At 42.4% G+C, this 71112-nt stretch overlaps 2 protein-coding genes across 3 annotated transcripts; both read left to right on the plus strand.

Annotated features, from left to right (window-relative positions):
* The first annotated feature begins 6718 nt into the window (after positions 1–6718).
* On the plus strand, positions 6719–38757 carry FSD1L (fibronectin type III and SPRY domain containing 1 like). The gene is made up of 14 exons (XM_065663085.1): positions 6719–6816; positions 10965–11060; positions 12019–12150; positions 15479–15580; positions 19540–19562; positions 21760–21881; positions 24690–24899; positions 25192–25290; positions 27012–27138; positions 29019–29051; positions 32546–32637; positions 35891–36142; positions 36465–36553; positions 38380–38757. Exons 1-14 carry the CDS (start codon positions 6802–6804, stop codon positions 38500–38502), a joined length of 1515 nt encoding a protein of 504 aa, XP_065519157.1. The 5' UTR covers positions 6719–6801; the 3' UTR covers positions 38503–38757.
* Positions 38758–39698: 941 nt separating this feature from the next.
* On the plus strand, positions 39699–57815 carry FKTN (fukutin). Of its 2 annotated transcripts, XM_065662165.1 has the most exons (10): positions 43933–44022; positions 45282–45341; positions 46763–46838; positions 48080–48283; positions 49427–49704; positions 51136–51268; positions 52475–52604; positions 53708–53841; positions 54714–54841; positions 57088–57815. In XM_065662165.1, exons 2-10 carry the CDS (start codon positions 45283–45285, stop codon positions 57299–57301), a joined length of 1356 nt encoding a protein of 451 aa, XP_065518237.1. In that variant the 5' UTR covers positions 43933–44022; position 45282; the 3' UTR covers positions 57302–57815. The 2 variants fall into 2 exon arrangements, with proteins under 2 accessions (XP_065518236.1, XP_065518237.1); XM_065662164.1 differs by lacking the exon at positions 46763–46838 and having other exon boundaries at positions 39699–44022.
* The last annotated feature ends 13297 nt before the right edge of the window (positions 57816–71112 follow it).

Genomic DNA, 71112 nt, shown 5'->3' on the forward strand with positions numbered 1-71112 from the left:
TTTCAGACCACCCGCAGCCCCCAAGAGCAGGGCCAGGGGTTGGTGTCCATGCCACAAGCCTCCAGCTCCACTGCGAACAAGGTTCGGGCTCTGTGTGCGCAGGAGCTTCCTCCTCTGCGTACCCTTCAGAGCCCATCAGCCGGCTCAGCAAACCAGCGGGCACCAGCGGACTGAAGCCACGCACCACGGCTGGCGCTGCCCAGGCGCGGATCAGGCACGGACCCCACCGCCGTCCCTCGGCCCGGCAGACGGGCGAACACACAGTGCCATCAGCTGGGCGACTGCAGCCACCGGCCTGCCACCGCTGCCGGGCCGCTGCGCTGCCGCGGGAGTGGGCTGCAGACAGCCCCATCACCTCCCTCCCGCAGCGGGCAGCCCTGCACCAGAGCCTGTGCGTGCCCTGGTGAGGACGGCAAACCGGTGTGCAGCACAGGGACGTGAGTACGAGTCTTGAGACCATTAAGAGGCCAGCGGCTACTCCTCGCCGTGAGGCAGCTCTAGGGAGCCTTGTGTCCTCCATGGCGCGACCTCCCCTCCGCCAGCACTGACTCGCTGCCTGAAGGCAGGCTCGGCAGCAGCGCGGCTCCTGGCACTAGCAACAGTCTGCCACGGGGACAGAAACCTCTGCCTGCGATTTGCTTTGGGAACCTCTTATAAGGAAAGCGGAGGATCAGGTGGCAAGTAGGAGAAGTGGTATCCTTTAACTGTTAGCGGCCAGGGGAGTGCAGCCGACTGTGCAGCCCAGCGAAGGGCAGCCAGCCTTGAAAACCTTGTGAATTATGCTCCCTCTCTCCCGAGCTGCAAGCGGTCCCTCCACTGGCTATGCCAGCACATCTCTCCCTGGATATCAGGGCTCATATTTCCTCCTCTCCTCTTACCTCCAGCTCTCTTACACTCTACGGAAGAATAAGCAGCATCAGACCCTTTTTCCCAGGTGTGCGTGCTTTAACGCCATGTGAAAATCCTCCCTTTTTCTCTGTGCTTTCTCCTGCTGCTGTCTCTGCTCGTCCCTGGATTCTCTCCTCACTCTGCTTATCTTCTTTCTGCTTCTGGCTGGCTGCAGGGCCTCTCAAAATCCGGTTTTAAAACATGAAGTGACTGCTGGTCTGTGTGGCTCTGGGCCAAGCCTTCATAGGCAGTGGCTAAGAAAATGTACTGACTCACTGCTTTTCAACATGGGTCAAAGCTTATTCCAGTAGGCGTTTCGCCGTGAGAGGAGCAACTTCAGAAACTGACAAAATGATGTGATTTCAAGAACTCAGCCTTCATCTTCATGGATGGGTGACCCCTGAGCAATGTACTTTACTTCGCTTTCACATAATGGGCCTTTAATTTCTTTCCGGCTGCTCTCCCTTAGCTCTGCTTTATGTAAGTGGAATATATGGGTCTATATTACCTATACATATATATATATCTATATATCCTGCTCACAGCGGGGCAGGGTCCCAGGGATGGCACAGGCTTTGTGCTGCTCTGAGGCACTGATGTGCTACCAGACAGCTGGTACGAGAACAAGACAATGGCCTGACATTAATGGAACTGATTTTACTAGGCTTGGGTGCTCCCTTTTGTTACTCCCCCAGGTCATGTTTTTAATGGAAGGCTGGTTTCCTGTGATGGAGGATGGCTATTTTCTTTCAATCCTAGTTATCATGAGGTCTGCGACAATCTGTGGCAGTGAAAGTGTATTTTCTGTAGGCTTTAGTGTACTACATGTGCACAACCCACCGCTGTTCAGTTTCCTCTGCAGCCACGTGCAGCGTTTATTATCACCCTACAGGTTTGACCAAGACTGTGACCCAGGGTACAGCTGCAGGTGTCATTGTGGTACTTCTGGCACCACAGCATGGGCTGGGAGCCAGGGGGTTTAGGAGCCTGTCCCAAGGGAAATACACTCGTACAGTGATGGGCAGAGGAGCTGACTTAAAATATGGGTATGCAGTGGTTTGCGGCATACATGGGAGGGTCACACATGGTGGCAATATCAAGAGTATGGAACTTACAGATATGGGGGTAAGAAGTGGGAGAGAAAATGAATGTGGAATTTAACAGTAAAAGGCACTCTAGAGAAGAACACAAGGTGTCTGATTAGCTTAGGTATCATCTTCTCTTGTGTCTTCAGAGATTTTTTCAAGCAAGTTTTGGGACATGTGGAGTTAATAAATTTTGTGAGAACATGCGGAGTACCAGGAGCATGTGTGAGCCCTAAGTTAAACTATGTCATTGTTTAACCCCAGCTGGCAACTGAGTACCATGTAGCTACTTGCTAACCATCTCCCCCCAGTGGGATGGGGAGGAGAATCAGAAAAACGTAAAATCCATGGGTTCAGATAAGGACATTTTAATAACTAAAATAAGGTATAATATAATACTACTAATAATAATGGGAAGGGAAATAAGAAAGAGAAAGAGATCAAACAAAAAAAAACCAAAAAACAATAAACACAAGTGATGCACAATGCCATTGCTCCAATGCCATTGCTCAGCGCCTGCCTACCAATACCCAGACTGACCTGAGCAGCAATCTGTGCCTTTCGTGTAACTGCCCCCAGTTTATACACTGGACATGACGTGCTGTGGTATGGAATACCCCTTTGGCTAGCCTGGGTCAGGTGTCCTGTCTCTGCTTCCTCCTGGCTTCCTGTGCCCCTCCTCATTGGCAGAGAATAAGAGACTGAAAAGTCTTTGATCAGGGCAACGCTGTTCAGCAACAACTAAAAACATTGGTGTGTTACCAGCACTGCTCTCACACTAAATTCAAACCATAGCACTGCACCCGCTACTGGGAAGAAAATTAACCCTACCCCAGCTGAAACCAGAATACGCCAACACCACAGAATGAATGTGCCCGGGGCAGGATGTATAGGTGTTCTGGAAGAGGTTGTGGTTCAGTGGCAGGCCAGCAATTCTCCCATTCCGAGCTACCCAGCACCCCCCCCCCTACTGGGGACCCTGTTGTCCATCTATCACTTTCCAAGCTAACTGTGCTCACAGAAGCCAGGTTCCTACAGGGGAAAACAGCAAATTCTCTGAATCCATGTCCTGTGGCTGAACAAGGAGATGCTCTGTGCTGCATATCTTCTTCTTTTTGTTATTTTCTCTCCCCCACAGAAACATCCAAGACCGCATGGAGAACAGGAGAGGGAGGCAGCACAGGCACCAGGCACTCTGGTACCTGGTGCAGGATGTGTCATTCATGCTTCAAGCTTTTCTATAACACTGATGATGTCAAGCTTGATATGGGATGAGAAGGACTTCATCCTGCCTGTCCTGATTCATGGCATACGAGTGGTGATGGTGTTTTTTTTTTTTATCAATCACACCAAACCCCCTCCTTGCAATTCAGTGCCATGAAAGACAGATTCACCACTGACTTACAGAGCTTTAAATGAAGAAAACAATATTTTAAATCTTAAAAACCTCATTTGGCACCTTATTTACGCTGGCATGAAATTATTATTAAGTTAGGAGCAATTAATTTTGTTTGTTTTTATTCTAGTATCTGGGGGAATTTTGTGGTGTTTAGCGGTTTTGTTTGGTTTTTTTGTTTGTTTGTTTGTTTTGGTTTTGTTGGGTTTTTATTTAATGCCTTAGTGTGCATAAAACCAGCAATGCAGCAGATTTTAATGTTCATTCCAGGTGAGGAAAACTCAGTTATTCAAGTCTCATTTTACTCTCCCCCCTTTCTAATTGGGAAACTGCTAATGAAATTCATCAAAAATCAAAGCTCTACTGTCTTTACAGTATTGCATCTGAAACACACAGGTCTTACCTCTAAGCAATGTTTGTGTGTTCATTTTAACCCTATGGATGCAGTGCCTGTTGAAACAAAGCAGACTTGATAGTCACAGCTTTCTCTGCGTGCATATAAATAAAGCCTCACTGTGTTTTCTCCAGTGAAGTGATTCAAAGAACAGTGGGAAAGCCTGTTTTCCTCTGCCGACTGTCCTCTGTTCTTGCTGTGAAGCAGAACACTCTGAGAGAGGCACACCCCTGCCCATTTGGAATACCAGGGGGCGTTTTAATCCAAATTTCTCAGTTCAGTGCTTTAACTGAAAGTTCAGAAGTTGTTAGTGGGGAGAAGAAAATTGCACAAATCTTGTTTCCTTGAGTCATGATGGAAATCCTGCAGGAATTACATTTAATATAAGGAGCCATCACTGGACTGACTTCTGGGGCTTTGGTGTTCTTAAAGGTAATGAAGCGATAATCAAGCACTGAATGAGCAGCACTGTCGCGATCTCTCAGCCCATCCACAGTGACTCCCAGGAAGCTCTGAGCATGGCCCATGAAAACCCTGCTATCCAGCCCTGGTATTTACAGGTAACTTCCTGAAAAGAAACCCAGGAAATCTTTATTGTCCTTAGATTGTTTGGGCAGACTATGTCTCATGCACTGATGTATCCAGGCTTCTCTGCTGCTGCACCAATCTTCCTCTTACTGGTTGCGCTGGTGGTTTCTGACTCTGATGTTTGTAGCAGTCATCACAGGCTCAGGCCCTTCTCAAAGCCAGCACAAAGCTGTGTTTATAAAGGCCATTGATGGCCATCTTCCTACTTTGTTATTTTGCTAGCTTGGTTTCTCAGGCAGAGTTTTAGTATCAGTTTTAACTCCTTCCAAGCCTTCTTCCATACAGAAATGCAATGACCTGCTGCCTCCTCCTCACACAATACACACATGCATCTGGCACTGCAGACGAATGTAAGTACTGCCACCCAACTATTGTTTGAAGAAAATACAAAAAAGGCATAATCTTATACTTGGAGCTGGAAGAAAACAATATTTATATTGTAATTCTCATGAGGTTCAAGATAGCAAGTCCTCCTAGGAGGTGGCCAGGTAAGGCTAAATCTTGCTTTATTGCTCCAGGTGTTAAACTGTAAGGAAGCAGTGTGCTTGGTGCCAGAAGAAAGTTGCTCTGGGGCAAACTCATTCCTTAAATTTCTAACCTCTGTTTTAAAGACAAATTTGGTAAATTCATGTGCCTAATGTGCAGAGACAGATTAAATCCAACCTCCACTTGTATTATTCTGTGATTACCCAAGCTGGTCCATTCTTGTTTTAGGGAGCTCAAGTATTTCTTCCTCCTCCAACTTCTTACCATTTTTTCCCTTTGAATCTTGTTACTGTGATATCTCTTTTTATCCTAACATAGGCTAACAGTCTTAACTTGGAAGATATTCTCTGTCCACTCCAGCATCTTGCCAGCAGCGCTTCTGCTCGTATGTTAGCTTAGTGACCATCTGCTTGCCAGGCTCCCCTCCTAATAGGGTTTTTGTCCAGGACCCAGGTTCCCAGGGGCTGCCAAGCATCCGCACATGTTCGTGATTTCCTGGTGTATAAAGCAGTAATATGTCATTACAGCCTCCGTTAGGACCAATTCTAGTAATCGGAAGTATTCCTCCTCATGAGGCCTTCCTCTTTTAAAACTCTCACATGATGCAAAATAAAGAACATTTTCTCTAGAACAACTCTACAGAAAATCTTTTAGGTAGATACTTTGTTGCTCAATGTATGTTCACCAGAGCCTGAAAGAACCCATAAAACCATGGAATAATTTCCTGATGGTGACCCTTCCCTTGCATTTGCAGTTTGGAAATGAGAAAGCATACAGGAAGATGTATGCTTGAATCCTTCCACATAATCCATACCCAGAATTAAGTGGGCCCAGAAATCAACACAGGCACCCACCCAAACACACTGTAAAGGGTTTCAGAGACAAAGGTGCACCTCCCTGAGGCTGGTGTTATTGGCTCCCTGGTGTCTGACCACAGGCACTACTTCTGTCCAGCTGTCAAATTCTCTCCCTGGCCAAGACATTAAAAATCCTTTTGAGTTTAGTAGGTTGTTGCTGAACTGTTTGTGGAAAATGGCATCAACGCCTCTTATATTTAATTCATGGAATTACAGTCATGGTAAGTCTGCAGTCTCCCGAAGAAGTTGTGTTTAGAAATATAGGCACTAAGTTCATTTTAAGAGCTACAGCTGTCATCTTGAAAAGCTATAGCACATTTTTTCTCACCCTCTGGAAGATACGATAAATAAATTCTGCTCTGAAAGGATGCCTTCGCTAAGAAGATGAAACCATTCCCCAGCTTTGACACGTGTTGCTGCCAGTCTGGTGTGAAACAGAAAGGATGTATATGAAGGCAGGAAGGATGGCTAGATGGGTTGCTATGGAGCAGTCCCCGTTATCATTTGGTCCTACAGCTTTCCTGTTCACCACCACCAGCCATGTCTCCCAGCAGCTGCAGGCTGCGAATTCTATAGCAGTAGCCATGCCCTGTGCTGCTGTCCTGGTTTCAGCTGGGGCAGTGTTAATTTTCTTCCCGGTAGCTGGCGCAGCGCTGTTCAGCTTCGGTGCGAGAGCAACGCCAATAACGCACCGGTACTTCGTATGTTGCCCAGTAGCACTCTAAATAAAGGACAGACTCGGCGCGTCCCGTCCCACGGACGAAGGGACTGCCGTAGCCGCCCGCAAGCCCGGCCCGGACCCGCCGCCCCCACTCCGCGCCCCTCTGACCGCTCCGGGGACTCGAACCCGCAGTCCCCCCGCACCCCCGGCTTGCGGAGTGAGGCCGCGTTGCGCGTGCCCGGAGGCCCCTCCCCGCGGCGGGAGGCGAGGCGCACGTGCCTGCGGCGTGCGCGGAGGCAGGGGCGGGGCGGAGCGGAGGGCGCGGGGCGGAGTGCGCGTGCGCAGGGGGCGGGGTCGCGCACGTATGCCGCTGAGGGGCGCGACGTGTGCGCGGTTTAGTTCCGTGCGGGTGGCCGTGGCGGCAGGCAGCTCCTCCCTGCGGCACCATGGACGAGCAGAGGGTGAGTGCGGGCGGCTGCCGGGACCGGGAGGGAAAGCGGGTCTGCGCTCCCTTAGCCAGCTGTGCCGCGGCGGCCCGCAGGAAGGGCCTTCCCCCGCGGCGTCGGCGTTGCCCCGGCGCTCGGCCTGGCCGCCGGAGGGGAGGGGAGGGGAGGGAAGGGGCGGTGGCCGTGCTGCGGGAGGGCGGCAGAGCCGGGAAGGCGCTTCCCCAGTCCCGGGCTGATGCCGTCTGCGGGCAGCCGGGGAGGAGCTGCTCCGCGGACGCTGGCTGCGGGCGCTGCGGCTGTTGTTCCGTAATGAGGCGCGGCTCTGCTGTAGAGCTCTTTCACGCTGTGCATTCCTGTCATAAGTAATTATGAGTGTACTTAGGCCGCTCTGTTTCCCGTTGATGGCATTCTGTGTTGAAGGGAACTAATAAAAGCGTTTTGTAGTTGGTTTCTTGGTGGTTTTTTTTTCCCCTGTGGCTGCTGCCCTGTAATGCTCTCTTTCCCTAACTTGCCATCTGCCCCTTCAGGGAAATCACTGAGGAGCAGGGATGTGCCTGGCAGAGGACTGGACTTTCTAAAAATGATACTGTCAGAAAGAGTTCTGACTCAGCCTTTTGGCTTTCGGTGCGGAAGGGCTTCTGTGCTTGTCTCGGTGTTTTCCTTATCTCGGCAACTGGTTTGTGTGTAGGGTCTGAGTAACTAGTGGCTTGAAATTTACGGATCACAGATCTTTGCTACTTTGGTTAAGTGTTTGTGTGCTGCTACTTGAAACTTAGCTGCACTTAGAAAAGTGACGTGTGAAATGCCAGAAAAAGTGTGCTCCTGGTAGGTACTATGTGGATTTGAGTCTGCCTGCCTCTGCCTGTTTTATGCGAGATTAGTCTCTGCTGAGACGGAGTAAATGAGGGCTGCGTCTGTTGCAGGCGCTCCAGGTTGATGTTCCTGGGTGGCGTCATTGTTATGTGAATTTCAGTGCTGCTCGGAGGTTCTTAATACAGTCGTAAATTTGCAGTTGATCTTTTATTTTACAGTTCTTTGTTAATTTGCTATTGTCAGCTGTATTGTCTTAGGTATGTCTTCAAACTCTGGCAACTTCAATGTGTGGACAAGTGCAGAAGATTAAATTAATAGCGGCTAAGTAAGTTTGAAATTCAGTCTGCATGTGAAGGTTAGTAGAACACAGGATTTTGTCCTGAGCCTGCAGAAATGCTTAACTCTGTCCTGCATCCAGTTGTGTCATAAGACTTCAGTATGATCTTGAACAAGTTGGTAACTTGCTTATTAAACAGAACTGATGGAAACTGTTTAGTTTATCAAAGTTTACTCTAATTTTCATGAGGTGCCCATCTGCTTCAGCATATGCTATGTGATGTTAGTTACTAGCCATTCGAAGGAGGGTATATTGTCTAGTTTTTTACTCTTGGCAAGATGCAAGCCACCACATGTTAGCTTGTAATAAAGGGCTTCCTGTCTTTTTTCACGTTGTTTCATGTTCTTCATCCCTTGCGCATCAACTCCGTTGCTTTACAAATGCCACGCATGGTTTTTTTTTTCTGCCAAGAATGTATTAGATTCAGAGTGAGAATAGGATGTAAAAGTGAAAAGCAGCATGAAGCTCATTGATAGCACCAAAAATCACTTCTGTGATAAACATGCCATAATGTTTTAAAAGTTAATTTGAAACTGACCTCATCTGACACATGCTAGCTAGAGTGAACTAGGAGAAAATTAGTTTTAATAGGATTCTGTGAAATACTACATCCCTCAGTGGGCAATAGATGTAAATTTTATTCAGTGTAGAAATACCAAGAAGCTTTACAGAGCATGGTGCTGTTGTAATCCTTTTGTGAAGTAACTTAGAATACATGCATCAGCTGCTGCTTATGCTTGTAATTTTTCTAGCACGCTTTTCAGTACATGTAATCGTAGTGACTTTTCAGAAATTCCTGTTACAGGAGGAAATAGCAACAGTGCAGTGTGCTGAATTTGGCATGTGTGTCTATTATATATTGATGATTAGAAAATTCCATTAGAAGATACTGTATATTAGTGATTCCTAACAGCTGACTTTATGTGCATTGCTGTTGAAGAAAAAGGTCTGTCTACTGCTGGTGGATATTTTTAGGCTTTTTATGTCTTCATTTGTAGATGGTGTGCAAACTTGTTCAAGTTTGACCCAACCCTGTAAAATTCTCGTTTGGAGAAATTGGTAGCTTACTTCGAAAGAGCCGTACTGATCTGCTTGGTCAGTTGACTTTAACTTTAGATGTAGTGGAGAACGTTGTTTGGTGGCCATCTTTCAGTTGCCACTGTGCAAAGGCTTTCTAAGCATTCCTCCCATGTAGATCTTTTCCTTTTATCATATGAAGCTATAAAGCCTCCAGACATAGTTCAGTAGTACTATGTACAAGAAGACCAACTCTTTTTTCCATGTGGTGTAACTGAGTAAGCCCTAAAATCCTGTCTGAAAGAGGATTGGGAGTTTTCTTGTTCATCCAAATTGACAGTTATGTTTATAGGATCTAAGGCTTAACTGCAGGCTGACACGGCAAAACAATTGCCCCTGGTCAGTAATGAATGCAGAAGCAGCTTGGTTGGACAATGTTGTTTCATCTGCCATTCTGATGTGTGCAGAATTGTCTTTAAATATGTTCTGTTTAACCAGACAGTAGACGGATTCTTTAATGAAGTGATTAAGACCTGCTATACTCCTTATTTCTGAAAGAAGCCGATCTGGTTTTGTTTCTTTTCCTCAAAGTCCTAATTTCAGTCATTGCAGTCATAGCCCGGCCATTGTATTTTTACATAATATTATCACAATATATGTGGTAAAAGCAGTAAATTTTCACTTCTGCTGGTGCTCTAACTTTGTGAGCCTGGAGCTATGCAAACAGACAGTGGGCTGGAGTACCAATAAACACATCACTGCTGATCTGAAAACTGCAGAGGAGGGGGTAAGGACAGGTATGGGCATGGCTTGGGACATAATGTCTGGGTTTGCTGTGGATGTTGTGTAAGGACAAAATATTTTTCTTGCTTTTCAGAAAGCAAATATGATCTAAGTGGTAAATGTCTATTAAAAAGATGCTTATGGGAGGGACTTCTGCAGCATCTTGGTAGTCTGGCTGTTTTTAAGGTGTGCTTACTTGCTCCCTATGCCTTAATTTCTTAGATGTTCTCAAATAACAATGTTAAGCTGAGGAACTTGAAATCAGTTTTGTTTATAGAACTTACTGTCAACCAGCCAGAATTGAATAACAAAATTCTTAGTTACTCCCTCTCATTGTCCTTTATTTTTACTTGCATATGCTGATATGTTCAGAACTTACTATACAATAACACAACTTGATGTAGTTTTAAGTACCAAGCATCGATGTAAAATTCATAGAAAGTGATTGAGTACTCAATGTAATTGAACTTAGTAGTCTTACTTAATTTAAAATTGCACTTTCATGTGCTTAATATTGTTTTTCTGCTTAGTGTGTGTTCTGTAAGCTGAATCTACTGTTTTTTAATAGCTGGAGTAGTACACCACAGAAATAACCTTGATTCTCTTTCTCAGCAATCAGTAGGCTTTTCTCTTTGAGGTCACTTTTGGGTGGAATATAGAAATTATTCACCAAAATATTTTGCCGCTTGTGAAATAACAAATTTTCAAATCAACATTACAGATTTATTCTGTCTATAGAACAAACTGTCATCTTAGTTATTAAACACTAGCTTCTTTTGACTGTAGGAAATAACTAGTTTTTCTTCTGGGTTAATTTTTACCAGCTTTTTTCTCTATTGGTTCTGTATTTGGTTGCACAAGCATTAGCCTTCTCATCTGGAGAAGCTGTATATGGCAGAGTGTGGTGCCACTAGGTGGTCTTATTTAGATTTCTTGGGAGTTGCAGTAAAACATGTGAAATATATCATAAAATAGATTTGTGATTTCTCATAAACTAACAACTGGAGATCTTTAGTTTGGTGGAATGCTGTTTAGATCTTTGTTATTCTTTGTTTTCTTGAAAAAACTCTTATTCTTAATCACATCAGAATAAGAGTTGAATTAGCCACAGTTAGAATATGTATAATGAATTTCTATCTATGGTGAAATGGTGATGGGTAACAAAATTAGAAGGTTCTTTTACAACTTCTCTCACTTGTTTTTGTAATTCTAGGAAACTCTGCAAAGGATTGTCTCTACCCTAGCAAACAAGAATGATGAAATTCACAACTTTATTGACATCCTGAACTACACAATAAAGAATGTTCAGGTATGTGTGTATGTATATATAAAAATATATATTAAGGCTCATAAGCTGTAGTTGAGAGGGGAGTAGCTTTCCAGTTTTATCAATTTCAAACTGTTTAGGTAGTGTGTAAGGCTGTAACAACCAAGTTAAAAGTATATATATTCATGTTGGAACCAAATAAAAAACCATTTTACTTTTTAAGTCTGTCTCTAGTAGAAAGGCATGATAGCTTCACTTTTCTTGTGAAAAGCAGTTATAAGATTTGGTTTGTGTGGAAGAGAATATGGATTTAGATGCAAAAATTTTCAAATCTTGTTCTTTGGAAATAGTCTGTATCATTTCTGGTCTGCTGTGCAGACTGAAAAATGAGACCATGTACACGATACCTGTGAGAAAAAACTATGTTCTGTCTCTTCTCAGTAGCTGCAAATTTTGGGCTCAAGTTAGGTCTAACTTTTAGAGCATTTACACTAGGATGAGACTTTGCTTCCTTTAGCCTATCAGTAAACTGTAATTTTTGTGTTTAAAGCTGGGCCAAGTTAACAGCAGAAATAAAATCATCCAGCAGATCTTCAGGATGGCTTCTTAAGTGCAGTTTTTAGAATCAAATGAAACCATTTTATGTGGAACTATATAACTGCCTCCTTAAAAACGTCTGCCAATCTCTGTATATGTATATGAGAGAGGGAAGTCAAGGTCTTTTGGCATAGAACAAAGTTGCCAAGTAGGTGGGTTCTGTGCAAGTTTGAGTGTCAAGTTTGAGTGTCATGGAATTTGCATGGATTTCAGTCTGTCCATCTGTTCAGTCTGTTCAGGTGTCCATCATTCCTAATGTTTTTTACTTCTTGATAAGGTAGGGAGCTAAGTATCCAGTAGCTGTGGCAAAGCATGTTTAGGCAAACAATGTGACTTGCAGTCTTAAAAGCCTAGCCTGCACTGTTGCCGATACAAATTGAATCGGTTTCAATTCTCTTCTCAGGTGAACTCTTCCAGTGCAATCAGTGAGTTGGATGAAGAATTTGATCGTCTGTATTCTGTACTGTATGAGATGAGTGGGACTATGGCCAACACTATTCGGCAAGAGGCTGCTCATAAAATTCAGGCTCTACAGGTAACTGTGTAACTATATCTGCAGATCTTTGCAGCTGAATAGAAGCAGTTTTAAAGTGCTGTTTTAAACTTCAGCTGAAAGTGATGTTTTGGTAGAGTTGCAAGAAATGCAGAAAGTGCAGTGTAAATATTTTCTTTGATGCAGGTGTTTCTCTGGCCCCTTCTAGGGTACTTAAGGGTGTTTAGTGTCTTTATGTTCTCCAGATTATTATGTAGAAAGGAAGTGATATTACTTGTAGAGCTTACAGGTGGAAAGTGGCTTCATAGGGGCAGGATTTCGATCTATGTTTACTAATTTCAAATTAATGAACACTTTCTGGGCCGAAGTTGGTGTCTTTCTCCAGTTTTGGATGCTAGCATCTGAACCTGTATACACACCGGAGTGATTTGCTCGAACTTGGAGAATCGTATCAGATATCTTAAGCACAAAGTCTCTTCTCCTGTTGACAGAACTGGCCACTCCACTAGTTAGCATGAAGGAAATTGTTTGTGTACAGTGAAAGAAATATGGGAATTGCTTGGGAACAGGTTATACTGGTGCCTGCTACTAAACCTACTATGTGAGTTTTGGCAGCTTGTAGTTTTATAATTTCATGAAGAAGGATCTTTGTGATGGGTTTCAGAAAGGAAAAATGTTAACTTTCTGAAACATGCATAAAGTCTGTTTATTGGTGTTTTTTTTCCCAGTAGCATGTAGCAAGCTGGCTGTAGCTTTCACAAGTCTGGTTGCCTGGGGCCAAAGCACAGTTAAAACTTCTAAGCAGAAGTTTTTTCTCCAGCTTTTTTCTTGAAATGATTCTAGTTGCGGTATTCTGCTGTCTAGTGCTTTCTTTATGTAGATGAATTAGGAAGATGCTTGTTCCTGAAAAACTTCACCTTCTCATGTCTAGTCAGTTTAAAGAAGTTCTAGGAGCAGTTTCCTGAAACAAATTCCACAGGCTTCTTTATATAAGGTCTGTTTATGTCCATACTTAAAGACTGGGTATAAAACATTCCAGAACTTCTCAGTGCACAATTGAAGTTAGGTACCTAAGTGCACTTTTTAACCTCCAATTTCATCTCCCAATATGTCTAAGTCCTTCTGAAGTGTCTCAACAGACAGAGGTCTGCCCATGTCCAGGCATGCTTAGGACTTAAATGCTTAAAGAATGAGCAATGAACAGCTTGCAGGTGAAATTCAGCTGTGGCATGTATCAGTTTTTCCGCCTTCTAGTGAAGAAAACCTAACAGTAATCTTGCAAGCAATTATTCTGGAACTGCAAACTGTTTTGATAGTTACTCATCTGACACCTTAACTTGACCACTGAAATTTTCTGTTAATATCTGTTAGTTTTCTGTTAATATCTGAAATTTAGTCTAATTTGATCAAGCTCAGGTGTGTTTGAACCAAATTACTCTGAAAGCTTGCTGGTGTGGTACAGTTGTATCGAGAACTGCTGCCCAGTATCTATGTTGAACAGCTGAGCTGCTACTTAGTCAGGAGAGGATGAAGAGAAGTGGAATGTTACAAATCACTGACACAGTTAAGTGCCTTACTTGTTCTTCAGCTGAGGCTGTTCTCTAGTCTGGGGACCAGAGGACATTTGCTTTGCGCTATAACTAGACCAAGCTTCCTCTAAGGGACTGCAAGAGTGCTTTTCGCAACAATCTACCAAACCAAACTAACACATGAAAACTATTGCATTGAATGTATTAATTCAAGCCATTATCTTTGTCTGGAACTGAAAATTAACTTTGTATGAAGAAACCAAGGAACTTCAGTGAGATAAAACATCCTGCTTAAAGGAATGGACTTGCTTAGTTTACTGTACTTGTGTCCTTAGTTAACTAATTGTGCTTGTGCTGTAGTTAGTCTTCTGTAGTTGACAAGATGCTCTTGTGAAGAGTAAGCTGTAACTTAAAATACTGGGGCTACATATGGTGGAAAAGGGTGAGGGTTTAATATTTAGACTGATCCCTCAAAAATAATTCCCTTGCATTGGCTGAAAATCGGAAGTTTTCCTTAAACCCTTGCTTTGAAAATATTGTTATATTTTGGGGCAGTGTATTTTAATAACAAAGTATTTATTTTTAACAGAAATGCAAGTGCATCTCAGTAAGATGCTGATGGAAGCATCTAGTTACCATGTCAGTCCTGCAAATCTGAAAATGCCTTTGGCATTTGCTTCTCTGCCTTGAGGTGTTTGCCTGGGACATTTTGGGAATATCATGGTGTATCTGAGTTTGTCAGCATGGGGTATCTTTCAAAGAGGAGAGCAGCTGTAGTAGATGAATTACAACTTGCATTAATGGCATGCTTCAGAAGTTATCTGGAAACTGTGTACAAACTTCTAGCTGTTGGACTGTTTCCCTGCTGCTATTTTATCTCTGAACAGTAAATCTGAGGGGCAGCTGGCCCAGGTCAACTCAGCCCAATTGCCAAAACTAGTTGTGCTTCTGAAGTGCACAGACAGGTCTGTTCTTGAAGTTGATGCAACTGTTGGTTGCTTTTGAGGCAGTGATGACCTTAGAACAAGCTGTCTTTCCTTAAGTGTTTTAAAGAAAAAGTTACTTGCTATTGACATGTTCGAAGATACTATAGCAAGTATAACATGAGTATAAAACCAGCTGTAGGGTGAATGTTGATGCAAAAGCTGCTGCCAGGCTTAAAGTGTTCATCATTAAACCTATGGTATGTTTAGGATCCTGCAGTGTATTCAAAACTAATCTGTACATGGTATGTAATACTTGAAGTTCTCTATGGACTGTTTTATGTACTGGGATTGGTAGTTTACTAAGAATAGAGTTTCAGCTAATCCTGAAAAATTTCTCCGCTGTCGTTTTTTGCCTGTTCCTTCTCATCTACTATCTCCATTTGTTACACAGAAGTATTGATTTTTCAGGATTGTTTTTGTGATAGTTGTAGAGCTTGTTGGGGATATAATCACTGTCTTTTTCAAGACTACTGTTACATTAAACACTATAAGTTTATTGATGAAGCACAGTTTTGGAAATAAAAATTGTGCACATAAATGTAAAGATTTCTTTGCTTCTGGAACCCTGATGATGTGTGAAAAAAGCCTTAAAAAGAAATCTGATTTTTAAATCAGACTTCAGCACCCATCCAACTTTTTGCCCTTTGGATTTATAAGATGTGCCATATATCACTGTGCACTTGTCAAGCACAGTGAAGTTCTAGTTAACATGATGTGTCAGAGGTAATAGCCTTGATCGGGTAAGGTATTGTTACAAACAAATAGCAAGCCATGTTGTTCTAGTACTGGTAGTTTATAAACCATTTTTTTAACGTGAATACATTTAATTACTCTTACTTTCTGTTTTTGCTTCAGGATCAACTTAGCCAATGTCGTAATGCCCTAGAGAGTTCTGAAGAGCTGCTGGAACTTGCTACTCAGTCACTGGACATAAAGGACCCTGTGGAGTTCTTAAAGGTAGAAAACATTGAACAAATGTGTGTAAGGCAGATGTTGGTATTTGTTTGAAATATCCTTGCATTACTGTACTGTGAACTTACCAGGAATGTGGAGAATACGGATAGAGAAGCATATGAAAGTGCAGTTAATGCTCTGTTGAGGAGGCAGTCAGGCATTATAATCTTGAAGTTTTATGCAATCTCTTGTAAAATAAAGTTTTTCTCTTAGAGTGATGGGGGAGGGGAAAGTAATGACTTCTCATGGGCAACACTATTAAGCAGACTTGCATTGATGCTAGGTAAGTGAACCCAGAAAGCGAGGGTAAAATAAGTCTCTAAGGCTGAACCGAGACATACAAAGTGTATGATGGCCAGAACTCAAAGCTGTGGCCAGTGACCCATCAGTTGTCCAGTCCTGTTACATGACGCTTGCAGGGAGTTACCTGCTTTGCAGCTCTGCAGGGGGCTAACAACAAGACAGCTCTCCACAACAGAAGAAAAGCCGGTTGCCCTGCCACTAAAGAAGGCAGTTACTGGTGCTTCCAAGGAAAGGTGGCAGGTTAGCAGATTGTTAGAGGAGTGGCACATAGTCACGCGTTTGGTTACTTAGACCCTGGGACTTGCTTTGGGAAGCCAGGTCTACTGGGGTCTATGGGGTCTACATGACAAGGAGAAGAGCATCTTTGGTAGGAGACTTGCCAGGCTGATGAAGGCAGCTTTAAATCAGATTTGCTGGGGGAGGGGGGACCAATCCATTCCAAAACTCCAAGTCATATGCCAGCACCTGCAGTGAATGCTTGGAGCAATGCAGAGCTAATTCAGCCATTCCAGCCAATGAGTCTGCTTTATTTAGACCTCGGCTATGATGACTCTATACATATACCCATAGTATGGGGAATAAATGAGGAATTAGAGGTGTGTGCACATCTATAAGGATGTATCATTTGCATGAGGGATACATGGTGGCATGGCTCCTATGACTGGAGTGTTGCAATGGAAAGTTACAGACTTCTTAGGCAAGACAGGTCTGGGGGTACAGCCATTTATCTCAAAGAGTAGTTTATGTCAAAGTGTGTGGAGCTCTGCCTGGGGATGAACCAACTGAAAGCTTATTGGCCAAGATTAAAGGGAGGGCGGTGACTGGGGATGTCACTGTAGAGGATAAATGGGCTGGAACGCCTCCCATATGAAGACAGGCTGAGATATTTGGGGCTGTTCAGCCTGGAGAAGTGAAGGCTGTGTGGAGACCTCACAGCAGCCTACCAGTATCTGAATGGGGCCTACAAGGATGCTGGAGAGGGAGTCTTTATCAGGGACTGTAGTGATAGGACAAGGGGCAGTGGATTTAAACTTAAGCAGGGGTAGTTCAGTTTAGATGTAAGGAAGAAGCTTTTTACTGTGAGGGTGGTGAGGCACTGAAACAGGCTGCCAAGGAAGTTGTGAATGCTCCATTCCTGACAGTATTCAAGGCCAGTTTGGACCTAGCCTTGGCAACATCGTCTAGTGAATATGCCCACCCATGGCACGGGGCTGGAAACAGATGATCTTAAGGTCCTTTTCAATCTAAAGCTTTCTACGATTCTAGCTGTAACCATCTGTGGATGACAACCTGTTTCTTCTGCAGAACCTTATGCAACCTGTGGGTCTTTAATTTGCAAGCCTGAACTCTATGGCTGTACTGAAAGGTCCTATGAAACTGAATGCAGGGCGAGTCTTCCTCTATTCCTCAGCCTTCTAATGCATTTATATACTGTATAAGTGAGAGCCTGATTTGGGCCTCATGTTGTGATTCTAATACACATGTATGCTTTACAACAGACTTGTAAACAAGGCAGTTTATCTAATTGGAAGAATATACTTACAAATTAGTGAAACAGTTCTACAAATGGACTGAGTCAGTACCCTAGGCTTGCTAGCATAATCTCTCATTAGTAGCGGGGCCAAATCCAAGACCCAATTACTTCTGTATTTCTGAATGTTAACTGGAACAAGGACAAAAATCAATCTAAAAGAGTGGGCAGGAAAGCTGTCTTAATGTCAGTTATACCTTTTGGCAACACATTTGTGTGGTGTCCTGAGTGTCATCTTTGATTTATTTGCCTTGAAGAGTGACAATTCTGAAACTGAGTATTTTTTTCTTAGCACTTCAGTTTGAGTTGTCCTTTCTGTCTTGCAAACTTAAGTTAGCTCTTGAGCACTAGGCAGAATGTAGCTTCGAATTTATTGCAAGTTGTTTCATTTCAGGTGTATCTAATACATTTTTTTTTTTTTAAAGTCATATACATTTGGGAAAGTTACTGTTTGCTGGGAGTTTCGAATTTGGTGTCTTGTATGGAGGATACCGAAATTTGATTTGTTTAAGATTTGAAACTTGTCTTATACTAGTTGCATTTGTAAATATGTGTTTGGATATGGTGTTTTAAGGTAATATTGCCTTAGCTATTAGCTAGCTAAATCTATTTTTCTGCTAATAGGAATACCAGGTGTTCCTGGAATACAGGGCAGCTTCAGACCTGACAATTTTTTTGTTGGCAGAAATTTTTTTTGGATCCTCCAGTAGATCACATCAGGAGAAACTAGTATAAGACTGAACTAAGATTACTTTCAGTTTCTTTTTTGTGTTAGGTTTTTGGTGGCCTTATTTGCTGAATTGGGTTACCTGAAAGTCAAAAGAACATGAATGCCAGCACACAGAAGAGTTTGGTGATTAGACAGGATGTGATTTGACACTGCTGGGCAGGTCATCTGAGGTGGGCTGAGACCCATAATTGTTTGCAGCCTGGAAACAAACTAAATTTGAAGGAGTTAAGCCAGGCCTGTCTTACAGTAGACTGTTGAGTCCTGGCTACCACACATTCCACAAGGCACAGAGGTTATGAAGAAGGCCTTTGTTTTAAAATAGCTTTGGTAAGTTAGTCAGTAGTTCTTACAATAACATTGGTTTGAGGTAAAACAAAGTTAACTCTTAAGCTAAATTATTTCTAAACACGTGGGTTTTTTTCTGCTTCTGACTTTGGGAATATAAAGTTGGTTTTGTGGCAGGGACATATGGACAATTTTAATTTATTTTTTTTTAGTGTGCTTTGTATTTAATGAAATAATTGGAATTCCTCTACTTTTGTTTGACTTTAAATTGGAAAACTACCTGATGTTTGTCTCCCCTTTGAAAGGGAGTGATTCAGCTGAATGGCAGTTAGCAGCAATGTCAACTCCAGGTGTGGATTCAACAGACCTAACTTAAGCCATCACTACTTCAACAGTAACATTTTATCTTGGGTTTGCAGTTCCTCTTGGTGAATGAGGGTTTTGTCTTTCCAAATGACAGTTAATGTTTGTCTTTGAAATATGCCATCACCACTTCTGCATCTCCTTCAATGGTAGCATTTAAATGCTAGGAAAACTAGGCTCTGTAGTTTTGAGCGGTGGAATAAGGAGAGAGCCTTTTATAAAGTATTTCTTGAATAGTACAACACATTCAGAAGAAAAGTGAAAACAAGCCCTAATTTATTTGTTTTTTGAGTTTGTCAAAGTATACATTCTGTGATGTATACACAAACAACTCAGGTATGTTTACATGCCACTAATAAGCACTTAGTATTTTAAAGAAAATACCATAATAGTTAAATTTTACTGAATTAGTAGAGTTGGTCCTTCAAAATATGTTGGAGAGCAACTTAGCTGATTAAGAGAAGTCTGAAGAGATGGTCACACCCAGAAAGTTGAGTCATTTGGAATTAGTTTGGTGTGGTTCTTGATAAGGTTTTTTTTTCCTTTGTGATTAATTGTTGCAGTTCTAACCAATACTATCCATATGCTTAATGGGAAAATTTATCTTAATGAAAATGTTAAACTCATATTGATCTTCAAAGCTGAGCAGTACATCTGAGATTGTTCTCAACCTTCTTGCATGTTACCACCATTGATAAATGCATGGAAATACTAACTACTTTCTCTCTCTTCTCCCTGACATGCATCAAGGCTGGCAGAGAGATCAAAGATAGGTACAGTACAAAGTCTGTCGCTTTTATCTTTGTATTAATCTTTTCCTTGAAAATGCATTTATTTTGAAAGGGTCATAGTCAGCTTAAATCAAGTTTATTGACTGTTTCCAAAGTGTTTGTTGTGATGTCACAACTTTGAGAGAGCACTAAAAACTTCTGTGCTTCTCATGTAATGTTTTTCTTTGCTGTTGGCCTTAGTAAAGAAAAAGATGTTTTTAATGTAGGGAACTAGAGCTCCACAGTAGCCATTATTACTATGTTACTGTTCTCATTATCATAATCTTTATATATTATTAATAATAAACTTCGGATTTGTTATTGATACTTGATGGCTGAAATGTAATAATTTTTCAAGCTGACTCTGTCCCTTTAAATGATGAGAATCTTGTTGCTGTTTGGTTTTTATTTACGGACTTTTCTAGCTAATATCTCTTTGAATATAAGAAATCCTGTAGCTGCTGAAATATTTTGGGTGAAGTCACTGCCTGTTATCAGGGAAATTGCTATTTCTACTAGTTTTTCTTTGAACTGCGTTTTCAAACTGTTGTTTAGAAAGCAAAACATTACTGTTTTGAAAAAAAAAAGCTAATTTTTTTCTTCATTTGGAAGAATGATAATGACCTTGTGAGAGTCTTAAACGAAGTTAAAAAGCTGTGTTCAGCTGACTATTTGATACTGTCTTACTGCTAATCAGAGAATTATGCTTTCTTAAGGTGATGTTGATCTAGTACGTCCTCCGTATGTTTATCCTGTGATTGTGTTTATGGTTTTTTCCATGACTTTCCAAGTTCAGAGTGGATATAGATGTATGTGAAGCTGCTTACTGATTTGCTTTCCCTGAGCTTCCCAATTCCACAAGCTGCTGTGAAGTTCATGCAGATAAGGAGGAAGTTCTTTATTGTAAGGGTGGTGAGGCACTGGAATGGGTTGCCCAAGGAAGTCTTGAGCGCTCCATCCCTGGCAGTTCAAGGCCGGGTTGGACAGAGCCTTGGGTGACGTGGTTTAGTGTGATGTGTCCCTGCCCTTGGCAGGGGGTTTGGAACTAGATGATCTTAAGGTCCAACCCTAACTATTCTATGATTCTGTTTACCTCTCTGGCCATGCAGTGGAATCTGCTGGGCAGCCCATACTGAATTTCAGAGCATCAGCTCTGTCTTGGGAAATCAGTTGACCTGTTTTTCTTAAGATGTTTGGTTTAGTGTTATAATTGTCTTATATCCCAAAATTGTAACGCTTGTCACTTGACATGCTTATGTCATTAATGCTTAACTTCGTGTTTTCTTCCCCTTTTTCACTACCTGAATTTCTTAGTTTTCTCCTTGCTTAATGCACCTGAAGTTAGCACACAATCTCTCTGACGATCAGTGGTATTCAGGTTCTTCTGCATGGCCTGGTATCTTCATTGTTACAGAGCTATATAAGAGACTTGTCTTTTTTTTTTTTTTTTGGTGGTGTTGTTGATGGAGTATAGGAGTGTCTTAGGAGTGTTCAGAATAAGAACTGAGCAAAGATTTGGAAAGTGGAAATGAAAGCTGTGGTTCAGTGTATTCTTGTAAGACTGATCAGATACTTGTACGTTCCAGAGCAATGTGTTGTCTGCAGCTTAAGTGTTTCTTCATCCTCTGGTAAGATCAGAGGTAGATATGAAATCAGAATACTCAGCTTGTTCACTGCTACTTACAAATGCCTTCTGAGCAACATTTAATATGTGGAAAATGCACTTTGGAGATAATGAGTGGATCTTGTTGACCAGAAAAGTCTTTGGGTCTTTTTTAACTAAAAGTTAAAGTTTCAAATTTCTAAGTACATAAAACATGGTTGTGATTCTGCAGTGCTTTAGATTATTTCATGCTTCTTAATTTTGTCTGAAGTTGTATGCATTTTGATTTGTCACTTTTCCAATTTTTTCACTGGTAAAAGAAGTTAGTTACTTCTATCATTTTCTTATGTAGTAATATGGAAGAACTGGGAGCAGCTTGTACCATATTCTGAGACAATCACATTAGGAAAACTTTCTGGTTTGGACTCTGGGCTAAGTGGTAAATAGTTATTTAGAAAAATGTTTTGGCCACTGACCAGTGTTTTGGTTAACAGTTTGACATTAACAGTACAGATTATCTGACTGCTGTCTGTTTTTGAAAATGGCTGTAGGACTTAATGCAAATCCATTTTGCTAATGCTGCTTTCTTCACTTTAGAGTCACTGTGGCTTCAGCGTTCCGCCTGTCTCTGAAACCAGAGGTCAGTGATAGTATGACTCACTTGATGGTGGACTTCTCTATGGAAAGGCACATGCTCCAGGCTATAAAGTTTTTGCCAGGTAAAAACTGTATGCAGTGAGTCTGATTTTGTTACTGTGGGAATAACTTACCATATTAAAACAAAAGAAAAACACACCTTTTGCATCCTAACGAGCAAATTTTTCAGAGTACCTAAACTCATTCTTACTTATTGGATATTGAGCTGAATACCTTGAAAGTAAGAGTTTTCTAGTTTTATTATCTATTTTTCTACATAACTTCAGAATATAACTGATCTCAGAAGTGAGGATGAGTTTTCTAGACTGTTTTTTCTTGAGTTGCCAGTCCCTCTATATTTCCTGAAGTTCTTAAGTTTCTCGGGACCATACCTGCTAGCTTGATGGTGACACTCCAAAGTCCTAGTCATCTGCAGTAGTGTTATTCATGTAACTGTAAGCTAATACATCCCTTAAAGAGTAGTGACACGGTCTGAAATGCAAGATAGGGACAATCTTCTAGGCCAGTAATACTACAATAATACAAAATGTGTATTGATGCATCTATTTATTACTGTTTGAAAGTAAATTTAGGTGCAGTATACCACTATATATCTTTCACATCTTTTTATTCATATTGCTTTCCCATTTAAACCACTTTGCCCTTGACTGTTACCAGGAATATATTGACAAGAATACTGTTGGCAGAGATATAAATTGTTTCATCTATAGGTCACTAATCCAAATCTATTAAGGACTTGGCAGCTTCAGTTTACATTTCTGCACACTTGTATGCTGCGAATACAGTATGTGGCAGCAGGTGTAGTAGATGACCAGCATTATTCCTAGTGGTCAGCTAGTAGTCTCTAGGCAGAAATTCATCTTTTAGTCCCAGAGCAATGATTGCCACCCAGAGTCTGTATTTCACAGATAAGAAAACAAGGTAGGTAAGCTGATCCCAGTGCACCTTTTAATAGGAATGGGAGTGTAAAGATTTAACAGCAAACATGAGCAAAGTCTTGTATATAGGCGAAGATGATATTTAGTATGACCCTCTTATGATTGCATTTTCCTTATCAAGTATGTAGGAATTTATATTGTTTGAGCCTTTGATTTGTAAACAGGAAAATGAACTTGCTGGTTATCAGTCTTGCTTTCTTCTACTGTAGTGCCAAGCTATCAAATTACTCTGACACTAAATACCAACAGCTCACTGTTGCAGGCAAAATGGCACTAAGCACTGGTAGACCTTCACAAATCAGGAAATACTAATCTGCTAGTTTGGGAAGTTGGAAACAAGTTTGGTGGTGTGGTAATGCAGGTATTTGAACACTGCTTGCTGGAATTACGCTGAAAACTTTGTTACATCTTTGTTACGGCTCTTTATCTGGTATCTTATACTGTAACAAAAATAGTTGGGGTATTTAATTAAATTTTCAGGTATATGTTCTGAAATACTGCTCATCTTAATTTTGATTTTGCCAAAGAAGGGAACTTAGTAATACTATTCTCACATTATTTTTGGATGACTTTGAAATTTGATGGTAAAGGCATGTGATTAACATTAGAGAATTTACTATGGTTTAGTCCTGTCAGGCAGCTAAGCAGTGCATACAGCTGCTTGCCCACACCCCCCTGCCATGGCTGGGGGGAATAGAATAAGAAGGGTAAAAGTGAGAACTTGTGGGTTGAGATTTACCACTTGCCATTGGCAGACAGGCGTTCAGCTGTCTCCAGAAAAGCAGGGCTCCATCGTGTGTAACAGTTACTTGGAAAGACAAAATGCCGTAACTCTGAGGGTTCCTTCCATTCTTCTTGTTCCCCCAGCTTTATATGCTGAGCATGATGTCATATGGTATGGAATATCCCTTTGGTTATTTGGGGCCAGCTGTCCCAGCTGTGTCTCTCATAGTATCTGTGCATTCCCAGCCTACTGGCTGGTGGACAGTGTGAGAAGCAGAAAAGGCCTTGGTGCTGCTCAGCAATAACTAAAACACCTGTGTTATCAAAAGTATACAGAAAAAAAAAGGCACGGCACCCTACAACCTCTATGAAGAAATGTAACTTGGTCCCAGCAAAAACCAGTACGGATTTGAGTATGTCTGCTTTCAGTCTCTTCTGTGCTGCTTCTTTGTCCCAAAGCTTTTTAAGCCTACACCACCAGTTTCAGTGTAATCCTTGCTTGGCTTAAACCACAAGGATGTGAGGGGTAAAAAGGTGCATTTCGGTAGTGCTATGTTAAAATACGTGAACAGATCATGAAGGGAAGGTTTGGAGAGGTGTGAAATGGTATGCATAAAACAAAGAATATTTCCTGCTTCAGGTGGACCTGCTGTAGCTAGAAGGTGTTGATATCTGGGTGATAAAATTACGTATCTCTACAAGGCTCAACCATAATTAGTGTGATGCTAATTGTCATCAGTCATTGTGGAGGGGAATCAAGGCTGACAATCTGTTCAAGAAATAGTTGTTTCACCTACATAAAGGCAGTTGTAATTAGGACTTGGTCACTGGGACATAACTGCAGAAGAACACAGTAAGCTTGCTTCTTACTGTTCTTATTGTGTAGCATTATTCTGAATGTGTGTCCACTCTAGCATCTCCTTCTTGCTTACAGAAGGGCATCAAGCCCAATTTACTGACAAAACATCTGGAAAATGTGATGCAAATGTTTAGTATAGAGCTAATGCAAATTTGTTCTGAAAACTGCATGTTAAGTGCAAATTACATACTTTGTCTTCTGTGATGCTTTGCTAATGGAATAAATCATCTAAAAGGAATGCCTGTTACTGGGCCAAGGGCAACTTCTGAACTCTATAAATCCAAGGAGAAAAAATGAATATTCAGTCCATTTTCTTCTTTAAACTGATCTGTATATTTGTCTTTCTGCAGTCCCTAGAGCTCCAGAGATAGATATAGCAGCCTGTGTGGTTGCTGATAATTGCATAACAGTATCATGGAGAATGCCTGAAGAAGACAGCAGAATTGATCATTTTGTATTGGAGTATAGGAAAACCAACTTCGGAGGCCTTCCTCGAGTAAAAGATGAACAGCATTGGGAAGTGATAGACAATATTAAAGCTACTGAATATACAATATCAGGTAAAGGTTTGTTTTATACTTAAAATCAGAAATGGTGATACAATTCTTAATGCTTGGAAGTTTTTCAGAATATCCATTTTCCTGTATGTAACAAAACTTTCATTGTTTTACATTACTCTTAGGTGTTTTGTATAATAATAGCTCTTCATCTTATTTTGGTATTGAGACCTTGTAAAAAAAAAAAAGTTGTAGTTTGATGTGAATGGAAGACAACTACATGGAATAGATCTTAGTCTTGTAAAAATTGTCAGTAATTAGTATCAATTCAAGTCCCTGAACATTCACTTTTTAGGTCTGAAATTTGATAAGAAATATGTGAATGCTAGAGTAAAAGCTTGCAACAAAGCTGTGGCAGGAGAATACTCCGATCCTCTGACTCTGGAAACCAAAGGTAAGATTTAAGAAATTCTAACCTTAGATGTAGTGAAACCATATGCGTACTGTTCTGTCTTCATATATGAACTTGTATGCTAAACCTGTTTCTGCATGAGCACTGCTGAAACGTGTCCCAAGTGAAAAGGAAAGCAACCATGTCTTTAAAAGATTAAGAAACTTACTGGCACAAAGCTGGCCTTTTAGTGTTCAAACACTAAAAACGAGATAGTGATGTAACTTCCCTAACAGAGCTTGGCATTGGTAGTTTTGAACTGTGGATTGACTATGTGCTGCCACATCATGATATAGCAAAAGAAGAGGAACTTTGTGGCTGAACGTCTGCAGGACTCTTGGGGCATCTAAACAGTAGGTATAGTTGGACTTAACGTGTGATGGGTAATAGCGTCCTGTAAATAGAAAGGGCTGAAAAGCATTTTTTTTTTTCTTTTTTAGCTCTTTGTAGCTATAGATTCTAATCACTGGCAATATTAAAAAAACCCAGGCAGTTCCAAATTGCTCAGGTTATTAAGTTGTTTTGTTAGAAATCAGTTGGTCTGAGGGCAGTGGCTTCCTAACATAGTTTTGTAAATAAACTAAATAAAAAATATCTTGGAAGTGATATTTTGGCAGAACACATCTTAACTATTATGATGGAGATAAGGATCTTGATGCTTTAATTTATAGCCAAAGCTATAGTGTGAAGGGAAAATGGATGATATAAAATACCTAAAATGTAAGTTGAGTGTGACGGTTACTTCATAAAAACAAAGCTGTATGCAGTTTGAATGAACTGGTGGGCATTTTAGTAACTTTTCTAAAATGCTTTTAATACTCTGAAGCAACAGTAATTGTCAGATTTATAGTATCCATTTAATAGCCATTTGCATTCCTTACTCCAGTACCAGAAAAGTAATCCTGATTTTCATTGTTTGGGCAGTTATGCTTTCCATATTTTCATTATATCTGTTACAGCATTTAGTTCACCTTCTTTAATAATCAGCCCATAGGAATTCAGTATCCTTGTCTATGAGTTTACCTTATTGTTTTTTAGACCTGGGTACTGTTAAGCTCTAAACTCTTAAAATCTCAAGTATGCTTTCTTTCAGAATCAGAGTATAATATCTGATGATATTAAGACACTTGCAGAATAGTTTGTAAATAAACATCTTTAGGGAGCTTGGCATGCTGTATTAGTTTCATATTATTGGATGAAGGACTTGGCTGCAGTGAATACAAAGTCTCTTCTAGCTGCATGCATCCTATGCTGTATTGTATCTGCAGCTGACTTCACATACAGAGAGAGTTGAACTGTGCTACCCTGTCAATTCAGTATTCTCCAAGTTTGCAGTCCTTATTAATCATAAACACCTTGTTAGAGAGTTAGTACTGCAGAGTATGGAAAATAAGCATACCATTTTAAATCATTCATGATTGCAAGAATGTAGGGAGTAAGCTGTAACTAGTAGAAAGCACTAGCTGAATTTAATTGCTGATATTTCAGCATTATAAAAATGAAAAAAACCTTACTTTGATTTAACCTGTGCACTGAAGGTAGGTGGTTGGGCTTTATTTAAAGAGCTCCTTACCTTGATTACAAGTATCATATTAAAAAGCTAATGTTTCTATGAACAGTACTCTGCTACAGCTTTACAAATGCTTTTGGCATTTTCTATGAATAGCCACTGGTTGGGAGAGAGCATTATACCATTTCACTGTCTTACATTTTCTCTTGATCAGCATTTGTGTTCAGTTTGGACAGTACTTCATCTCATCTAAACTTGAAAGTTGAAGATACCTATGTTGAATGGGACCCTACTGGAGGCAAAGGCCAATTAAAAATAAAAGGGAAGGAAAATAAAAGCAGGTAAGAACTGTTTTGTAAATGTTTACATTGTCTGGGGTGTAACATCTGGCAGTTAAATAAAGTGGGCAGGAGGAATAAAATCACTTGAGGACAGTGGGACACCAAAGGAATTTTCGTTCAGAAATCTTTATCTGGAAGAAATTTTTATTTCCCATTTTTGTCAGAGAGATGCAGAGGCTGTCTATGGAAGCTATTAGAAATGTGCCTTAATCATGCAGTCTGGTTTAAAAATAACTAAATTCTATTTGTAGTGGGTTGACCTTGGCTAATCACCAGGTGCCCACCAAGCTGTCCCTCCTCAACTAGGCAGTGGGAGAGAAAACACAGTGAATGGTTTGTGGGTTGAGATAAGGACAGAGATAACTCTGCCATTACTGTAGTGGGCAAAACAGACTTGAGTTGGGGAAATTTTAAATTATTGCATATCAAAAATCAGAGTAGGATAGTAAGAAATAAGAACAAATCTTAAAATACTTTCCCCCTATCCTTCTTCCTAAGCTCCCCTTCACTCCCGACTTTTCTACCTGCTCCCCACAAGCAGTGCAGGGGGATGAGGTGTAGGGGTTGCAGTGAGCTCATCACACATTCTTGGCTGCATCTTCCTACTCGCACTCTTCCCCTGCTCCACCATGGAGTCCCATCCAAGGGAGACAGTCCTTCACAAACTGCTCCAGCACTGGGCCCTTTCCATGTGGTGGAGTCTTAAAAGACCGGACTGCTCATGTGTAGGTTCCCTGTGGGGCCACAAGTCATGCTAACAAGCTTGTTCCAGTGTGGGCTGTGTCCATGGGCTGCAGCTTTCTTCAGGGCACATCTTGCCTGCTCTGCCATGGGGCTGTCCATGGGCTGGCTATAGCAGGGTGGCTGTATTCTCACTCCTCTCTCCCAGCTGCTCTTGCACAGCAGTTTTTACCCTTCCCTAAATGTTATCACTGGCCCTTTAGTACAGGCCACCTTCATGGAAGTGAATGAATATTCTGATACCTGATTGTAATTTCCTGTGGTACAATGAGTACTAGGTGCCCCACAGCTATCAGTGTGGACCCCTCTGAGAGAAGCCTGGCTTGATCTTTGTTGTACCTTCCTATTATATTGTTAAAGACAGCAATTAGCTTTCTTCTTTCTGATCCTGAGCAAACTCGGTTGTCTTCTTGTTCTCCAGTCCCTTAATTGTGGTGTTGGCCCTCCACTGGACTTGCTCTAGTATGTTAGTATATGGTCCTGAGGAGCCCAGACCTGGACACAGGACTTCAGGCTTAGTAAATGGAGAGGCTCATTGCCAGATGGAGAGGAACAGTCACTTGCTTTGGCCTCCTGGTTGCTGTCTTGTTGCTAGCCCAGAATGTCACTGGTCACCTCTGCCACAAGGACACAGTGCAGTATGTTGTCAGTTCCTGTTGTCCACCAAGACTCCCAGCTGCCTTTCTGCAGAATTGTTCTTCCTTCAGTTGTCTCCCAGCCTGCCCTGTTGCATGGGGTTCTGTCATTTGGAGAATACTCTCCACAGCTGTGAGCCTGCTTTTCAGCTGGTTCTGTACACAGCTTATGGCCCACTACCCAGTCTGTATCTCAACTCCTGAGGTTTGGGGATACTGTGGTGGAATGGGTCAAAAGCCTTACCCAAAGTCAAGGTGTGAACAGTGTCCCTTCCTCTTGCCTTGTTCACTGAACTGGCTACTTTCTCAAAGACAATTAATTGACTTTCAACATGCACTCGGGTATAAAGAGTGCTGCTTGAGATAATTTATGAACAAATACCTTCCCTATAGGCATATACTGCCAGAAGCATGGTAGAGTAAGTTTTAGTGGCATCTTAAAAATGGTGTAATTTAGTTTGGTAATAGAGCAGTTGTTTAATGGCTATTTATTTCTGTCGACAGTGGCCAGAATCTTCTGCTGAAGAGCAACAGAAGGTGATAATATACCTCGCAGGATCTAGCACCTGATTTTGTTGCGAGTCCATTCTACTTTGCTTTGCTTGATGTAGTGAGAAGTCTAATAGCCTTTATCAGTAATAAATACATTTAAAATACATTACATCAGTAATAAATGCATTTAAAATTATTCTGAAGTTTTATTTTTGTTCACAGATTATGTGTATATTTTTCAGTGACTGGGAAACAGCCTTCCTGGAAGGATGCTTCCTCCCTAGTGTGCAGAAGACCTGATTTGCAATAGTTGAAAGAGTATTTTGTATTCTAATGTTGATACAAAGATCTCTGTTACAGGCCTATTGATGCTTAGTTAACCTTATGGCACACTCAGATTTTACAAACACAACAAAGAGTTCTTTTGGGAACTTTAATTTTTTTTTTTTGTTACCTTTTTGTCTCTGAACTTGTGCTATAACTGTTATTAGAGATCAGAAGAAAATAAATCACTGGTTTTACACTTCAGAGAGGAGAAAGTGTAGCCTAATGGCATGTGTGAAAAGCTTCATGGCAATTCTACTTGTGGAACCAATTGCCCAAATAAGAGCACTTCTCTTTTTGATATGTAAAGGCAGCTAAAATACTCTCCTATTTGTTGTGCAGTTGTGGTTTTTAGTGGAATTTTCCCCATAATTTTTCTAACAGAAATCCTGATAGAAAAATTACTTCTGCTGGTTTTGCTGTCTTGCGTTTTCACTGTTTTAAAAGCTGTGGGACCAAAACAAGGGCTCAGGTTCCTAATTTCTAGGAGGTTTTACTCCTTTCTATCCATCCATCAGGTGGATCTGTCTTTTGACTTGGTATCAGCAGTAAATCTCCAGTGCTGAGAGCTCTGCTGCACAAAGTGTATAAATTTCATGGAATCATAGGATGGTTTGGTTTGGAAGGGACCTTAAAGCTCATCTAGTTCCAACCCCCTGCCACAGGCAGGGACACCTTCCACTAGACCAGGTTGCTCAAGCTCTATCCAGCTTGGCCTTGAACACTTCCAGGAATGGGGCAGCCACAACTTCTCAGGGCAACCTGTGCCAGTGCCTCACCATTCTCACAGTAAATAATTTCTTCCTACTGTCTAATCTAAATCTACTCTCTGACAGCTTAAAGCCATTCCCCCTTGTCCTGTCACCACATGCCCTTGTAAAAAGTCCATGTCCAGCTTTCTTGTAGGGCCCCTTTAGCTTATAGCCTCTGAAAGGCTCCTATAAGGCCTCCCCAGAGCCTTCTCCAGGCTGAACAAGTACAGCTCTCTCAACCTGTCTCTCAGCTGTTCCAGCCCTATAAGCAACTTCATGGTCCTCCTCCGGATTCACTCCAGTGGGTCCTCTTCTTATACTGGAGGCCCAAGAGCTAATGCAGTACTGCATGTGGGGTCTCACGAGAGCAGAGTAGAGGGGCAGGCTCACCTCATGCTGGTCATGCTCCTTTTGGTGGAGCCCAGGGTATGGTTGGCTTCCTGGGCTGTGAGTGCACACTGAAGCTGGCTCATGTTCAAGTTTCTCATATACCAATACCCCCAAGTCCTTCTCCTCAAAGCTGCTCTCAATCTCTTCTCTGCCCAGCCTGTAGTCGTGCTTGGGATTGCTATTAAATTGCCTTAAATTTCTGTAAGTGCTCAGAAATAAAAAACAAACAAACAAACAAACAAAAAAAAAAACCGCAAACCAAACAAACCCCTGCAGCAAACAAGCCCAAAATTGTTTGGTTTTTTTTTTTTCCAAAACTTTTGCCAAATATTTGATGTCATTATCTAAACTGTTAAAGGTTATTAGATTTGGATTAGACAAAGCACATGCAGTGGCTGTTTACAGAAGAATTTAATAAAGTACATGATACTGAGGATGTTTTAATGTGTTGCTAACCTTGAGAAAATATTAGTGAAGCACAGGCATTTTTTTCTTAATGGTGATTCTTTAAATGACCATGTTGCTTTCTGCATAACTCATACTGAATCTAACAGAAAAATTTCAGCAGCTTTTGTTGGGTGAGTGAATGATCTCTGCACTTGAAGCAGGACGGATTCTGCAAAGAGTTATGTCTCGCCCTGAAATTATGCTTTAATTCTTGGCTTTGCTGTTTTGTTTCTTTTACGCTGTCATTTTTCAACTTTTGGTAAGTAAACTACAACTTCTTCCATGTTAACAAAATTCAAAAGCATGATGTGGTGCACCTGCATTATATACTCTTATCCCCTTCATGTAATTTACAGGCTATTTAGAAGCTTCTGATCAGTACTGGGAAATTTATATGGTAAACAGTGGTGCTAAACTGGACAACCTTTTCATCGGTGATTTCTTGTAGACAGTATAAACTGCATAGCTGTTTCTGAGAAGTTAAAATTCTTTGCTACTAAGTGCCTTTAAAACAATAACCAGATGTAATTCCCTGGCTACTGAGGCTTAATATTTGCTGTAACTTGCAAATGGCCTTCATTTTCTTTAATGGTTAAATTGCTAGGAATTATTTTTGAGGACATAACTGAGGTAAAATAGAATGCTTGAAAACCTCATTATGTTAAAATTATTCTTTTATGTATCTGATTACTCATTAGAATATTCTCCAGGCAAAGTGTGTCTCCATTTATTTTGCTGTTGCTTCTTCAGAATGCTTTTGAAAAGTATGATTAGAAAATTTAAGCCTTTCTTGATTGGGATTAGAGTCTTTAAATTTTATAATGACTCTTAAGGAGTTGCTCTGTGCTTCCTAGCACGATGTGTTGTGACACAGTTGTATTTTCTGTAGTCTTTGATAGAGTTAATGTAATCAAATAAAACCCCACCCTTTTGGTGTTTTTTTGGGAGTTGGGTTATTTTTCTTTTTTAAGAATTCTGATGAACTAAACTCCAGAAGTCTCACTAAATTTTATTTTTTTTTTTTATAAACTCTGCTTAGCCTCAACACCTTTGTCTGTATTTTGAAATGAAATTATTAAAATTTTATTCCTTTCATTCTTCATTGGGTTACACTCTTTCCTGGGATTTCAGTCACTGCTTATACAAGCCATACATGTTCTGAAAAACCTACCTTTAATGCAAATGGTGTTTTCTCATTCACTGCTATTAAAATTCCAGTGATAATTAGGCATTTTGGCCTGGTGTGTTCATGCTTACCCGATTGTAGCTGGCCTACAAGGCTTTTCAGAAATCTAATGCGGAGAACCACAAACGTGTTCTCCAAGGTACTGTGTAGGACAGGTAAAACACTTTTATACAGGTGTTCGTTAAAACCATGTGCCCACATTGGCTTTTTTTTTTTCTCCTGCTGTTTCCTTTCTCACCTGCCTCCAAACTTGTGTTACAATGTCTTGCATATTTTCTGTCTTTTCTCTTTGTTCTTGTGCATGCATACTATTAGAGGTGTTAAGTGGTTGAACTCATGTGTCAGCTTTATGTATGTTTATTGCCCCCTAACTGACTGAGGAAAATTTGAGTGGCCATTTCTGTAATGGTGCCAATAATGTACAATTCATTTCTTCTTAGAAGTGGTACACTGTCTCCAAAGAGGACATCTGTTGGACCCTCGGCAAGGGGCGGCAGAGATCGTTTTATTGGTGAATCATACACAGTGTTAGGTAAGGTGCACTTCTTACTTTTCTTAGAAGTAAAAAAATTCCACAGCATACTGCTGTGGAATGGCAGATGAGGATATGTGATTGTTCAAGGCTGTGTACTTGATGCCGTCGGTAGGTAGTTTTGCCTACATAACACCAGAATCTTGTGCTACAGCAAGGGTTTTCAAGTCTATTGAAGCTCTCTATTACAAAGCTTTTAGTCACTGACATTCACTGCTATTAAATGGGGAATTGATGTTAAGTGTATCTTAATGAGTGTCAGTAAAACTGTCTCATTATTCTACTTCATATTTGTATTCTATCTTCTTGTACATTAATTTTGTTCCTTATAGTTCACATTTTTGTATTTCATCTTAAAGTAAAACACAGAAGGCATTACTTGTGTCTACAAGGGAGCAAGCATTAGAGATGTGTGCACATCTACGGGGGTATGATATAATAGGCATCACAGAAACATGGTGGGATGGCTCCTGTGACTGGAGTGTTGGAATGGAAGGTTACAGGCTCCTTAGAAAAGACAGGCCTGGCAGGAGGGGAGGGGGAGTTGCCCTTTATGTTAGGGATAGGCTGGAGAATATGGAAGTCTGTCTGGGGACAGGTGAGCAGTTTACAGAGAGTTTGTGGGTCAGGGTTAAAGGGAAAACAGGCGTGGGAGACATTACTGTGGGGATCTGCTGCAGGCCGCCTGATCAAGGAGAACCTGTGGACGAAGCACTCTACAGACAGATAGGAAAAGCCTCACACGCGCAGGCCCATGTTCGCATGGGGGACTTCAACCACCCTGACATCTGTTGGAACGATGGCACTGCACGGCACAAGCAATCCAGGAGGTTCCTCGATTGTGTGGAAGACAACTTCCTTGTGCAAGTAATAGGGGAACCGATAAGGAGAGGTGCCATGCTTGACCTTGTGCTCACCAACAGGGAAGGGCTTGTTGAGAATGTGGTACTCCAGGGCAGCCTTGGATGCAGCGATCACGAGATGGTCGAATTTGAGATCCCCAGGGCAGTGAGAAGAGCATGCAGCAAGCTCACTGCCCTGGACTTCAAAAGAGCAGACTTTGGCCTCTTCAGGAGCCTGCTTAGTAAGGTTCCATGGGATATAGCCCTGGAGGGCAGGGGGGCCCAAGACTGTTGGTTGATATTCAAGGATCACCTGCTACAAGCTCAGGAGTGCTGCATCCCAACAAGAAGGAAGTGCGGCAGGAGGGCCAGGAGACCTCCTTGGATGGATAAGGAGCTGCTGAGGAAAATTTGAAGGAAAAAACAGGCTTATAAAAAGTGAAGCAAGGACAGGCGGCCTGGGTAGAGTACAGGGATGTTGTCCAGGAAGCTAGGGACCAGGTTAGGAAGGCTAAGGCCCAGTTAGAATTAAACCTAGCCAGGGATGTTAAGGATAACAGGAAGGGATTCTACAGGTACATAGCAAACAAAAAACAGACTAGGGACAAAATAGGCCCCCTGAGGAAGCTTTCGGGAGAACTGGCTACACAGGATTTGGAGAAGGCTGAGGTTCTGAATGACTTCTTCACCTCGGTCTTCACTGGCAAAGGCTCTGACTGCACCACCCAGGTCTTAGAAGTCAGACGCAGGGACTGTGAGAATGAAGACCTTGGGCCCACTGTGGGAGAGGATCTGGTTCGAGACCATCTTAAAAATCTGAATGTGCACAGGTCCATGGGACCTGATGGAATCCATCCGCGGGTCCTGAAGGAGCTGGCGAATGAAGTTGCTAAGCCACTGTTCATCGTATTTGAAAAATCATGGGAGTCAGGTGAAGTTCCCGATGACTGGAAAAAGGGAAATATAACCCCCATTTTCAAGAAGGGGAAAATGGAAGACCCGGGGAATTACAGACCAGTCAGTCTCACCTCTGTGCCTGGCAAAATCTTGGAGCAGATTCTCCTGGACAGCATGCTAAGGCACATGAAAAACAACAAGGTGCTTGGTGACAGCCAGCATGGCTTCACTAAGGGGAAATCCTGCCTGACCAATTTGGTGGCCTTCTATGATGGGGCTACAGAATTGATGGACAAGGGTAAAGCAGTTGATGTCATCTACCTGGACTTGCGCAAAGCGTTTGACACTGTCCCACACGACATCCTTCTCTCTAAATTGGAGACACATCAATTTGGTGGATGGACCACTCGGTGGATAAAGAACTGGCTGGGTGGCCGCACACAAAGAGTTGTGGTCAATGGCTCAATGTCCAGCTGGAAACCAGCAAAAAGTGGTGTCCCTCAGGGATCGGTGTTGGGACCAGTCTTGTTCAACATCTTCATCGCTGACATGGACAGTGGGATTGAGTGTGCCCTCAGCAAGTTTGCCAATGACACCAAGCTGTGTGGTCCGGTTGATACGCTGGAGGGAAGGGATGCCATCCAGAGGGACCTTGACACGCTTGTGAAGTGGGCTGATGCCAACCTTATGAAGTTCAACCATGACAAGTGCAAGGTCCTACACCTGGGTCGGAGCAATCCCAGGCACAGCTACAGGTTGGGCAGAGAAGAGATTCAGAGCGGCCCTGTGGAGAAGGACTTGGGGGCGTTGGTCGATGGGAAAATGAACATGAGCTGGCTTCAGTGTGCGCTCGCAGCCCAGAAAGCCAACCGTATCCTGGGCTGCATCAAAAGGAGCGTGACCAGCAGGTCGAAGGAGGTGATCCTGCCCCTCTACTCTGCTCTCGTGAGACCTCACCTGGAGTATTGTGTGCAGTTCTGGTGTCCTCAACATAAAAAGGACCTGGAACTCTTGGAATGAGTCCAGAGGAGGGCCACGAGGATGATCAGGGGACTGGAGCACCTCCCGTATGAAGACAGGCTGAGAAAGTTGGGGCTGTTCAGCCTGGAGAAGAGAAGGCTGCGTGGAGACCTCATAGTAGCTTTCCAGTACCTGAAGGGGGCCTATAGGGATGCTCGGGAGTGTCTCTTTGTCAGGGACTGTAGTGTCAGGACAAGGGGTAACGGGTTAAAACTTAAACAGGGGAAGTTTAGATTGGATGTAAGGAGGAAATTCTTTCCTGTTAGGGTAGTGAGGCACTGGAATGGGTTGCCCAGGGAGGTTGTGAGTGTTCCATCCCTGGCAGTGTTCAAGGACAGGTTGGACAGAGCCTTGGGTGGGATGGTTTAGTGGGAGGTGTCCCTGCCCATGGCAGGGGGGTTGGAACTAGATGATCTTGAGGTCCTTTCCAACCCTAACTATTCTATGATTCTATGATTCTATAATTATAGCAACTAATTTATTTTTTTTGGTAGGAGACACCACTATTGAAAGTGGACAGCACTACTGGGAAGTGAAAGCCCAAAAGGACTGCAAATCATACAGTGTGGGAGTAACCTACAGAAACTTGGGGAAATTTGATCAGCTGGGAAAGACTAGTTCAAGCTGGTGCATCCATATCAACAACTGGCTGCAAACTATACTTTCAGCAAAACACAGTAACAAAACAAAGACTCTAGATATATCTGTTCCAGACAGGGTAGGAGTATACTGCGACTTTGATGGAGGTAAATTATAATTTTAATCAAAACACTTGGCTACCTGTGTGACGGTGAAACAGCAAAAGGCTAAAGTAGTACATTGCTTCAAGATTGATAGTCTTTTATGAAAATAAGGCCCTGAGCTGTTTGTGTAATAATGCTTGTAATGTCAAATTACCTGAGTTCATCTATGTAGATATTGAGCTACTGAGAATTTTCTAGTCAATGTAGACTGTATTTAGTGTGTTCTGGAAATCTTTCCCTGTGGAACAGTGAACTTTATAAAAAGTTGTACAGTAACACATAATAACTTAAACATGTATTTCAGTTTGTTTTCTGTCTCTTTTAGGTCAGCTTTCATTTTATAATGCAAACTCAAAGGAGCTGTTATACACCTTCAGAACAAAGTTTACCCAGCCATTATTACCAGGCTTCATGGTCAGTATTCATAAAATTTTCTGCAGTAAATTAAGTTTATTGAAGACTTAATTGTTTATTTGTTTATTTGTTTGTGGGGTGTTGGTTTTGTGGTTATTTTTTTTTTTTTTTTTTTTTAGAGGAGAAAACTGGGAACACTAGTTTTGGCTAACTAGTAGGGTTTTTAAATGTTTAACTGTTTTCTCTTTGATTTCATATGGTGCTTATAATAGCACTCCAGTAGGAGAAACCTGCACCTGGATGTCTCGTCTATGTACATTAAAGTCATTAAGTTTTAGTAGGGTAAATTAACAGCCCATTCTGGTAGCTGATGAACCTGCTGTAATAACCAATCCAGGCCAATGCAGGTGGGAATCCAAGATGCTGTGAGCTGTCAGAATAGGTGTCACAAGACAAAACACCACCAGATGCTTCCCTGTTGAGATGTAAGACTCTTAGCTTTCAAGTCTAAAAGCTCAGTTGTTTCACTGGTCTGTGTAACTTTTTTGTGGCTTTAAGCTTAACAGTGAAAACTTGCTGCAATTCTATGCAGGAAAAAAAAAATGCACAGGAGAAGCATCAATTACTGTATTTAGGCTTGCCTTTAATGATTTCAGTAACTAAATCTGGACGCCACAATTGCGTTATAAGCTGCCATCAAGTGCATCATACTTTGGGTGCAGAGTGCAGGTCTAGGAAAACTTAGGAATCTGGAGGAAGCTATCATACTAGTTCATACTAACAACTCAGCTGCCTAGGTACTGATATCTAGCTTCTTATAATTCAGCTATAGAAAACACAGCATGGTAATTCTGAAGCATGATTAGGCCAATTAATAAAGTTGGTTTTCTCTTGGGCATGGAGGAGGAATGGAAAAGTAGTAATTTGCCCCAGCAGCCTTTATATATAGCACTTCCAAACACCTGATTTTTCCTTCTATTGGACAGAATATTTTTCACAATTTCTACTGTTAGCTAGATGTACTGACAATAGTATTTTAGGCTTTTAATAGCTAGCTATTTGGAGATGACTAAGCAAGTTGCTTTACTGATCCCTTCCAACATATGGGGAACTTAATAGCTTCAGAACTGTTGGGATACAAGTATTAGTCATCCTTTAGCATTGTGAAGACTGACTCTTTGAGTCAGTTCCTAAAGCATCCAAGGAAACGCTTGCCACACTTCAGCCTATTAGTCTGCATCTCATACAGCCCCTCATACTTAGTGATAGCAGTCTTGCAGGCATTACTTGGGTTAGCCTGAACAGTTAAAACCAAAGAAGCTAATTACAGTTCTCAAATTCATTCGTAAGCATGGACATACATTCTTTCATGTAACTTAGATGTAGAATAAAGGTCTCTGGCACCTGTGTTGCTGAAGCTTCTCACAATTTAATGTAAACATAGTACACAAATTGGCATAATCCTGCTGTGTCATACTAAAACTGAGCACTACTTCAAACACTGGAGCATAGTAAGAGTATTGCATTTCATTGTCATTCTACTTGCTGCTAGCACACTGGTTTTCAAAGAAGTTTTCTTGTTGGGAAAACTTTTTGTATTATATCTTAGACTTTGTTGCTCTAAATTCATAATGAAGTACAACATGAGAAGCATCTTAAACTTAAATCTTAAACTTTATCATCTTAAATTTATCATCTTAAAAGTTAGCTTCTCTTATGTCAGAATGTTTTACAGAGCGCTGTGACTAGTGAACAAGAGGAGACAGATGCAGCTGCAGGATAAGTTTTGTGGTAGTTCCACTGTGGGATGGGAGAAGAGAGATACAGATGTTTCATAATATTCAGAATATTGATCTTCTTATTTATTTTTTTTTTCTTCTCCTTAGACCTGGTGTGGTGGGCTTACAGTGAGTACTGGACTGCAGGTGCCAAGTGCTATTAGCATGGTCCAGAAAAGTGAAAATAGATTGAGTGGTTCAACAAACAGCCTAAACAATATTGCCTACTAATGTCTGACAAACACTTCTTGCTGAATGGGTTATTGTTTTTTTTTTTTTTTTTTCCTTTGTAGCTGGTACTCACAGAAGCTTGTGAGCACTGGATTACACTGGGTTTGATACCTACTGTTGTTTAAGGCCTGGGTACTGATAGTGCAAAGGTTTGGGGCTATAGTGTTAATAAAACCTACTGTGAATTAAGACAAATGTCAGAAAACTGAAATGTTGCCCTTTTGAAAAAAATAAGTGAGAAATCAAAAGCTGTAACTTGTGTACTTTTCTAATACTGTATTTAAACATTTTGTTATGGACTTGAGTATTTTTATTTTTTTACGAAGAAGAAATATAATACCATTTTCTTAGCTGTCCTGACACGAATTACTTCACTGTATTATTACTAGGCTTCCTATTAGAACTTGTGATGTGAAACATGCATTTCAAAAGGATGTTTATTTGAGCCCAGGCACACATTTTTGCTAGCTGCTTTGACTAGCAAGCCTAGTGAGGATTCCTGGAAGTTTCTGAATAACCAGGTAACTCCAAAAATTGCATGACATTTTTTACCCAGCAGAAACATGGAATTTCATGCATAACCTGCTTGCCTTGCTCCGTACACTACTGTCCTGGTTTGAGCAGCAGCAGTCAGTTTTCTCCTTCTTAGGAGCTAGTGCAGTGCTGTGCTTTGATCTTTTGGCCTGGGAACAGTGCTGATAACGCTGATGTTTTCAGTTGCTGCTCGAATGTTTGGTCTGGCCAAGGACTTTCTGAGCCTCATGCTCTGCCAGGGAGGAGGGGAGGCCAGGAGGAAGGAGAGACAGGACACCTGACCCAAGCTAGCCAAAGAGGTATTCCATACCACAGCACGTCATGCCCAGGATGTAACGGGGAGTTACCCGGAAGGGTTGGGACTGCGGGGTTGGACGAGGTATCGGTCGGTGCTTGGCTGGGGGGAGTGGGGCGAGTTATTGGTCGGCTGGTGTTGAGGTGTTGTATTCTTTCCTCTTGTTATTTCCTTTAGCACTATTATTATTGGTGGTAGCAGTAGTGATCTGTGTTATACCTTAGTTACTGAACTGTTCTTATCTCAACCCGTGGGAGTTGCATTCTTTTTGATTCTCCTCTCCGTCCCTCCAGGAGCAGGGGGAGGGCAAGAAGGGGGGGAGTGAGTGGACGAGGTTTGTGGTTGGGTTCAAACCACGACAACTACGTATATGTGGCTGTAAGACTGTGGATAAATAATTGGCTGGATGGCTGCACGCAAAGATTTGCGGTCAACAGCTTAATGTCCAATTGCCCTCAAGGGTCGGTGTTGGGACCGGTCCAGTTCAAAATCTTTGTCAGCGACATGGGCAGTGAGATTGAGAGCACCCTCAGCAAGTTTGCTGATGACACCAAGCTGTGTGGTTCAGTTGATATGCTGGAGGGAAGGAATGCCATCCAGAGGAACCTTGACATGCTTGTGAGGTCGGCCAATGCCAACCTCATGAAGTTTAACCATGACAGGTGCAAGGTCCTACACCTGGATTGGGGCAATCCCAGGCACAGCTACAGGTTGGGCAGAGAAGAGATTCAGAGCAGCCCTGCAGGGAAGGACTTGAAGGTTGGTCAATGAGAAACTTAGCATGAGGCAACAGTGTGCGCTCGTAGCCCAGAAAGCCAACCGTATCCTGGGCTGCATCAAAAGGAGCGCGACCAGCAGGTCGAAGGAGGTGATCCTGCCCCTCTGCTCTGCTCTCGTGAGACCTCACCTGGAGTATTGTGTGCAGTTCTGGTGTCCTCAACATAAAAAGGACATGGAACTGTTGGAATAAGACCAGAGGAGGGCCATGAGGATGATCAGGGAGCTGGAGCACCTCCCGTATGAAGACAGGCTGAGAAAGTTGGGGCTGTTCAGCCTGGAGAAGAGAAGGCTGCGTGGAGACCTCATAGCAGCCTTCCAGTAGCTGAAGGGGGCCTACAAGGATGCCAGAGAGGGCCTCTTCATCAGGGACTGTAGTGATAGGACAAGGGGCAATGGGTTTAAGCTAAAAGAGGGGAAGTTCAGGTTACATAGAAGAAGGATGTCCTTTACTGTGACGGTGGTGAGGTACTGGAACAGGCTGCTGAAAGAAGCAATAATTGCTCCATCCCTGGCAGTCTTCAAGGCTGGGTTGGACGAAGTCTGGGGTGGCATGGTTTAGTGTGAGGTGTCTCTGCCCATGGCAGGGGGGTTGGAAGATCTCTTTATAGCTTCCAACTTAGGGCATTTCCTTTTTTTAAGGGCAAGGGCAAAGTGTACAGTGAACAAGTGCTTTCCCAGCTAACCTAATCTGCTGCTGGATCTGCAGGTTTATGTTTTCTTTCATAAATCAAATGAAATGTTGAGCCTTGGTGTTCCATCATCTCAATTTCTATTTGGAAGCTTAGTCAACACAGTCAAATGACTATTAACAGTGGGAGAGCTAAAAAAAAAAAAAAAAAAGATATATTGTTCGTGGAAAATCACAGCTTTTCAACGAGAATAACTTGTGTATTATGGACTACTTAAATTTGCTTTCTTCCTTCTGATCAAGTCCAGGAGCCTAGAAGCAGTTTTCAGATACACAACTGAATTGACTGTTTCCTAACTGAAGATTTTTTTTTTCCTAAGATTGCCTGAAAACTGTTTCTGCTTCATGCTGATAAGGTCTATAATGAATTGGCCCCTTTCCTACAGGACCAAAGTAGGAAAGGAATAAATTTTTTGTGTGTGTGTATCTCTCAGTCCATAAAAAAACATAACCATCTAATTGTGTTAAATTGTGCTAGTATCAGTGGGTCCTTTGCATCCATCAGGATTTCTCAAGAGGAGGAGAAGTTCCTTGAAAGTAATAAACTGGTTGTGATGTTCAGTGGAAAATTTAAGTTTTCCACTGAAAACGAAAACTTCATTCTTTTTCCTAATACCTGCTCCAGAAAGTTTTGTTTCCCTTGAGAAATCATTAAGTTGACAGGACAGTTGAACCCCTAATGTTCATTTCATATCTGGAACTTGAGCATCTCTAAATATTTGCATTTTGAACAAAGTTAGCTGTAATAGTTTTTGCAAACAAAAGTGCAAAACAATCCCTAGTTTAACTGCACCTTCCTCTACCAGTGTTTCGGGTCTTGAAATAAAAATCCTGGAAGGTGACATTGTTTTAAAATCAACAGTGTCTGAATCTTTCACACATTATCTACAGATGTTGTTGTTCACACAGTCTGTGTAGTAATCTTCAATATTTCTTCCTCACTTCTTTCCTTTTTACCGCTATTGTCCTGGGTTCAGCTGTAGCTGACTGGATGTTTAGGGGCTCATCTGCTATCAATTCAGTGGTATGTGAGGGAGGATTGCATGCCTGGACCCTGGTGGTACTTAGAATGAGGATGGTTAAGACAGATGCTTCGTGTTGTGAGGCTTGTTCTACTGAATGATTGTGATAGACATCGAAATAGGTTAGTAACTCTTCACAGTGCCCAGTCATTTGCTTCATCTTGGGTGTTCAGCTACAGTTCCTATTTAAATTTCCCTTCTTGAAAAGAAAGGGGATGTTTACACTAGTTAATGTGGGATGTGAAAGAACCATGAGTAATCTCCAACCCTTCATAAGAGCTTTTAAATTATTAAGTTTTTCTAGCAAGATGTTGTGCAACCTGCAAGGTAAATTTGATATGCACAAGTAAAAAAGTAATTTAACTCGTAGAAGGAAGCCTGAAGTATTTCATACTGTGACTTGTGACTTGCAAGTTTTAACTGATGCCCTAGATGAACTTAACATGTGACTTTTTACCCTTAAAAGATAAATTTGTTACATAATAGTTTGCACAGATGTCAGATTTTTGCTGCTAACCGCTAGTCCAATTGTTTTAGTAAATGGGGATATGAAGAATTGCCTTAAGCACTTTAGGGTTTTTTTTGACTCTTCTTTTTCTGAGCTAGTGTCTGTGGGGTACCAATGTATTGGTGATGCTTTGTTACAGTTGGTGCACTGTTTGTACCTGCAGCTAGAGAGGGGTGTGGCTGGTGAAGCTACTGTTTTTTTTCTGGGGATGGGAGGGCTTGTTCTTTGGCAGTGGATGGGATGGGAGGGCTTGTTCTTTGGCAGTGGATTAGACCTTTGAATGTCTAGCTTTTGCCCCGCAATTAACGCTAAATATAATATGCCTGGTGACTTTAATATTCCGTGAGCCTCTCCTGTGGGGTTAATGCTGTCTGGTGGCTAGGCAGTTTCCTGCTATATGACCAAAATGAATTTAAAATAACTTCAGGACGACTTGTGAGGACTGAAGATTTCTCTGGAGTTTTTAATACATCAGAAAAGTGTAACTTTTTCTGCATGAAGCTGTATGGACTGCAGCAAGGGATGCCGCTTTCAGAAAGCATTTAAACGCATCCAGGTGGTAGGTGCTCCTCCAGATACCAAATCTGAATGGCAGAGGGTAACAGGCTTATTTCTTTAGCCATCCTCTTCAGCAGCGAAAGTAGAGGCTAATAACGTAGAAATCCTGTTTCTTCCTGCTTTGCACCCTCCCATGGTAGTAGAGTTTCGTACAAGGACCAGGGAAACCAGTTCCCTCGGGAAGAACATCTGGCTCAGCAGTATCTTAGTCTGATAACGGCCACAGGTTATGAATGATGCCTAGCTTGATAGACAATGGAATCGACTTCTGCTCATCATTGCGCCACCCAGCCTCACAGGAACTCGGACACTCTGGATGCCCTGTGGAAGGGGAAGCCTGAATGTAGTCTTCCCTCCTCACCACGCCGAGCAACAGCGTCCTCCATTGCCCCGTCCTGCGGCGCCTACCCCTGCGGCCGGCGCGGGGTTGACCCGGTCCTCCCTTGGCTCTACCTCAGGTCTTCTCCATCAGTGCTTCTCCGCGGCTCCTGCGCAGCGCGGCCGGGAAGGGCAGGAAGGAGGCCTCCGGGCGTGGCTTTGGGGCCGCGCGGTGTTTCGGGATCTGTGACTTGTGTGAGGGCGAGCTTTTTCTATTAAAGAGACACTTGGAAGCGGACGTGCCCGTGTTCTCCTTTTATCCCCCCTCCGCGGAGGGCGCCCGGCTGTGAGGGCCCGCTCCCCTCATCCGTTGCAGGGGAGCCCCAGGCCCAGCGGCGGGCGTGCTCGGCCCCGCCGCGCATGCGCGGGCGGCGCTCTGCGGCGGGGGTAGCAAGGTGGTGGGGGGAGTGCGGCCCGGTGCGGCCAGCGGCCAGGACCGCGCGGCGCGGTGCGGCGCGGAGAGGTGCGGAGCGGACGGCTTTTTCCAGCGCCTCGCCTCGGAGCTGCAGTGCGGCCGGCTCGGGGCTGCTGGTTGCGGCCTGCTGCGGTCCTCGCTTCCCTCCGGCGGCGCGCAGGGAGGAGCTGGGAAGCCGGAGAAGATGAGCGGCGCGGCGCAGCTTCCAGGCGGTGATCGGCAGCGCCCCGAAGACTAATGCAGAAAATCAACAAGAACGTGGTTCTGGCGCTCCTCTCTCTGACCAGCCTGGTTTTCCTTCTCTTCCAGTTGTACTATTACAAGTTCTACCTGTCGCAGAAGGTAAGAGAGCTGAGCTGCACAGGCTTGCTTTTGTGGTATAATGTCTGCTCTCTTCAGAGTCCCTTAGCAGCGCCAGAGCCACCTCCGAGCTGCCCTCGTGTGGCTAGCAATGCCTGCAGTGTTGGCGTGGAGCAGGTAGGGAGCCCTAGCAAGGTATTGGTGGCAGGGGTAATCAGGCGCGGTTGTCACCCTGATATTCAAGGCATTGCGTCAGCCGGAGGCAGCCCGTTGATTATAAAACGGGATGTCATTCGCTCCTTAATCTTCACAAACCTTCTTACTCGTGTTGTTAAGTGACTTTTGTGGAAAGTGAGGTCATATCAAGTGCTATCTTGGGACTTTGAAGAAACAAGGAAGGCAGCCTTTATTGGCTGCAAGTTTTTCCAGCAGTGGTGTTTTCAAGAGAACTACAGTTGCCTTAGTGTTTGGTGATTCAGGGTTCGTAATTTTCTAGGTGACAGATTAAATCGTGCTTTTAAACTGTGAGTGGGATGTTTAGGTGAGGCTGATTTTCTTTAATAGAAATAGATGTTCAATGTTACTGTAAATGAAATACTGTGGGGGTTTTTATGGCTTCATAGTTTATGGTTCCAGTGCAGATTGAATGAAGTAACTTACTTTTATTTTAATGGAAGAGCTGCGTAGATATTGTACTTTCTGAGTTTGTTTTCTTTTGGTGAGGACTTAACAAATGCAAGCAGCCTTACTGCTGGGTAGTACCACAACCTTTGACTTTCTTATAGTTTCTGACTGTGAACAGCAAGGCTGTGAATGAGAAATTCTTCATGCTTTTGAAAAGCTAACAGTCAAGCCACTAACCACCTTGGCTTTGTCATATGAATATATTCTCTTTCAAATTTAACTGTCTAGGATTACACCTGAAAAGACTGAGGCATAATGCTGTTGTCTTTCTCTTAGTGGTATTTGCCTAACAGGGTTTGTATTTGTCATCTTCCTATTTTATTTCTGTTGACTTAGAAACCTGAAGTCTGATCATGCAATCCTTGTATGTCTGGAAGTCCTCAAGGCTTGTGTTGTCCTTCTAAATACACTATGCCAGAGCAGTTGTTTATGATTTCATATTCAGTAATGTAGTTGAGTGACCGGAGGCATAAATAACCACTGCCGTAACTATAAAATGCTCACTGAATAAATGCCCCTGTATGTCCTGTTAAGAAATCCTGAGCAGGAATTCAACTGAAACTTAATTTTTCTTCCTTTTCTTTCTCCCACCCACTTCCCTTCTTTGTTTTTGACAGAATGGAGCAGTGTTTTCCAAAGTCAGAGGAAGCTTGTCAGGCCAAGACAGCACTAGATGGGTATGTACAACATTACTGGTTCATACAGTGATTCTGCCAGTCTCAGAGAACTCTCATGGAATTGCACTGTTCTCTTTCGAATTCACTGGGGCTTTTCTAGTATTAAGGGCTAAAAGATTCTTTCTTTTAGTTATGAAGTGTTTCAAAACATCTGTTTAAAATAGAACTGAGAGGCAGTTACAGGTTAGCGGCCTTTTCTGTGCAGTCCTTAATAGTGTTTTTAAAGTTCTAAGCAGCAGCAGAACTTGTTCTTTCTGCTATGGAAGTTTTGATCCAGGCTTCTGTATTCTTTCAGACTGAGTAGTGAAAAGATTGGCTTATTTGGCATGCAGCTTGCTGTTAGTAGCATAGTAAAAAAATCAACTGCAGGTCGCAGGTCACAGAATACCCCTTTGCTCACTCACCCCAGCAGTTGTTTAACCTGCTGCTCAGGGTTTTCTGTTACTTGCTTATGCTGGGTCATAAAGCTCTTCACAAGCAGGAAAATGTTACATTTCAGCATTCACCAGTTTTTGTATGCCAGGGTTCAGGAGCAGTGATAGCAGTGCCATTAAATACTTGAAATGGGATATTTTTTGTTGTGTCTTGTTTAAGATTTGAAGGATTGAGTGCAGCCAAAGCATCATGTCAGCCTCAGGGAATCAGAAGCTCAGTATGATTTCATAGTTAGCATTTGTTTTCTAAGCACTTTATAGAAGTTTTTTGTTTAACATCTCCCAGAGAAAAACCAGCACAGACGGTTAAAGAACGATGCGCTGGGAGCTGGCTACTGTTTTTTTTTTTTGGATGCTAACATTACTAGTTAGCAAAACAGGCATGTAAACACCTTGCTTCTGCTGAGCAAGAGGATGTGTGCACTGGTTAAGAGCTGTTCTTAGGAGTAATCCTGATCAACTGCCCTGTGGACTGTTAGATTGCACCTGGAATGTCTCACTATTCTTGGAGGTGGCACCCCTTGGAACTACCATGTTAGGTGACATGGTCAGAGTGGGCTTCCAGTCTGTGGGCAGAGTTCTCATTAAGCTTTAACTTGCGCTTACAAGATCATCAGTAACAAAGCAGACTGTTGCACCCCAAACTTTCTTGAGAGTCACTGCGTGATGAGTCCGAAATGCTCTGTTTGAATGCATTTCTTTTACCTGCTTGACATCACCATCTCTTTCTGCCAATTACTTGTTTCAACTAAAAGCATTTGTCCCTGGAGAAGTGAAGGAGGGGGTAGAGGGATGTACATATCAGTCTGATCTGCTAGTTTAAGTTACAGAAATAGTGCTAGCACATCACTCACCTTTCAGCTTCATGTAGGTGAAATCACTAAAAGAGTGGTTTTGCTTCTGCCTGTACAGCACATGTAAGCACTGTTGCCTGAATTCTGTTTGTTGACCTACATTCTGTCTTTACGTTTTTACATCCCTCTGAAGCCAAAGCAGTATGCCAGAATTGGAGGTTGGCCTATGGAGTCTGACTGAACAGATTCAGCAGCTGGACAGGAGGAAGGTTAGAGCTTTGCTTAAAAAAAAAAAAAAAAAAAGAAGCCAGAATTATCTTACTAGGTGGGTAGCTTGGGCTTACCGCACCTCTTCTAGAAACCTGGAGATGTAACAGTCATAAAGCCTGGCAGTTCTGTTCCAAGCAAATGTTTTGGGTGTTTTTAGAACAGTACTTTAGGTAAATTTATCTGTTACAGGTAAAAACATTACATTTTTAACAGCGGGGTGGCTGTGACTGTTGTAAATGGCTTCTGTGTGCCAGGGACATTTGAAAGTATTTTATTAAAATCCTCCACTGAGTCAATTTAATAAAACCTCTAATCAGGCACAGGATCTTCTTGCTACTGCTTTTAACCCTTTATGCAGTGTGGCAGTGGTTAAGTGCCCTGGGTACACTGGTATCCAGAGACTGGATAGCACTCGGTTCCTACGTCCTCACTGGGTCATCCATGATATACAGCAGGCATCATACAGAAGATCTGGGGAGTGGGTCAGGAGCCTTGCTGAAATCAAGGTATGAACAGTGTCCATGGCTCTTGCCCACAGACTTCTTCAAACGCGGTCAGTGTGATTAGGTGCAGTTTGCCTTTGGCTGGCTTTCCCAATCCCATCCTTGTCCTTTATATGCTTGGATTTGACTTCCCAGGGTCTTTTGTTACAGAAGTTTCGTGGGGACTGAGAGTAATGTAACCAGAGTTCTCCAGATCCTTCATCATCCATGAAGATGGCATGAGATTTGCCTTTTCTCAGACTTGAGAAACTGCTGCTGATCATGACCCTTCAAGATGTTGCACAGCAGCCTCAGAATGGCATCAGCCAGCTCCCTGAGCACCCACATGTGTATTACATCTCATCCTGTAATCTCTGGTTTATTTAAGTGCTTTCCAACTTGCTCTGGAACTGCAAAGGATCTAGAGTTTAGCCCAGAGTCTGTTTTCAAGTCTAGCACTCTGCAGTTCAAGTGCTGTAAATTGTAGAAAGTTGTAATTGAAGCTGAAAGGTTTTTACTTCAGTCTGAGAGACGTGGAAGGGCCAAGAGCAGCCTGTTTTTCGGAGAGAGGAAATTTCCGTTTCCACAGTTGTTCATGGAAGTGAAGTGGATACTCAGAAAATGTATTGGGAAATAAAATTTCTTTCTGTCAGCCAGTTGGGGTTGTTTTTCCCTTCTGTCAAAAAGTTTTAATGTATTAACCTTTGTATGCTTAAAGATGGTGTTTCTAACTTAAAATCTTACCCTCTGTCAAACAGCACGTGGTTAGGAAGTTCCTAGGCTTAATATCCAGCCACAATATACCAGTGTATTTGATCGATCCTTTGATTCTGGGACTGGTTGATAAAGATATTGAACAGATCAGAAGTTCTCCTGATGGCCCTAGTCCAGAATGCAAGTACTTTTGCGCTCCAAGAGACTTTACTACATTTGCACTGCTGGACAAAACATGGAAACATGAAGTAAGTGCCTTTTTTTCAGATCACATGTGTGTATTTGAATGTATTTAACTGTTCAGTGGTTATTTTTTTTACACAGCGCTTTCATGTTTGTAATAAGCTCTCTTAATTCATTGTGTGGAAATCTTGTAAAGGTACTGCTAGAGGAAACTTGGTTTTAATAGTAAAAGACATCCAGGCACTACCCTGGATGCATTAGGAGTAATTTACTAAAAGTTTTTGGAAGCTGTCTGCAATGTTCATAAACACCTGTAGTAAGAGGCCACACCAGAAAGAAGAAAAAAAAGTGGTATGTTAGGAAAGAAGAAGGAAAACCTTAAGTCTGTATTCTAGATACAGCTGTAATAAATCTTGAGTTTGGGGAATCTGTCAAGGAGGAATGCAGGTATTGATGTGACAAGGCTGGAAAATTTAACTTAGTCTTAGAAGACATTTAAACCATAATCTTACAGTTTACATTTCTGTTAGTACATCCTTGTACTTAACACCCATTTTATTTACTCAATGTATTGTTATCTCTGCTTTTCTTTGGTGTTCTGAGATTTTTAAATGGATGTGTAGGTGTAGCAGGTAGTAAAGGACAAAATGAAATCCAAGATTATTTCATCAATTAAGCATCAGCCGGAAATATTTATTACTCTATACAGACTAAATATACCAGTGACAAACAGGAAAAAGCAGGAGACCTTAAAACAGTCTGTGACTATTTTTACTGCATAGCTGTAAAGAAGTTGAAACTGAAAATAAGGTTGTGTGTAGCACACTAATTTAAATCCATCTCCCCATTCCTTTGTGGCTCATTGATAATATCTGTAGCATCCAGAGGAGAAGCTGATGTGCCTGTATAAAACAGTTCAAGGGGGGTAATTGAAAGGATATTCAGATGCTGATTGGTTCTTATCAGCCAGAATTTAATTCCCTTTTTGTATGGAAATACAAAAGCATGTTACCTAGTGCAGTGTTCGGTGAGATTTAGACGAATATTTATGTACATCATAAAAGAAGATTTTTGTAGTATATTTTTGAGTAGTTTGTGCTTAAGTCTAATTAGAAAGTGAAAATGGTGAATAATGTCACTTAATAATAAGCAATAAGCTTTTAATTTTGGTTTCTCTAATCTTTAGCCCCTCTCTCTCTTAATTACAGGTGGGCCTTTTTAGAACTGCTGAGAAAATGGGGTTCCAGTGGTTAAAAATTATAAACAAGGACCCCCGCTTGGATGGGATGGATGACCTCTCTGGGATTGAAATTCCTTTGCACTACATATTTAAACTAGCATCTCATGCCATTCACCTGGTGGTCTTCTATGAGAGGAGTGGTAATTATCTCTGGCATGGCCCTCTGCGACTCAAGCAACATATGGACAGAAAGTTTGTGCCTTTCCGGAAACTCCACTTTGGTCGCTACCCTGGAGCATATGAAAAGTGAGTTCAAAACAGAGGAGAGAAAAAAACACAATAACACTTCCAAAATAGGTTCTTTCTCCTGTATATAAAATTACTCTCTTTCCTGAAGTCAGGTTGTAGAATTTAGCTTATGTATGATTCAGCCCTCAAAGCACATGTAAACTAAGGCATGAAGGTAAATCCAGTTCTGTTTACCTGGCAGCAAGAGCTTCCCACCATTCATAAATTAAGAAGTGCATTTTAGAGGAAGTTGCTGTTTAGCCAGGTCAAAGCAAGGAGAAGGGTGTGAGAAGTCATGACTGAGGTTGAATGTACCGCAGGATCTTTTGCTTGAGTCGGCGGTTTACCATTAATATATATCAAAGTTTGAAATCTATTGATAGCCGTGTGCTATCAATGCAGGGGTAAAGTAGAAGTGGCAAGAGATTTAGTACTAGCTGATAAATACTTGGTGTTCATTCTATAACAGTATGTATCCAAAAGTTGAATACAGGTACTGAACATTAAATGAAAAGGGGAAGCAACAGGCATCCATTCTGAAACAGTACAAATAATCAATGTTAAAGAACACGAATAAAGAAAGGTGACTCTAATACCACAAAGACATGTGCCAACCATTGCATCTAGATTATGCTCGTAACATGCTGAGGGGACTCCTTTCTTGCATAAATGTTTGAATTGCTGGTTTTATTTGTCTGTAGTCTTATGCTTAAACTTTGCATTACATTGGTAAAGTTACTGTAAATGTCTGCATTTTCTTACAATGCTTTCAGTGGGAGTATTTTAGGAAATACAGGTCTTGTCGCTGTTTTCAAATCCAAGCACATGCCAGTAGGCTTTGAGAGCAGTGTTCCTGTAGGATGTGTGTATGTGCCATAAATTAGAGAAAAACAGCCAAACAGATCAAACTTAAATGTGTTAAACTTTCTTTTTAAAATTGACACCATTCTTTCTTACTTTTAAAACATGCAATCTGTGCTGGTTATGTGCCTAAACATTTGAAGTCAACTGTGTAAGCTGTTAAATAGCACATTTCATTCATTGTGAAGGCTGATCGTTTTTTAGGTTTTAAATGCAAATAAGCTCAAAGTACAGGGTAAAACTTGGTTCTTAAATGCATCCCATATTTAGACAACTAAATAAACAGCACTGCATAACAGCTCTGAACAAATTCAGTGCAAGTTATGAGTCAATGAAGGAGTCAGTGGTCTGACAAGGTAACTATGGGCTTTTAGGCATGGAATTTCTTTTTAAACAAAATTTTGAATTGCTTGGGAATTTGTTGAAGCTCTTGTTGGTCTCCTTTTATAATTGGGTTTGGGTGTATTTGGACATAGATGTCACTGCCAGTTCTATGCATTAAGATTTTAACCTAAGCTAGAGGAAAAAGTGGCTTGTGATTTGTAGAGCAGTTGAAAGGGGTAATAGCTCATCTTTCTCTCCCTGCAGGCCAGAACTTCTGCTTGTTTCCATTGATGACTTAAAAGTTCAAATTCCCAAAAACCCATCCAGTTTTCTAGAGGAGATGTCACACTCTAGATTTCTTGAATGTAGGTACAGAGAAGCTCGGGCTTTCTTTCAGGTTAGTGGTAATCAGGTAGTGTCTCTGAGACGTGATGTATGTTTTCATTGCTTGACACAAACCTACAGTTTACTGTTTTTTACCTAGATGGGACTGCTTGCATGCATAAAGCCAAATACAGCCTCTGAGACTCAATTCACAGTTTAAGTGCGAATGAAACTGAAACTCTGACTGAAAATTACTGTTTTTTTAACTTGTTAGCACATTTTTTTCCATTTTCAAAACTTTGAAAAGAAGAGGTAACCAACACATCCACAGTTCTCACACATTGTTACTGTTAAATGGATTTCATGTAAATAAGACTAAGATCTTACGTATCATTGTAGTTGGAAATTTTCCTTATGGCAGTCCTCGAAGTTCTGAGTAATAGACTCATAGAATGGTTAGGGTTGGAAAGGACCTTAAGATTATCTAGTTCCAACCCCCTGCTGTGGGCAGGGATGCCTCCCAGTAGTACAGGTTGCTACCTTGGCTCAAAAATTGTCAGGCAGTATTCACCACAGGCAGAGAAAATGTGCCTAGAAGGTATGTTGAACTTTGCTGGAGCTTTAATATTGAAATAAGCAACTGACATGTTTTGAAAAGTATTAATTTCAGCTATTTGTTGCCCAAGAGCTCTGAACCAGTCATGAAGCTGTGTGGTGTGTTGTTCCTCTGTTTGATTTGGTAACGTTTGCCCAGACTGCCATGTTGTTTTGGGCTTTGCATTACCAGAAGATCGTGCCACGGTTGTAGCTGGAAGATGGGCATGATTTTCTGTTCACATTGTTTTATTCTGTGACAGAAATTGTCAATGTCCAGTTGTAACACTTGGTGGCGCCAAATAAACTAATGTGCTGCGAGTCGTTGATCCTGTCCCAGCTTCTCTCTGGGCTCTGCGTATTGGCTTCCGCGTGTGCAAAACTAGGGTTCGTCTGTGTTTGTTGTCAAATGCCAAGAATGAGTGTCGGATACGTGTATTATGATTCTATTTTACTGTGACTTTACCTTATTTTAGTCTGAAAAACTTAAGATTGATGTCACAGGCTTGAATTTTAACTTGTCATTCTAGTGCATGTTCAAAAACTGGGCTGTATATGTGAAAACAGATACTGCCCAGATACTAGTAAAGTAACTTCTTAAAGGTTGTTTCTTCTTAGGACACTGAAAAATGAATGGACAAGTTTGCTGTCTTAATAGCTTGCTTACTCTTTCTTTGCCTTCCAGTTGTATCCTGATGATGCCTCTCTTGATGCAGTGGAGTTCAGAAAGAAGGCAAAATCTTTGCTCCATCTGGCTGCCCTGACGCTGAATAAACTAGGGGTAAAGTTCTGGCTGAGCAGTGGAACATGCCTTGGTAAAACATCTGTATTATGTTGTGTTCTTAAACTCATCTGAAATGTTAAACTTTTCATCTGCTATTGCTTGTGACGTTAACTCAGGTTAAATGTACCACGTTGGAAGGTAATACGTGGCATTAGCTGTGTTGTCAGGAGCAAAAAGGCCTACTTCAAAATGCTTTTTCTTTAGAAACCTGAGCCTTGGAGATGCTGAGCAAATTTCCAGTGAAGCGTTTAGTGTAGTTAATGTTTTTCTGTGTTGTGTTCACTGCGACCGCTGCTTAGGGAATAATCACCTGTTGCCCAAATTGTGTGAGTTGGAATTTACTAAAATGCTAGTTGGAAAACATAGTGATGGATACACTGCTGTCCATGTAGGGTCTCATCTGATATTTCTTCCCATGCAATTTGGTGATTATCACTCACTGATGAAATACTTACTTATTGTAAAACACATCTTTTTAATAAGATGTCAGCCTGTTAGTGTAGGTTTTAAATTGTGCTGAAGAGGGAAGTAGTGTCTTATCACTGGTGAAGTCTTTTACTACTGAAATCAGCTGTGAAAACTCCTGTGTGCACATTAGACTTATATCTGTTTAGTCCTAGGGAATATGATTTTCTGAATGGACAGTCAGTAAAAGCTTCTTTAATCAAGCAGACAGAAGGATGTCCCATTTCTTGTCTTACTGGTTTCAGTAGTGACTGAAAGATGATTAATGTCTCAGATACTCCTTAAAATAATAGTTTCAAATTAAAGCACAGCTGTTAGCCCTATTAGACTAGAGCCAAGATATAGAATGCTTTTTTCTTAAAGATATTTAGGTTGGAAAAAACTGAAAATATTGTATCTTTGAAAGAATTAAGCGTTTTCTTTCTCCTTCGTGACTTTCTGGAGGAAAGAGCTGGCTATAAATGCAGGAATACTTGTTTCTTCGATGTGGTTCATTTTGTGCTGGAGAAAGGAAGTATTATTATTTATGGTCTCACTCTGATATCTCTGCCTGATGATTTTCCATCAGTTCGTTTTTATGTTGCCTTTGTTCTATTGATGTATTTCTCGTGTTCCTGAATTAACTAGTTTGGTTTTGTTCTTTTCCACTCCCCACCCACCCCCCCTTAGGTTGGTTTAGACAGTGCAATGTCATTCCGCACAGCAGAGATGTGGATTTGGGAATCTTTATAAGGGACTACAAAACAGATATCATTCCAGCCTTTCAGAAAGCAGGCTTACCACTGAAGCACAAATTTGGCAAGGTACCTGAACCATTTGCTTCTTATGTCTTTCTGTACATTTGTAAGTTTGGGTGCAGCTGCAGATCAGTTAGGTAGAAGTGTGTATCTGAAGTCTCCTTGGCAGACATACTTACTCATTAGGGTTTTACCTAAACATATAATCTTGCTGATTTTGTGTGTTCTCTTGGATGGAGAAAATACCCTTCTTAATAGCATCAGCCCTGTTCGGGGCCTCTGAATTCCACCTCAGATTCATTTTTTTACTGGGTTTCAAAGGGGTCTAATATGTGTCAGTGGTTTCAGGGAAACCTGCGAATCAGAGTAGAATTTAGTCTTTGAGATCGGATGGGCCTCATTATACAGGAGAATTGGTGACAGCTCTGAGATAATCTGTAGCCCTGTAAGGAGAGTGTTCAGAAGGGATGGCTGGAGATGGGCAAAGGGCTTGTTCATTATTAGCTAATGCGGATCTTTATTTAGCTTTTTCAGAGTGAAATTGCAGGAATATGAATTTTCAGTCATAGTTCAAGTGATATAGTGTTACTGGTGCTAGTGAGCATTTTATTGTAGAGGAAGCATGTTAAATGAGGACACCTACTAATTACGTGTTTATTCACTGAGGTTATTTTGCTTGTGGCAGAGAGATGTTGCTGCAGCTTTTGGAGCTAAAAGGAGGCAAGAGAAGGTAATCCCATTGAAGGGCAGAAAGATTCCAATGTTCTCAAGGCATTAAAAATAGAAATAAAAAAACCTGCAGAGTTAGTGTATTTTCTTCAGTTAGTATAGGAGTCATTCTTCATACCTGACCAAAATAAATTAGTTTTATGACACCTGCTGACATAAATAGTCTGTTTTCTTATGAGTATATACACTTGAGTATTTTTGTCTTGCAGGTAGAAGACAGCTTAGAACTCTCTTTCCAGGGAGATGATGATGTGAAACTTGATATTTTTTTCTTCTATGAAGAGGATGACCACATATGGAATGGAGGAACTCAGGCCAAATCGGGCAAGAAATTTAAGTATGAACTGGATTTATACCTCTAATAGGAAGGAAATTGAACCGATTAGTGTTTAGTGTTGGCATTTTGTGTGTTGTGTGTTGTTGTTGCCTAGCAAAGTCTGTGCTTTTTGTGAGAAAGGCGTTTGTTGACAACAGCTAAAAAGCTATTTGATGAGTTTAGCTTATTTTCCCCTTGGTAGCTGGCATTTTGTTGCTTTTTGGTTTAGTCTAGAGCTAATCAGCAATCTCTGGATATACATATGAAAGTGCTTGATTACTTTTTTTCTCTATATCCATTTAAGGCATAAAAGCAAGGTTGTTTTATTTGCTGATACTGTTCGCTTAGTGCTTAGAAGTAAAATTAACTTTATGCTTAGAGGAACATGCAGGGGTTCTAATGGATGCAAATGCATAAATCTTTTAGCCTTCTTCAAAAAGTCTAAGTGTTTGTGGTTTTATTTTAATCTGTGAAAAGGAATTTTAAGATTGTATTTTCCTATGGAAGACTTCACGGATTCAGAAGTGGGAGTAGTCCTCTGCAGGAATAGTACATAGGCTAAACTTGTTTAACAAATTGACTCTGACACTGTGATCCTACAGGATGTCTTTCTGATCAGACTGTGAAATTTACCTGTGAACTTCCATGGGTGTAAGCATGCCTTTAGGTAGGGCTTATGTTGGCCCTTCTACAGGAAACAACAGGTCAGATTTGTAGAATAATTTATTTGGGTTTTTTTCAATTTAAATGGGCTGAGGAGGTTTCAGAAAGTACAGGGTAGCAGCTGTATTTTAATGCTTTGCAGCTGCTCCAAGTCTGGCATGCCATGTTTAAACATGGGTGCTGAAGGCGAATTGCATGCTTTGTTTGGCAAGATTGAAGAAAGGTAAAAACTAGATTTTAAAAAAGGCCTGATTCATAATAGAGTATTTAATGCTGCTTTTATCAGTTCTCCCCTAACATGTATCATCATCTTGACACCATTCTAAATGAAGTAACTGTTAAATCTAGTTTCTAAGTGAAAAAAGTAGAGAGAGGGACTAAGTGATTTCCTAGAGGTGCCAGAATGATACGGAAATAAACTGCAACAGAATTAGAAATGCTCCTTCCTAGGACCCTCTGGCAAATGTTAACCAGTTACTGTTGATAATAACATCCTGTGGTGGTTTAACTGCAGCCAGTAACCAGGTATCAAGCAGCTGCTTGCTCACTCTCTCGCTTCCTCCCCAGTGGATGGGGAGGAGAATCAGAAACAAGTTAAAGCCCATGGGTTGACATAAGAACAGTTTAATAATTGAAATAAAGTAAAAGATGATGATGATAATAATAGTAGTAATAATAGTAATAATAATAATAACAGAGGAATAAAACCCAGGAAACACAAGTGATGCAGAATACCATTACTCACCACCCACTAACTGATAGCCAGCTTAACCCAAGCAGCAATCTGGCCTTCTGGGTGACTCCCCCCCAGAGCATGGGGGCATGACTTGCTGTGGTATGGAATACCCCTTTGACTAGTTTGGATCAGGTATCCTGTCTCTGCTTCCTCACGGCTTCCTATGCCCCTCCTCACTGGCAGAGCATGAGAGACTGAAAAGTCCTTTATTTAGAGTAAGTGCTACTGAGCAACATATAAAGTATCAGTGTGTTATTGGCATTGTTCTCACACTAAATCCACAATACCAGCACTGTACCAGCTACTGGGAAGAAAATTGACAGTACCCCAGCTCAAACCAGGACATTATCCATCCCTTATTCCATATCATTTATGACATGTCAGATCTCACACTTCTTAATCATAGAATCATAGTGATGCCATCTTTCCTGTCCAAAAAGACTGTTATGAAAGATGGAACCCAAAGTTGTGGACTAAATAAACTCAACAAACTTTTATAGGGGTGGTCCATAGACTAAGGGAATGGCAGCTGTATGTATGTATTAAAACCAGGAAAAGTGATGGTGTACCATTTGATTTTCCCAGAGGCTGGTGCATGATAGGGAATGTGATGTATCCACTTGATGCTGTGCTTTTTGGCACAGGTGTCTATGAGGTTTTTTCCAGAAATGAGTCCCATTGTCTGACTCAATTCTCTCTAGGTTGCAGTGTTGCCACAAAACTGTCCAGTATGTAAGTAGCATTTCATAGATAGGAAGGTGTGAAATAAGAATACCCACTTGCTGCAGTGGCTTGCTTTCTCTGTGAACTTATTTAGAGGCGTATTTCAGTCTTCTGCAAGTGACCATGTTCTTTTGTTATGACACAGGTATCTCTTTCCAAAGTTTACTCTGTGTTGGACTGAATTTGTAGAACTCAGGGTACATGTGCCCTGTGAAACCCTTCAGTATATTGAAGCCAACTATGGTGCAGACTGGAAGGTTCCTGTGAAGACATGGGACTGGAAGAGCTCACCATCCAACGTACAGTACAATGGTATCTGGCCTGTCGAGGAATGGGATGACGTCATTCAGATCTACTGACCACCTGACTATCCTTGGAACCATCAGTTTGTAATTTCCCGTTTCCCAAAGGCATCAAGATCCATTCCTTTTGTAACTTCTCATCTGTTTCCTAAGGAGACATTTACTTTTTTTTTTTTTTTTTATTAACAAGCGTCTTTTTCACGTGCATCATGCATTTTCCAGGAAAAGATTGGAGGCAACTGAAAGAAAGAGGATCTGAAAGAAAAACTGCTCAAAGGGAATAGAGGGAAATGTTGCACTAAATTTATGGGCTGTTTAACTGACTATTTAATTCACATTTAATTCACTATTTAATTGTAAAAATGGCAAGGTGGCTTAGACTTTCCTTGGATAGTCAAAACCATGGGACTGTTCATTTCTCAAGCTTAATAGAGGGATAGGATGGAAGAATCACAGACAAGTTCCTTTCTTTCAGAGAAGATCCACTGAATATTCAACTTTAAAACACCAGAGTTATGAGTACCTCAGATGTGCTTGATTTGAGACTGATACATTCCTATGATACACAACAGGTTGCCAGTTGAATGTTTCTGTTGCACAGAACCCATGTGGCTCACCTGCTTTAATGTAGGAGGTATTGGGTAATGGTGTAATACTAAATGAATGGAAAGAGAAATTATCCACATTGGACATATTCCAAATAATAGCTGTTTGTTTTGTTTTGTTTGTTTTGGGAGTTTTTTTGTTTTATTGTGGTTTTTTTTTGTGAACTATTGCATGCAGTTATGACAGGGAATGTTATTTGCATTTTTTTTTTCTTTTTTAAGCACATGAAGATGTATTCTGCAGGGATATCTTCTCATGAAAAAATATATATTCTGGATTTAGTGTCCCAATTAGTGTGTTCTCCCTGTAATGGTTTTGACTGGATTTTATAGAATTATAGCTATCTCTGATTTCTTATAAGCAGATGGAAATGGGGTATCCATTGTTTTCTGTTTAACATGGGCCCACAGAACAGAGATGTTGGAGAACTGCGGCTCTTTAAGCAGAAATGTGTAAAGATGCCAACTGTTCCATCAAATTTGCAGTAGCATAATTACGCTAACACTCCACTTGCAACATTAGGCTTTGGATGGGAAGAAAGTGGAAGCCTGATAACTCTTCTGCTAGTGATTTTGGTCAATGAAATAAGCTTGCTGCTTCAGCATTTTGGAGTGGGATAATAGCTTTCATATGAGCATGTGTGTCCCAAGTTTGTTTTGGTCCTGCTGTGTGGGGAAAACAAGGGCACTAGAGCTGCTAGTGAGTTATGACTGTAATATACAGTACAGACCCAGGAGTACTTGTGAATCAAGGTACTGAATGGAGCTTACGCTTGCTTGCACCAAAGCTGTATCCATTCTGTCCTCCTTAAATCAGAAAGGTGTTATCTATGGATTGCAACTATTCCACCTTTCATTGGGAAGAGGTGGGTTGAGTCTGTGTTTTGTGTTCTGTTCATCTGCAGTTCTCTGCTGTGTATTCAAATGTGTACAGTTCTGGAGAGATGAAGTAGCTACTGCTGTGCAGCTGTTTTACTATTGTATCGTTACAGCTGCAGTTTGGGCTTCCCTGCTGTTTTCATCCTGGAGTGTGCTGCATGCTTTCGCCTGCCAGCGCTCTCAGTTCCAGCAGTCAGGAGGCTCAGTGCCACTGTGAAGCACTGCAGTAAATTATTCAGCTTCTGGCAACAACTTGTCATGTTGGCTCTTCAGTTGGTGTGGTAACTTTGTTAGCTTTTGTCTAATTGAGAAGGGAGAGATGTAAAATCCTGCTAATGCCATTTACTCAGTAAAGTAGACTTTATATCATAAGGGATGATTTATGAGAAGTTGTAGTTTTTCCCTTAAAATGAAAAAAAGCCAATGCCCTTAACATTTCTTTTTGTGTTCAGAACTCCCTTTTCACCAACTTTTGTTTAATAATGTACAATAAGCTTATCAATTTTTCAAATGTATTAGATGTTTAAGAGTGGGAAAAAAAAGATACTATCAGAAAATTATAAGCCTGTCAAATGTTTCACTTTTTAGATGGAAAGACTAATGGAAAAAAATGCATATTGCTGAAAGGGAGGATGTCTTAAGCAGTTAAGTTATGTAAGTTAACCTACATACCTGTAAGTTGTTCTTCAGGTTAAAATACTTTCTCTTCACAAGACACTGATTAAAAGGAGAGTCGAATTTGCAAATCAGGATGTTGTTTCATCCTCTGTTTTGTCATCTTGGGGAGCATTTAACATACTTCATCACAGTACTGTGACATAATGTACCAAGAAGAATTTTGAACTGTTTCTTACGCTGCTTATTGACTGTCTTATCTTGAGCTTTTATTTTTAAATAAAGATACGTAAACACCACAGAGATACTTGGAATAAAGCAGATGCCCATATGTAGAAAAAAGGATCCCTCAACTGCACACACACATTTACCTTCTGCATGTCTCCAGTCATATTTTGTGCAGTGCCCTGGTGGCAGATTTCCAGCTTGTAGGACTACATCCCAAGGAATGATGTGATCATGGCAGAACTGGTGCTCTTTGAAGGCACACTGAGGCTCTGAAGCCTTGCCATGCCCATGGAAACACACAGATGTAGGCATTTGTTTCCTCTTAGGCTGTCCTGAATTGTCTCATGTGAAATAGATTATTCTGTGTTACCTTCCTAACTTACTACCTACCTTCATTTTGAAAGTTGAAGACAAGGGCAATTTCTGAATTCTTTTAATGGCGTGCATTTAAGGTCTTAAGAAACATCAACGTGAAATACCTTGACTTCGTGTAGCAAAGAAAGCACATTACATACGTGTAACTGTTAAAGGTAGCAGAGCCTATTCAAAGAATGACCATGAGCTGAGACGAGGATCGCAAGATGTTCAAAGCTCCAGAGTAACTGCAAAGTAAGATTGAAGATACAGGGTTCCCTGAAGAGAAGGGACCATAAAAAGCCATATTCAAAAGATGGTTGTACAATGGAAGAGATGTACGTACTCCATTTCCATGATTGTTAGGAAATGGAAGTAAAGGGGAGGAATGTAAGTTGAGGTCGCCTGCACAGCAGAATCCTGGAGTGTTGTATATGTGTGTAAATGCGTAAAGCCTTTGATTTTTAGGGTCTCTTGAGAACACAGACAAAAGTCAGCCAAGACAGAAGGTAGTTTGCTTTTGATCTGTCCAGAAGGAATCTTGCCGTAGGAAGAAGGGCTTGTGTATGTTTCACCCTACTCTTCTTTTAAAGTCAGAAGTGGAAGGTAGTCAAAACTGTAATGATACAGATGGGAGAGAGTCTTGAAAATATGGTTGAATCTTCCACTGCATTCCAAATGGAAAGAAATAGCTGATTTTGCTATGCCCTGTCCCTTGAAAGAGTCTGGAACATGCTTGTTCCCAACAAACAGTTTCATCCTTTGCTGCTTTAGAATTTTCTCCATCATAAGCCTTAAAGTCCATCAACTCAAAACAGTTTCTGCTTTGCACTGTCAGTTGAATTGTTTTGCACAGGTGAATGAGATGCTTAAGGGGTAACATCTGTTAATAGTACAGATACCGAAGGAGCAGCATCTGGATAATAGTACAGATACATTCCTTCCAAGGACTGGCTTGTCACGGTGCAATGACTTTCAGGAACTTAATTCTGTCCTTTATTGCCCATTGGCAGAATTCTCTGAGTTCACATAGCAGTTCGAGAAATTTGGGGGCAGCTACCTCACTGCGTAGGCCTGCTTTTCATTCTTCATGTAATTCTATCATGCTGTGTATTGCAGAACTAAATGGGGAACTTGAACACTGCCAGGGATTCTTCTCAGGGTAACCTGTGCCAGTACCTCACCGCCCTCACGGTAAACAATTTATTCCAAATATTTAATCCACCTTCTTTCAGTTTAAAGATTATTATTCCTTGTCGTATCACTGTGCTCATTGATAAAATGTCCCTCCCTATCTTTCTTGGAGTGCCCCTTTAGGTACTGAAAGGCTGCTAGATCTCCCCACAGCCTTCTCTTCTGCAGGCTGAACAAGCCCGAGTCTCTCAGCCCGTCTCCACAGGAGAGGTGCTCCAGCCCTTTGAGCATCTTCATGGCCTCCTGTGAACTCATTCCAACAGTTCCATGTCCTTTTTATGTTGAGGACACCAGAACTGCACACAATACTCCAGGTGAGGTCTCACGAAAGCAGAGTAGAGGGGCAGGATCACCTCTTTCAACCTGCTGGTCACGCTCCTTTTGATGCAGCCCAGGATACAGCTGGTTTCTGGTCTGCAAGTGCACACTGCCGGCTCATGTCCAGCTTTTCAATCTACCAGCACCCCTATGTCCTCCTCAGGGCTGCTCTCAATCCATTCTCCACCCAGCTGGTATTTGTGCTTGGAATTGCCCTGACCCCATTCGCATGGGCCCACCTCCCAAGCATGTCAGGGCCCTTCTACGTAGCAACCCTTCCCTCTCGAGTATTGACCACACAGCTTAGTGTTATCTGCAAACTTGCTGAGGGTGCACTCAGTCCTTCTGTCCCTGCCCCTGACCACTGCCAGTCCCAATACTGACCCCTGAGGAGCACCACTCATCATTGGTCTCCACCCAGATATCAAACCATTAACTGCAACTTTTTTGAGTGCAACCATCCAGCCAGTTCCTTGTCCACGGAGTCATCTATCTGTGAGATCAGTGCCTCTCCAGTTTAGAGACAAGGATGTTGTGTGGGATGGTGTCAAACGCTTTGCACAAGTCCAGGTAGATGACATCAGTTGCTTTTCCCTTATCCACCAATGCTGTCACCCCATCATAGAAGGCCACTGAATTTGTCAGACACAATTTGCCCTTACTGAAGCCATGTCCGGGACTTGTGTCAGTCCAGGAGTGGTGTCAACATCAGGATTTTGGAGTTTTTGACCATGGGTCAGTCTGTACAGCACCAGGCCTGCTGGCAGCAGATGGGGTACACCTGTCCCAAAGGGGGAACATAATCCTAACCCAGGAACTAGCAGGGCTTATTCAGAGGGCTTGAAACTACGTTTGAAGTGGGAGAAAAGTAAAACCAGACTTGCGAGAAATGAGCCAGGGAGTGGTGTGCCAGCATTAGAGGTCAGTCCCCCAGAGCAACTTAAATGTATCTATGCCAATGCCGGCAGCATGGGCAACAAACAGGAGGAACTGGAAGCCATGCATCAGAGAAACCATGACATAATTTCCATCACAGAAATGTGGCGGAATGATTTGCACGACTGAAGTGCTGCAATGGATGGCTACAGGCTCTTCAGAAGGGAGAGGCGAGGAACAAGAGGTGGTGGGGTTGTGTTGTACATCAGGGAACTCAGTACTGCCTGGAAATCAATGTTGTGAGCAAGAAGGCTGAATGTTTGTGGTGAAGATGAGGGGGAAGGCCAACCCAGCATGTATTCTGGTAGGAGTCTATTACAGATCACCCAGCCAGGATGAAGCTATGAATGGTCTCCAAACAACTGGGAGAAGTTGTTTGAAGGGGTTTGATCGCTTGCCATTGTTCTCATGGGAGAGTTCAACCTACCGGGTGTCTGCTGGAAGTGCAACACAGCAGAGAGGAAACAGTCCAGGAGGTTCCTGCAGTGTGTGGAAGATCACTTCCTGAGCCAGCTGGTGAGTGAGGCAACTAGGGGAGATGGCTGTGCTCCCCACCGGATATAGTGGGCTGGGGGGACCTGGGGATGTGGAGCTGCTCCCTTTCGTTGCCATTGCAGCAGCAGGTACCACGCTATAAAGGGAAGAGAGGCCACGGTCATTGGCTGGCCCAGGGAGGGGTGGTGGACAGTTGTGGTGCTTCAGTCTCTTTGCTTTCTACCAGCTCAGTCATTTCTGTTCATAGAATCATAGAATCATAGAATAGTTAGGGTTGGAAAGGACCTCAAGATCATCTAGTTCCAACCCACTTCAAAATGAAAATAAACCAAGTGGCCCTCCTTGACAGCAAGCAACTCATTTCAGTGCCTTTTATGCCATCACCTCCTGTTAGAAAAGTCAAAACTCTTGAGTTTAGCAGCTTCCACAAGGAGCTACTGTTGAACTCTGTGGCCTCTCCTCTCGAGTTGGCACTAGCCCTTTTTTATTGCTGCTGCTGCCCTGAGTGGTACCTCAGAACCCTGTCAGGGCAGCAGGAGAATCTTCTGTTGAAAAATCTGCATGTTTGCTCTTCAGGCGCTTGTAATCACCTCACATTGTCAGCATTCAGGCTTTGGCCGCCCATTAGTAGCGACCTTCCCAGCTGCACCGACAGGGAGAGATTTCTGAACAAACATGGAAAGGGAGAGGAGATTAAATAGGTGACAGCTGGTGAAGACAGGAGCCAGGCCAGGGCGGCTTTTTGTAACTGATTATTTCATTTGGGGAAGCCAGGATACATTTGTGGCATGGGGGGATTCGGGGTGTGCCTCCATGACTGACCAAACATAAGGTGCCTTATCCCTGGGAAAACTGTTTATCTATACACATGGATGCCTTGCTAACTTAGTTACGTGTTCCCTTCCAGGCATATTCAGAGAGTAAATGCACAGAAAACCCAAGGTCTTGTCTGTGCATTGAAAAGGCAACTGTGTGAAACAAGCAATAGTGCTCCCAAGCACACCCACTATGACTGTATATTTATACTGGCATGCAGGCTTTTGTTCCAGAGTAGACAGGCTTTAGTGGAAGAGCAAGCGCACACCTGCAATCTGAACTCACATTCTGGCCCACAGAGGAGGGGCCATACCCGTACAGACTATACTCTTGTATCCCCCAGGCAGGGGGATGCAGTGGGTTCTCATGCAATATTTGGAAGAAAATAAGGCATTTTTCTTGGTACATGCCTTCTCAGCCCTGGAGACTGACTCCTTCTGCAGCAGTGTATAGTGTAGCGTCTATGCCGCTACAGCCACGCTGTCCTGCTCTGCACTTGGGAAGAAAAGGCACATTGCTGTGACTCATGGCCCTAGCACAGACAGGGAAAAGGGTATCAGGAGGTCTTTTAGCTGGGAGTTGGAGGTTACTTTGTGGTGTTCTTGGGTATTGGTGTTTTGCTCTGTGAACCTAATTGAGACGTAACATACCTGGGAACATAGGAATGCCACCAGTGAAGAAGCCTGGGGACCACCTGTGATGACTTACCTGCACTGCTGGTGCCTTTTGCACCCTGAGGCTACTTGCTGTAGGAACTTCTCAGGTTAATGATGCCTCTGCGATGCATGCATTGTTTGTTCAGAAAAAGTACCTGTTTTGTCCTACTGAGATCAAAACGTTGCTAAGGGACAATGTGCTGACACATTTGTTGGCCTCATCCGTTACTAGTCTTTTACAGCCACTTCATTGCATTACACCATGATGTTAAGGTACAAATGTTAAGCCCTACCAGAGCACTTTCTGCCTTGCTAAGATCTTTCTGCCAACAACCCCTAATAAAAGTGTGTTCAGCAATGGCAACTGGAAAGAGCAGATTACACGCTTTAAGGGACTTTGTAATTGCGCTGGCTGTCAGAATTCAGAAGACCTTGTGTTGTTAATAGTTAGTATTGTGTGGTTTGCCCTCCCTTGGAACTCATGATCCAAGGTGGGTAGACAGGGACTTAAATCTGAATTGCTGTGTGATACCTGAATAATGCCCAGGGTCTGTGCAGAAATGGGCATCTACCTCCTGGAAAGGCAGCACTGTCCAAACAGAACAGTCCCGGGTGGTACATTCCCTGCTAATGTTGATGCTGCAGAGAAGAAAATTGGGAAGGGAGAGCATGGGGGGGCCATTCTAATAGTGCTCCACTATTGCAGCAAGGCTGTTTTACAGCAAAATGCCTGGCTAAGGCCAGTTTGTAAAGGGAGAAAACTGCTGGGGGTTGGCAAGTCTTTTGCAAGTTTGGGGCTATCTTTTTCTATATGTGAGGAAAGGGGAAAACATGAAGTAGAGGGAAATATCAGATCCTCCTTCTTGACCTGCCCCCGTACCTGGTACGAAGCAGGAAGGCTGCTGATGCCAGCCCAGCTGTATCCAAAGCACCCACCAGGTGGGCATTGCTACCCTTACACATACTGCAGATCAGGACGACGGCTCTAACAGTGACCAGTTGCAGCTGGGAGGTTTCAGGCTATTCTTCCTTTTCCTCCCCAGCCATCCCCCCACTGCCTCTCATCCTCGGTCTGCGCTCAATCCCTGAGAGCTGGGACACAAGCAGGGAGCTTTATTTATAGGGAAGAAAAACTGTCAGCAGCGGTGGGCAGAGGGGTGTGAGTGGAAACGAGTTGTGCTGATAAGCCTTCTCACTGTATTTTATTTTACTGAGGTTCTTAACAAATGATCTTTATGAAATGCAAACCTGGCTTATCAGGGTAATGCAGATTGTCTGAAATCCTTATCTCCACGGGCCAGTTAGCTGGAGTGATCCCCTTTTCACAATGAATAGAGAATGAAGAGCTGCACACAAGCCTGCCCCTCCCTCCTTCCAATCATTGCCATTTACTGGCAGTGAACCGAACGGCTCTGATTTCCAAACTCATAAATAACGCAGAGGCTTCAGAGCGGAGCTGTCCTGTGTTTAGGAACAGTTGCTCAGCTGTGCAGGGAGCAGGGAAAGGGAAAAGGGGCAGAAGTCCCTGGTTTGTTTCACTTTCTGAGGACAGGCTATGTTTAAGCCAGCTTCTAGTGGTAGATACAGTATGATCTCACGCACAGAGATGCGTGCCTCCCTGTAACTGTTGTCAGTGGACCCAGACCCTGACATTTAAATGCGTTTCCTCCGCATGCTTTTTGCTCCATCGTGTAGCTGCTGTCTGCCAGGAAGAAGCTGCTGTTATCTGTAGGTTGAAGATTTATGGTGAGAAACTTGCCCACTGCTCAGGAGAAGGCTATTTCTTCATTGTGTTCATGTTGTGTATGTATTTTCCGTACCTCCTGCGGCTCAAATTTGTGTACCTGGGGAATGGATAGCAGCTAAATAGCTCTGCTGCCTTTTCTGGGGATAGAAGCATGGAAAAAGTAATAGCAGCTGTGGGAAAGTTTTATTGTTCAGGCTGCTGAACTCTGGGGAATATATATAAAAGTCCATCTCCAGGAACACACAATGGAGCAAACAGATGCCACTGTTGTCTGCCTGTGATGTGTGGTGATATCCTCCATTCCTGGGGCACCATGAGATGCAAGACGATCTGCACCAGGTCCTAGCCCTTTAATTCCAAATGCAGAACAGGCCTGTAGTTAGGTGACAAAACCTAGTGAAGAAGAGGCCTGATTTTATCCATCAACGTGTGCACATTCCCTTAACTCTGTTTTGTCCCTGTTGAATATTTTTCTGCTCAAGAGGCGAGGGTCTAGGTTCAGCATTTGGTGCAAGGGGACCTCACAAAGCCACAGTTGTACAGAGAAATAAGGCTCTGTAGGAAGATTTCCCACAGCATGTGTCACATAGAAATGCTAGTGGAGCTGCTGTCAGTTCCTCATTCTTCTTGACATCTGGGCAGATGCCAGTAGGAAGGATTAGTTCAGCAACAGAGATGAACTTCCTCAAAGCAGGAGAGCTTTTGTGTGCCAGGATGCAGTTTATCCCATTGTTGATACTAGAGTTAACTGCTAAATCCAGGAATATGAATCATACCAGAGCATGGAAATACCTTGGTGATACGTCTACCATGGAGCATGGAGATATCAATGTACTATGTGGTAGACTGGGCACCTTGCACGACATGCTCCATCACAGGGGTGCAATTGCTGTCTAGCTTTGCACATTACACAAGACAAATCCTATCAGCCAGCAGCTGGGAAGGGTTATTTTTTCCAGGCAGCACTGAGGTGTGAGCTCTGGTCTCTTCAACACAGAGCAAAACAGCAACTCCCTGTGTTGTAGCTCCTTGGAAAACAAACCCAAAACCACACAATGGAGATGACTGTACATGTGCCGTCAGCACACACTAGGTCTCATATGGTGTCTCCTTCCCAGCTTTTGTCCTTGTGCTCTTTGCCTGGAAGTCAGAAGTGTTTTCCCTTTCTTGTTTCAGAAAAGGAGGAAAAAATGGAGAAATAAGCATGCAGGATGGCTTCATGATACTCTGCTACCTCCATATTTAAACAGATCACTATATAGCATTATTCATTCATGCTGCTGTTGGTAGGTGTAAGGAAGACACACTGCACCGCTAATCTGTTTTAGGTGGTATCTGTAAATGGCAGCTGTCATGCAGGTCTTCAGAGACCCCCAGACAAATACAGCAGGCATAAGTGAATATGTAAAGCAACACCAGCATCTCCAGAGCTAGCTGAGAGGATGGAGTCTGCTCCTGGAAACAAAGGCTCACAATTAGTCTTGGGTGATTATATTGCAGCATTTCTACTGAAGGATTAAGTTTTGTTGTATCTCTTTTCTTCTAGGAAGTCCAGTTTTCATTTCCTTGCAAGGCTCATAAACCATGTTATAGTTGCCTAGCCTTACAGATGTCCCTCTGTACAATGGAAAAATGTCCAAATTCTTCCTCCTTCCCTGGCTTTGATGTGGATGTGTGTGGGAGAGTCCAGCTCCTGCTGCCTGCTATTTCTCCTAATCTGGAGACTGTCCCCAGTACTTTCCATTCCACAGTTAACACGTTTCTTAGCTTGGAGTTTCACCCCTTCAGCGTGAGTGGACATTTGGGGTACAGACCTGCTTCTGTTAACACCAGCAGCTGAACTTGTCTTGCAAGGACCTGAACTCCATCCATCTCCCTCTCCTCCTGGGAGAGCTTGACTCAGTCCAGCCGATGCCCTTAAGCACTGCTGAGGTTTGTAGCGTGTCCAAGCAGCTATGGAGTTCAGCTTCTCTTCATTAATTTTTGTCTTTAGCCTGCCCGCTAAGTTCCTATGGCAGAGTTAGATGCTCTGCTGTATGGGAGGCCTTGGGCTGTGCTTGTGAGAGAGCTGTTTCGCAGGCTTACTCCTTCTCCCCTGAGCATGGAGCTGGGCTGCCCTGGTGGGCTCTGCTGCCCTTCCCGCAGTTGCGAATGCAGCCAAGTCCCCCAATAACCGTGGCACTTGTGGGCAACAAAAGATGGCATGTCGGGTGTGAGGCTTTGGGAGCCATTAGCGTACTCATCCCCCTGTCTTTCCCCCATTGCTCGTGGGGAAAGAGGTATGGGCTACAGCCTGTGAACCTCTCTAATGGTGTTAGCTCTGGTTTGCTCCCAGCTGAGCAGGGTACTGGTGAGAGCAGGGAAAACTACGGTTTTGGTTCTTGCATGCGCAGGACCCTTCTACTCAGCTCCCGTCTATGGCAGGTCTGGATGGGTCGTGCTGAACTACCCACAGGCAGTGCGGGAGGAGCCACACAAGCTGGCCCTTTTCAGAGGTGATGGCTGTTCCTGATAATGCCGACTGGCTCAGCTTTCATTTCAGCTTCCTGAAGACTAATGCAGACAGATCAATTAGGGACAGCACACATGAAGCTGCAGCTCCTCAACCCTCCCCCAGATAATAATAAAAATATGCCCCCGCTTTTCTCCTCCCTTGAAGTCCCCAGGAGAGAATTAACTGGTGCTGCAGGTGCAGCCGTCCTGCAGGGTGGTGAGAGCAATGAATAGTAAGGTTTTTAGCTCAAGCACACTAAGGCTGTCCAGCAGCCATTGGATAATCTTCTGTTAATCAGATTATGTAAATTACTACTTCAGCATCCCTATACCATCTCTCGTCCCCCTGCTCTTCAAGCTGGAAATAAAAGGCACTCTAAAAAGAAACATTTAAACTGCAAAAAGGCAGCGCTGCTGAAACGGGTGGGCAGAGGGTGTTGGGACGAGGAGCAGGGCTTTGTTTCTGTGCAGACGGGTGTTCCTGCTTGGTAAAGCAGCAGGAGACACCAGCAAATTAAAGGTCAGGAGTGGGCACTGCCTGTGTATTAACAGTGTCTCAGTAGTGGGTTGAGGAGGGCAGTGCTGGTGCATTCCTGGAGGGATGTTCTTTGCCCTGGGATGTTACTTTTGCTGCACTGAAAGAGCATCTCTGACCTCCCTAGAGCAAACTGGCTTCCTGTCTTTGCACTCGTGATGTAAGTTCATTTATTGACAATGTAAAGCCCGAACAGGGTTTGGATTGAGAGGTGCTGTCAGCAGTCCAGGCTTAGTCGGTGAACACAGCGACCAAACTGAGCAAAGGGACAGATTATCAGAAATGGCCTCTGAAGCTGTGTCTGCACAGCCTGGCACTGTATCGCCTGATACCTGCACTTGTGCTTTACAGCATGCAAGGCAATCAAATCTTCTGGCTCTGGGTTTCATAGAGGGTTATGTCTTCCTGAAACACATGTTGAGCAGTCACAACAGCATCTTACTCAGCACTCAAAACATGGCTTACGACACTTACTTGATCTCCAAGGCTGTCACATTCATCCAGGTAGGCACAGTGACAGGTTTTTTACAAACTGGAGTAGAAAGCTGAAGAAGGCAAGAGAGGTCAGCTGCAACTAAAGCAGAGCTTATTTATTCTTTGTGCAGCCACTGAAAGCCACCCAGAAAGCTGAGCTGACCTACATTTGCTGTATAATACTCCTGGCTGAAAGCAATTCCTTTTGTTTGTGACAAAGATGAGGCTGCCTCTCTTACGGCAGATGCTGCACACTGGAGATGAGGTTTTCCACCCCACACAGGGTTTTCCACAGGGTTTCTGGTATTTACAGATGATCAAGAGAATTTGTTCCCCCCTCTTTCTCCACACTGTTGAACACACGTCCTGACTGTTAACAGTGGACAGGCAAAGCTGTCTGAAGGGCTGCTCGTGGGCTGTTAGAAGTATTTCACACACAGGGTTCATACGCTCCTGCTTTGATGGGTCAAGCTAATCACAGGACATGTCTTGGGTTCAGGCGACACAGTTCAGGTGAAAACATGCAAATGCCTACACTAAAGTCTTTGCTGTTGTTAATGGGGCTGCTTCCCTGTGCTGTGTTGTGAGGCTGGGACACCAGCTCTGCAAGAGTGATGCTCATAGTCAAGTGGGGAATGGGCACCCTGGTCTCAGCTCTTAGGAGCTGCTGCCTGGCCTTGCACAGTGATTTTGACAGTGCAGGCGGTCAGATATACACATTGCACAGTTCTCACCAGGGTGAATTTCCTCAAGGATTAGTCTTCCTTCCTCTGGCTGCTGTTGGCTTTTGTAAAGCCAGTGGAAAGTAAAGAGACATACAGCACAGTCATACGATGAAATACAGGTCAAAGGGAAGAGTAATGGTGTGATTTCTGCATGCTGCAGATCAGCCCTGCTCTGTATTGACTGATGAAAGCACATCAGTTGGCACCAGCTGAGCACCTGAAATACAGAAATGTATTTAAAAACAATGGAAATAAAGCAATTGAAAATGAAATTTGAAATTAATTGTACCATCTCTCCATCATCAAGGCAGCAATAAGGGCATTCATTCATAACAGAGAAAAAATAGGATGGCAAAACTTTAGAAACAAAGGAAGAAAACTACCATTCAGCGAGAACAGTGATCAAGTCTGGGTTTCCCCTGTGAAATGGACTGCCTCATCGTAATGAACTCCTGAGAGGATCGGTTTCTTAAAGTTTTCCTTTGCACACGCATGCGCTGCGGGTCCTGGAAAGGCAGCAGTCTCAAGCACAAAGTATGGGACTTCTCCTTCAAAGATTTCAACCTCAGCCATTGCCAAGCAGCAACCTGTGCTAAGATGAGATGTTAGGCAGATTCAGAGCAAACCCCCTTGCTCCTTGCACGAGCTCACCGCAACAGCAAGCCATGTGGTTTCGAAGACTTGCACATGAAGAAAGGGAACTTTCTGTTTTCACAGACTGTGTGAAAGCCTGGAGACTCCAAACCCATTGAATAGCCACGGCTGGAATGGCTGCGGCTTGAGTGCTTTGCTTCAAGT

The sequence above is a fragment of the Lathamus discolor genome, chromosome Z (assembly GCF_037157495.1).
Source record: "Lathamus discolor isolate bLatDis1 chromosome Z, bLatDis1.hap1, whole genome shotgun sequence".
Taxonomy (NCBI): Eukaryota; Metazoa; Chordata; class Aves; order Psittaciformes; family Psittacidae; genus Lathamus; species Lathamus discolor.

Coding starts and splice junctions, on each gene's coding strand:
- FSD1L (XM_065663085.1), top strand. Junction 12,151..15,478: donor ATAAAATTCAGGCTCTACAG/GTAACTGTGTAA, acceptor TTTTTGCTTCAG/GATCAACTTAGCCAATGTCG. Junction 36,554..38,379: donor CATTATTACCAGGCTTCATG/GTCAGTATTCAT, acceptor TCTTCTCCTTAG/ACCTGGTGTGGTGGGCTTAC.
- FKTN (XM_065662164.1), top strand. CDS start 43,918: ATGCAGAAAATCAACAAGAACGTGGTTCTGGCGCTCCTCTCTCTGACC. Junction 49,705..51,135: donor TACCCTGGAGCATATGAAAA/GTGAGTTCAAAA, acceptor CTCTCCCTGCAG/GCCAGAACTTCTGCTTGTTT. Junction 52,605..53,707: donor GAGCAGTGGAACATGCCTTG/GTAAAACATCTG, acceptor ACCCCCCCTTAG/GTTGGTTTAGACAGTGCAAT.